The 72,089-nt window shown below is 40.9% G+C and overlaps 1 long non-coding RNA gene across 1 annotated transcript; it reads left to right on the top strand.

Annotated features, from left to right (window-relative positions):
• Positions 1 to 31,594: 31,594 nt before the first annotated feature.
• LOC139440856 (uncharacterized) lies at positions 31,595 to 58,326 on the top strand. The gene is made up of 3 exons (XR_011651136.1): positions 31,595 to 31,727; positions 52,453 to 52,845; positions 53,882 to 58,326. It is a non-coding gene; the product is annotated as an uncharacterized lncRNA (long non-coding RNA).
• The last annotated feature ends 13,763 nt before the right edge of the window (positions 58,327 to 72,089 follow it).

The raw sequence follows: 72,089 nt of genomic DNA, 5'->3' as shown, positions 1-72,089 counted from the left end.
GCTGAATCATGGGAAGCATTTAAGATCTTGGGGAGAAATATACAAATATCTCGAACATTTTTAGACATTTTTTTTACTGACTTTTCCACACAGCTGCAGGCACTGTTGACCAATGGCCTTGGGGGAAAGATTGTAGTTGAGTCTGCAGCTTCTTGAAAATTTTCACACTGTATCTATTTTTTTAGAGTAATTTCTCATTAACAATCATTTTTAAGGTTTACTTAGCCAGTAGAGCAGTGGTTGGCCAGAGTTCAAACTTCTGATTCTCAGGAATCTGACTGTCATTATAATAGTATTGAATATTAACAAATGTGGCTTCATATATATAGCAAGTGTATCTTTGCTTAGGTTCTTGGAAAATGCAACTTTAAGTAAAACAATGCATAATGAAACCAATTTTACCCAAGGCTAATTGATATAAAAAAGAGTTAAGTTTTCACGGCATATTTCTGGTCACACAAAAAAATTACCCAACTCTAAATAAAGATTCGAACACTTCTAAGATTAACCATTGAAATAAATGGGAGCTACACATACATTTATGCAGCAGAAAGAAAGGAGTTACTACCCTTTGTGACAGCATGGATGGAACTGGAGAGTATTATGCTAAGTGAAGTAAGCCAGGCAGTGAAAGACAAATACAATATGATCTCACTGATAAGTGGAATCTAATCAACAAAGCAAATAAGCAAGCAAAATATAACCAGAGATATTGAAATAAAGAACATACTGACAGTAACCGGAGGGGGTGGGGGAGGTGATATTAGTGGAAAGAAGGGGAAGAGTCATCCAAGAACATGTATAAAGGACCCATGGACAAAGCCAAAGGTGGGAAGGAGTGAGGGTGGGAGGTGAGGGTGACTGGGGTGGGGGAAAGTGATGGTGAGAAAATGGAGACAACTGTACTTGAACAACAATAAAAAATAAATAAAAATAAATAAATAAAAAGAAAGAAAGAAAAACTACAAAGGAAAGATGAATAAAAACAAGTAAAGTAGTGATTTTCCCACTTACTTATCCCAGTTCAGGGTTGAGGGTGACCAGAGTCTGTCCCAGCAGCTCAGGGTACCAGGCAGGACCCACCCTGGACAGGATGCCCTTTCATCACGGGATCACTCACACCCACACTCACTGGGCGAAGACAAGGAAGACACAGCATTCACCTCATGTGCACAGCTTTGGGACATGGGGGAAAACTGCAGGATGCACAGAAAACCCACATAGTGGTCTAGCCAGGAGGTGTTTTTTTTCTCATCAACATTATAATAAAGTGACATTGAACATAATGATGCTATTTAGGGACCCGCTGTAGTAAGGCTTGGAGAATGGACCAGTCCGACTAGAATCATTTTTGCTGAGGAGGGTGAAGGGCAGGAATGCAACGTGAGGCATGTAGTTTTGCTGGCAAGACTATGGCCCTCTGGGTGCAGAATTGGACCGTGACCCTGGTGACAGAGTGTAGAGTGACCCTGGTCTACACTTTACACTCTGTCACCAGGGTCACTTGTAGACCAAAATTGGTGGATTATCAGGGGAACCACAGGGGTGAGTCCAGAGGCAGGAGGATCACTGGGGCCATCTTGCTGGCTGACCTCCTCACTAATGTAGTTTTCCAGCGAAGGGGATTGAAATGGGCAGGGAGGGTGTCTGGGAAGATGATGGGTCTAGAGCAGGGGTGTCAAACTCATTTTCACCGGGAGCCACAGCCTCGTGGTTGCCTTCCAAGGGCTGACATTCATTGCATCTCATATTTGCAAGTACCCTAGTGGGGAAAGAAAACAGAGATAGAGGAGAAAAGGGGGTACATTGTACTACTTTTTGTGGCTAGGCATTTTAAAGAGGTGGTTTTGGGCTCCCTATGAACCTGTTACAGAAAATACCCTCTTGCCCCTGGGGGTCTTTTGTTATTCTGGGTTCTTTTTGCCTGCTGCCATATTAAGAACTATGACTCTCAAAGCCAGAGTTTGGTGAAATGGAAAGGAATTATTTAATTAAAAGTTATACAGGTTTAGAATAGTGGCAGAATTCTACCATTAAATCTCACTTCCTTTAGAGACAAAGAAGCACCCACAAACACACAGTCCTGCTGCACCCCCTCCCTCCCCACTGCCTTTGCCTAGTCAGGCCAATCTCAGAGCATGCCAGTCAGAAGTACCGCTTTCCAGAAGAAAAAAACAGAAGTCATCAGCTCACTCCTCCCAGTTCCTCCCAGTAGTCTGTGCTCGGCTGGGCAGGCCTCCTGCAATTCCCAACATTGTCAGCTGTGTTGCTGAGATCTCCAGTTCTTAATCCAAAACCAGGTGGCACCTCCTCACAGCAGGCCAGTGAGAGTCCTTTCACCCACTATTGACCCGTATGGTCCCACAGGGTCTCGCATTGTCCCTGTCACACCGGGCAGTCTGCCTTTTTGTTTAAATCCCAGCCTGGGTCATCCTTTGTAACTCCAATTGCAGCTCCTCCCACAATCAGTCACACCTGCCTGCATTCCCGTATTTTCCTCCTTTCTGAGCTGCCATAGTTAGGCCCGGAAGGCGTGGCCGGGTGGAGTGGAGCAAACCATCTCTAGGCTCCCGCTCAGGCACTGTAAGGGGGTGGGGAGCTGCCTCCCAGTTACATCATGGGTCAACGTCACGGCCATCCCCCTGGCTCTAACATTTTCAATGTTATTAAAACACTGGCCAAGTTACCCTGTTACAAACCCATACAATTAATTAAAGTGGATGAATTAGTATAGCTTTAATGAAGATATATATTATCTACTCTTTAAATATGGGCACTATTCTGTATTTAGAAATTCTCTTCCTTGCTCCCTCTCTTCCTCTCTTCTCTCTTCCTCTGCCCTCACTACCATTCCTTCTTTGATTTTTAATAAGAATTTTACAGAAGCTTTTTGTGTATTCACATGTGTATTCAGAAACATACATTAGTATATGGCACCTGTAGTGAGGTGCTTTGCAGAAGACGAACCAATATACGATTCTAGAGTTTTCTTCTCCTTTCTATATTAATGTCAGCCCCAGTCTTTTTCAACTTAGTGAATACAAGTGGAAAAAACCTGATATGGTCTGAAAAAGGATATGAATGCAATGATGTTCAGAGACAATTAAATAAGTGTCCCCCAGGTGATCATCACATATTTGTATGTCTAATATTTCTGATAGCTACTATTTTCATATTCAATGCATATTAACTTTTTATGGTTTTATTTACTTTTAAAAATTTGAACTCTTTCCTTTTCTTCTTAGATTTTTTTGGGCAAGATAATATAATTTTTCATTGTTTTATGAGGGTGTAGGCAGTTAGTGCGCAGTCTTTTCTGTCCTCTGGTTTCATCTGGCAGCCCCCAGGCAATGGAGTCTAGGGTTAGACAAGTCAAGGCGGAGGTGGGTTGGTGGGGGTGGGAGGGTGGGAGGGTGGGGTAGAGGTGGGGGTGGGGTTCACAGGCTGATTTGAGATCCCTCCATTTCCACTCCACAACAGAGAGGCATTTTATCCTGCCTATTTAAGATTCTGTTTTGACAGCATGCCAACTTTATGAAATTTACCCTTTGTCTAGCATCTCTTTAACCTGTTTTATTTATTTTTTGATTTAATCTTTGTTGTATTTTTTTTTCTGTTACCATTTAGTCCCCTTGTACCCATCTCCTTCCAGCAATCACCGCACTGTTGTCCATGTCCATGAGTCCTTTTTCCTTTCTGCTCAATTCCTCAACCCCTGAACCTCCCCTGCATCTGTCCTCCTGTTCTCCATTTATGAGTCTGATCTTTAACCTGTTTTAAAAACATACATTTCTACTAAGAGATTTTGTTATATTTGTTTCTGTGGGCAGATAAAAGATTTACTTTTATACAAAATACATATGAAACCCACCAACACACTCTGTTCTCACCTGCATCCCAGATTCCCTTAGATTGGATGCTGATAAAATCATTTGTGTTTGAAGGGTGCAAAATGCACGAGAATGCATGAGAACGCATGAGAATGCTTTCTGGTTGGAGAACTCTCAAGGCCCAGCTAGAGAGTTGTGTGGGGAAGTATGGGACCTCAGACAACTGCCTCTCTGAGAAGGCAGACACCCTTCCCAGGGTCGCTGCATGGCTACAAGTGCACTTTAATGAACTCATTTCAATGCTTTTGAAATGCATCCAGGCGACTTTCTCTGGCAAAGGGTTTCCTAAGAGGACAAGTGGGAGTGTCTTTAAAAATGTCTGGTTTGTGTCTCCAATGTCATTGCATTAGGCCAAACCCACTTTAAAAATATTTGGAAAGTGCATGGAGCTTTGTGAGTTAAATTTAATTCTGTGCAGCCAATGTCCAGAATCCTTTGTCTTGGTTTAGGCTTCTGCTGACCTGTGAGCTTCTCCTTTCTCCTGCCTCTGCCTCCCTCTGCCCTGAAACCCCACAATACACAACAAGCTCACCTTTCCCAGCAATAACTGGCTGAGAGTAGGCCACCTGGGAAGATCTTTAAATCAAGTGAGCTGGTGATGACTTCACCCTCCCACCTCCCTAGTCCCCATGTGAGAGAGGGTGAGCGAGTTCTGCCCGCAATCCCTTTGATGTTCTGATTTTATTCATAGTCATGCCTCGATTTGGGGGCTTCAGGTGTTGCACATACAATTCTAGTCTTGCAAAATGATTTTAATTTGAACAAAATTTTAGTGTTAATTCAGGTGTGATGAACACTCAATTTGGAGTGTCATTTCTTTCAGTGAAACTGATTTAAAGAGGTCACTAGACCAACTTTCAACGGTTTCTCCAGCTGGACTTGTGGAGTCATGGGAAGTCACAGAAAGGAAGTCTTCCTTCCTTCCTTCCTTCTTTCCTTTCTTCCTTCCTGACTGCCTGCCTTCCTGCCTTCTTTCCTACCCTCCCTCTCTCCCTTCCTTTCTCCCCTTCTTCTCTTTTGCAATAAGTATGCTTAATTTTTCTAATCAGAACCAAATAATGATTGAATAAGAAGAGTTGTTCAGACAGTTGTTGGAAAAAGTACTTTTCACAGAGCTGGGTGGTAGCTGATTTTTCTTTTTAACCATTTAGAGTTTTGATGATGAATGTGTAAGGAACAAGCTTGCTCTCAGCAGCAGTCTTCCCAGAAATCTGTGTTTAAGTCACATTTGGGGCTTTTGCATTTGAAACAGTCCAGATAGGAAATTGAGTTAATGTTGAGTTTCCCCTTGAGTTAATGTTTCTAGATGTGAATTCTATAGAGGTTGATTCAAATCTGAGATAAGAGCCTTGCTGGGGATTAACTAAAATTTCTGCTCTGCCTCCTCAGTGCCCTTTCAGCCACATTCAGTGCCCATCAGCTCTGACCAGATGTGAGTTTTGAAAGCCTGCCTGCTCTGGCCTCTGTTTGCCACTGGAGCTCAGCACCTGACAGCCACCTGCCCCGCCCTCCTCATTTCCAGGAGTTGCATGTGCTGGTGCTTTCCTCCCTATCATGCAAGTCTTCTCTTTCGTTCTGCTGTCCCCCAGCTGCTGCCCAGTGCTCTTTTGTTTTCAGAGCCTGGCTTCACAGGAATTTATTAATAACTCCAACTTGCAAATTCCAAGTTGGGGGGCTGTTCTAGTCAAGAATCCCAGGTGATCACACTCCCTTACATGACAGCTAGACTCCAGAATTTAGTGGTTTACATTTTCTGTCCAAGATTACCACAGTTGACATACAATATTATATTAGTTTCAAGTGTAAAAATAGTGGTTAGTCATTTACATACCTTACAAAATGATTCCCTGAGAAGTCTAGGACCCACTTGGCCTCATATATAGTTATCACAGTATTATTGACTGACTATATCCCCTATGCTGTACTTTACATCCCTCTGACTATTTCTGTAACTACCAATCTGTCCTGCTTAATCCCTTGCCTTTTTTCACCAGCCTCTCAACCCCCTTCCCATCTGGCAACCATCAAAATATAATCTGTATCTATGAGTCTGTTTCTGCTTTGTTTGTTCATTTACTTTTTAATATTCCAAATATAAGTGAAATCATATGATATTTGTCTTTCTCTTTCAGACTTATTTCACTAAACATAACACCCTCTAGATCCATCCATGTTGTCACAAATGGCAAGATTTTATTCTTTTTTATGACCGAGTAATATTTCATTGTGTACAATATCCATTCCACCTCTGGGTATTTACCTTACGAAATCCTACACACTGATTTGGAGAGATATTGTGCTCCTATGTTCATTGCAACATTAGTTGCAAGAGCCAAGATGTGGAAGTAACCTAAGTGTCTACAACTACTCTTAATTTCTTTTTTGGGGAAATATCCTCCAAGATTTGGTCCCTGGCCAGGATCTGCCTGGGTCCTTGCATTGGAGAAGTGGGTGTGACCTGGGGGCCCTTGGGATACCCCATTTGGTGGGTAGTAGACGATCTTTCCATTTACTTTCTACAGATCTACAGGAATAGAAGCTGATGCAGGGCGCTGACAGTGATGTCTGCAGCGATACACACGAATTTCCTCTGGAGAGAGCACTGCTTCACTTTCTCTGGAAAGTATAACCACAGCGTCATTCTTTATGGTCCTGTAGGACATTTAGCCATTTGTATCCATTCATTCGGCTTTCTGACTGCCTGTGCACATCTCCAAGTTCTCATTTTCTGTTGCATTCGTCTTAATATCCTATTGTTTCCACATTTATTAATGAGCTAAATATATTCTCTGATATTCTCTGACATGTGTTTATTTTATTTTCAACAGGAGTCCTATTTGGAGCCTTGGGAAATGGTCTTTTATCTCTTCACAAACTCAAGGCACATGTATGGTGTTATATTCCTGGTTTTTCAATTAATCTCTTGAGTTTCTGTGTACCTGAGCGCAAGCAGCACAGTGTCTCTTATCAGAGGGCATCCCTTACTCACCCTGACCATGGCTTCTCTCCGGACCTCGTGGGCTTCACACACACACACACACACACACACACACACACACACACACACCACAAACACAGTATCACTTGGAATGTGTAAATCAACAACTGTGTGTAACTGATGGCTCCGCTGTGACAGTTGGTACAAACACAGCCACCGATCTCTTTGTTTCTTGCACCTGTTTCATTAAAAAAATCTTTAAACATGGATCACACAAAACACTGCAGGAACAGAGTAACTCAAGTAAAAATTGAGAACTTTCCTCTGAAAATCCTACTTTTAATCAAGGCCGTGAGCCAGGTGTTATGCATGCTACTGTGTAAGGAAGAGGGAAGTGGGGAGGAGTCTACGGGAGGGATGCTGAGAGATTCAACTTCATTTCCTAGCAAAATCAGGCATGTTACCAGCCACATATCACAGCTTCACAAACAATTCTGTGCTTTTCCCTCTATTTCAAGAGAATTGGATCAGCTTCACTGACTTTCCGTCATTGAAGGAACTGTCTGGCTCAGCATATTGAAAGCTGTGTAGACACACAATTATTTACGTTTGTAGTTTTACTCACAAATTCAAGGACTTCAGGGGTTGTTTTATTTTCCATTTCACACTTACAGGACCCTGGGTAAAGTCTAGGTATTCACAGGTAGGTAGCATGTGCTGCAAATCCATGGGGTACGCTTGTGGAATATTCTGGATAAAAGTATAACCTTTCAAGTCAGACAAAACGGGGTTAAGAATGTCGTTTCCTGTTTGCCAGCACTGTGACTTTGAAAACACTGTGCAGGGGAGGCGGATTACACATGCAGATGGCCCCAGAGGTGGCATAAGGCAATCCTGTCATCATCAGTGCTTCTTTCCAGCTTGGGGAAGATATTCCACCATTGTCACCTCTGTGTGTCACCTATGAAGCAGAGACAAGGGTAGAATTTACCTCGTATTGCAGCGAAGGTAACATGTGATGATATGTATTAGATGCTTAGCCTCCTGGCAGTTCATACAAGGGCAAGATAATGTTTTAACTGATACCCAAGGCCCTGGTCTGCTGTCTTCCACAACAGAATCGAATTCTATGTGGGACAGAAATTCTCTAACTGGATGTTTAAATCCCAAAAATTTTAATGAAAATTTGATGACTTTTCAGTCACTTAAAGAGCCTCTTAGAGATTGTTGTGTTGCTTTTGAAGAAGACATGTGATGTACCTAGTATTAAACAAATTATCTTGTATTTTTTTCTACTCATTTGCTGTTATCTCTCATTATTGCACATTCAATTTTATTTGTTTTGAGTAATAAAAGTAAGAAAATGAAAAAAAGATTTTGTGAGGGTGTCCTTCAGACCGTGTGTTTGGGATGCAGGGGGCATCTTGCATCCTGAATTTTTAAGTTAGTATGATTCACTTCTGCTGTGCATCAGAGAATCAGACAGTTTGAAAGGAACCTGCAAGCTTTTATGTCCAAGGTTGCCTCTTTCTGGGTTCCCAAAATGTGCAAACTGCACAGTAATAGTGACACACCATTTATACAAAAACACTGTGGAGACCTCAGATATCTGGCTCTGAATTCCCACGTGTTGCCTATGTTGAGAAAGAAAATGAGCACAGCTATGCCTTTAAATCTTCAGCATGGAGACAATTAAAGAGCCTGAGAAAGTTTCAGATATAGGGAGCCCTTTGTAATGCTGTAATTTTGATCTGCACTGTGCCTTGACTTATAATGTTTCAGAGTTTCTTAGGGAACAAACAAATCAGCAGAGTCTTGATAATTAAAAGTTGCTAATGTCTTCTTTCTTTTTCCTCATAAATTAAAATGATTTGACATAGGAAGGAGGGAAGAGAGAATTCAGTTATTTTGGGTAATTGCAGTGTCAAATCAATAATTTGCTCAATCTTCTCACAAAATTGCCTAATTGAGAACAAGTAAGCAGATGGTTCTTTGTTTTGCCATTTTTATTGACTCACCCTTAGCCAGCCCTAGGCTCACTGCCCGTTCCGGAGCGCGCAGGCTCAGGGCGACCAGCCACCTCCACAGACTGTTTGAAGATGTCCTCGGGCGATACCTGCAACTTCCACAGGAGGATGCTCTGAACATTCTCAAGAACGTACCGCGCAGCTTGTAGAGCCAGGAGCCAGGAGTCGTGAAACCTTGGCAGAAATCAATTTACTTCAGGCTTCTCGACTGTTTTTCTTTCCTAATTACCAGGTAAAATCTGTTCTCTAAAACTTGCCCTTTTGTTTTCTCCTTTAAAAAAAAAACATTATATAGTGTGACAAAAGTGAGCCGAGGAGGTTGTTGCCATTTTTCATGAAATGGTTGTTCATGAAATGCAAGACTCAAAGTTGTTAAGAAGTTAGCAAATTTAGGGTTTATAGTTTGGACTGTATTTCTGCCCTGAGTTGTCCACATGTGGGCAGTGGAAATGCAAGAGCCAGCTCTCACCTGGGGCAGAGCAGGGTTTGTCCTCTGCAGAGCCATCAGGAGCACGGCTGGCCACTTGCTTCTATTCCCCAGTTTTTGCTATAGGGACCCTGTCCTTCATATGGCTTGTCTATCCTTTATGTGGTTGTGCTCCTGCCCATTTAGACCGCTGGTCACTCACACACATGAGTACCTCTCCAAGGCTGTATGGAGCTTGAAGTCTAGAAAGATCCTGGCCAGGCATCAGCATGGTCTGTGGAACTTTGTACTACAGACGGCAGGTGCCGCCCTGGCATTCTGTTTCAATGGCACACTGTGAGGTTTGGACACTCATGCACACACACACACACGCACACACATGCACACAAGCTTTACAGGACATACTGACACATAGTCAGTTTTGAGAACCACTATTCAATTCTGCTGCAGGAAATGGTTAGGATAAGATTTGGACCCTGACCATCTTACCTGTTGCTGAGTGTGTGCTCCGTGGGCATCCTATTAGTGGTGGCACAGAAACTGCACAGAAAGTAGACAGGACCAGGATCCAGGACAAATGTCCTAGTAGTATTTTGGGAAACCCCATGATCTGTCCTATCTTAGAATGAGAATCCCCGCCCAAGATTCAAGCATGCAGCTCCTGTCGTGTCCTCTGCTGTGCTCAACTGCTCCTCCCAGCTTTACCCCTGGAGGCCTCTGTCTCTCAGTGGGATCCATGCTCCTGCATTCCTCTGAGAAGCCCATCTGCAGTGTCTGTCTTTGGAAGACATCCACCTTGATGAATCTATAGCTCTTATTCCAGAGTGGGGTTCCATTGCTCTACGGATGATTTTGTTGTCAAGTAAGATGAACTTTCCCCTAAAAACACGCTCTTCCTCCCGTCTTCAGTGCCACCAGGCCACTGCTGGTTGGGCTGTTGTCTCCCTCTGAGGGCACGCAGTCATGTTTGGGATACTGAGAGCTTAGATAAAGCCAGCACAAATGTCCTGAGCGGTTGTCAAAGCATGCCTCATTGAGTTCCTTTGGGAAATACACTTTCTACCCAGGATAGAGTAAGAGGTAAAATATCATGGAAAACAAGTTGTTGAAATGCTTATTATGTGTTTATGCAGATACCCAGGATAATGTGGTCACCCTGAGGCTGGCTTCCAGGTGGCTGAAGATCAAGTGCTATCTGCACTGTTGACTGTCTTATTTGCACAATTCTTATGTGTGGAGGAAGAGCTAGTGCGTATGTTCCCAATCTTCACAAGTGTGTAAGTGGGAGAAGTTGGACATGGCGGGGTGTGGAGGTGGAGGCGATTCACAGGTAGGGCACAGTGCAAGCAAAGGGAGGACATCCAAGACGACTGCAAATTAGGACAATTTAGAACGTCGCTCCGCTCCTTTTATGTTTCTCCAGGCTCTTAGGTAGTATGAGATGATTATGTAAATTTAGGAGGCATCAGATTTGCTGAACGGAGGCCATTTGCACTCTGCAACTCTCCCCTTCTCATCTTAAAAACTGGTCTCTTCCTTGGAAAAGCAGAAAATACTCAGAATATCTGGATGAAAAATACTGTGGTGTTCAATCACTTTAAATCAGTTTTTAAAAATATTTAAAAGTTGTTTTGCTCTTATTTTATTTCGATAACATGAGATTGGAGTCTTGTATTATAAATCAAAATAGGAACAGCTTAAGTCAGTGATGGCTGTGAGAGATTGTGTTCTTCACACAGATTGTGCCCTAACCACTGAGTTATAGGCGATGTGTCCCTGCCACGTGCCAGCTTGTTTTTCCAAAGTGGTCCCAGCGGGTACCTGAGGGAGTGTGGCTGTGATGTCACAAAGACATCTTATTTCCTTACTTCACGTGTGAACCCAACTATTTACCCTCAAAATGTAGGCTTCTCACCCTCAACAGTAAGGGAGAGGCATGTACTTCTGGCCAAATATCGAGTCTAGGAAATTTGGGTGTATGCCTTCTGAAAGGTTTCTCTTCTAGAAGGATCATGTCAAAAAGCTCTACATAAATGATGTTTAATTATTTAATTTTATTTAATTTCCCCTACTTTACTTACTGTTGGCTAATATGTCAGAGGTTATTTCTTTATTGGTTCATTCCATGAACTTTCCCTTCACACATCCCCTCTACTCTTTTGCCCTAGACAGGCCGTCAAAAATTTGAAGCATTTTCCTCCAAATAAGCCCAGGGTGAAACAGAATCTTTTCAATCGAAGTGTGAGCTGCTTTCTAGAATTAAGCTGTTCTCACTGTATTATGAGTACTCCCCACCTTCAAGAAATCACTTTCCTTTTGTAAAAAGGGAGCAAATCTGATTTAAGGGGTCATTTTTGAAGAATGCTCCAACAGAGGCATAAAACCCTTCCCTACAAGGGGGCCACAGCAGGTTTTGATTAAGAGGGAGGACTTGAAGTCAGACGGCTTGGGTTCAAGTCCTGAATCCACGAATTACCACCATCTCTGCCACTTTGTCTATGGATGTAGTTCTCTTGTCCTTAAGGTGGGAATAGTGACGTAGGAATTATGATGTGAGGTCTGTCATGTGCTTAGGGCACAGTGACACTTGCCCATGTTTTCAATTGCTACCGACAAACCCAAGTGTCCTGTTATGACTCCATGAGAAGTAGGTCTTATTGGAATATGTGTTGTGGTACCAGGCTAGTGCAAAGGCTCACCCTTAAACCTCTTAAAACCTTTGGATGTATAAATAAACAAGTCAAGAAATGTAGTAGCGTTCTCCTTTAAAGAAAATCCTCATCTTTATGTAATTGTCTGACCTTAAATAGTTTCTCTAGGATAAGGATAACTTTACCAAATTTCCATCAGGATAACAATCTCAGTATAATTTTCACAGCACATTTCCCTTGCAATATTCCACTTTGGTCATCTAAAATTTCACTTTTTTTTTCTTATCTCAGGAAGTTCAGGTCTGTTTATGAAAATATTACTCCAGTAGAGTAAGTGATTTGGAAGGGAAAATTGTAACTTCTTTGGCTTTCCATTTACAGTGCTCATGATAAAAAATAATTGGTACGAGGTTCTTTCTGCTTTCTCTGGCCAAGTCATTAAGTCGTGATTTTTTAGAAAGAAGAAACCTTAGAAGTCTCTTGGTCCAAATGTGTCCTTCTACAGATGAGGACACTGAGGCCCAAAGAGATTAAGTGTCACTCAGATGGGTAATAGCAGAATGAAACTTTTAATTTAGGACATGTAAACCCATAGCCACATTTAAAAAAATCTTTAATTTTTACTACACTGAATAAGAGTTATTCCTTTCAGATTGAGGAGGAGACTGTAAGGGCACAGAAAGATATGTCTCCAAAATGCCAGCGTGCTATATTTTAGTACCAAATGCAGGCTCTTTGAGAATATGTATTTGTTCACAACACTTAAAATCAGGTCACTCCAGGGAACTTTCGAAACTCCCAAAGTTCTAAGGGCATCTGTAGAGATAAGTGAAGGTGTTATTCAGTGCTTGGTTATCGTGGGTTCTTTTGTAGATGAAGAAAGAATGTTTTCTCTTTTGAAATTAATTTATTTCCAGTGAAGAAGTCATGTGGGACTGGAGAGTTCAGCTTTCCTTTTCACTGGGACTTGCCTGGCTGAGGCAAGTGAGTGAGAATGGAGTTTACCGTACAACTCCAACAGAAAAACAAAAACCTCATTAAAGCATCCCATTTCCATGATTAAAGGGTCCTAAGGAGGGGTGACTAATGGTCAGATTCTGCACAGTCAGCCTAAAGTGGTTAGCTGAATCCAGTGTGTCACCGTGCTGACCTGGGGTGGTCACACAGTGTTGGACACCCAGGTCAGGCATGACATGAAAAGAGGTTTCAGAAAAGCTAGGCCGGAAGCAACCAAACAAGATGAATAAGCTTGGAAAATCACCCATTTGAGGGACTAGTCTGAGAGTTCCTTGTGGCATAGCAAAGGTTTAAAAAAATAAACGGTTTGTCCTGGGCAGGTACCTAAGTTGGTTGGAGCATCTCCCCGTACACCAAAAGGTTGTGAGTTTAATTCCTTTACAAGGCACATACCTCGTTTGCGGGTTTGATCCCTGGTCCGGGCATGTGCGTAAGGCAACTGATTAATGTTTCTCTCTCACATAGATGTTTTTTTTTTTTTCTCTCTCTCTCCCTTCCTCTCTCTGATGTCAACTTTAAAAAAATATGTCCTCAGGTGAGGTTTTAAGGAAAAAGGCTCACCATTACTGTTAGGGTCACAATAAAACTCTCCAGGTGCTGGTGTTTTGGGCTTACGCTCCTGCCTCGTCATCTGAGTGGCCCCTGGGGCTGCTGGGGCTGCTGTGATTTCTTTACTCATGGGCCTGTGTCTTTAATCTTGGGAAGGCTTAGAATGAAGACTAGACAGTGTAAAGCACTGACACTTTTTGGCTGTTAGGAACAATCTGTTTATATTTAGTGTTTTAAGTAATTGTAATATTTAAGAGAGTTTGACACATAGAGCATCTAAGAGATTAGACTCATGATTCCAAATTAAAAGGTGTAATTGCTTAGGTAAATTTAGACCTGTTACTTTAAATGAAAAGGCATAAGATGATTTAGTAATGTTTGTACGCAGGGCCGGAGCGTTTAAGAGAATGTGAGAATCGCTGCATGTGTAAATTAAGTTTCTTACATTACTTGAGTTGTTAAATAGGTGGGAACTTTTTGTTTTATAAACGAAACCCTTGAAGTGAATATAAAGAAACCATAGCAAATTAAATTCACAAACACAGTGTGACATATTTAAGAGCATTTAATGAATTGAGTTTTGAAAGCCCCTGTAATAACTCCTAAAACTTACTACATTTATGAATAGACCAAAATAACATAAATCGAAGTATTTAAGGACAGATGTATCCTTATTTATTAAAAATTGAATGTTAATAGAGCAAGAAAAAAAAAAAGAAAGTGCCAGTGGCAGATGTGGGAGGGATCGTGCGTGCCCTAAACTGACTTTTATCAGAAAAAGGAAATTTCCTAGAATCCTGTATCAGTCAGGGTTCTCCAGAGAAATGGGCCAATAGGAGATAGAAGGATAGATAAATAGATAGATAGAGAGATGATAGATACATGGTAGACATGCATACAGATCGGAAGAGCTTACCATGAAGATGTGGTTCATGGGTATGGAGACTGAGGGTCCCCTGATCTGCTGTCTGCAAGTGGACGTCCAGGAAAGACAGCGGTGTTGTCCTGTCTGAGTCTGAAGGCTGGAGAACCACGAGCTCTGATGTTTGAGGCCAGAAGATGGATGTCCCAGCTCAAGCAGAAAGAGGGAATCCACCCTTCCTGTTTTTTGTTCTCTCAGGTCTCTAAGGATTGAATGATGTCCCCACATTGGTGAGAGACTATCTTCTTTACTCAGTCCACTGATTCAAATATTAATCTCTTCCAGACACATCTGCACAAACTCACCCAGAGAGAAATTTACCAGCTATTTGGATGTCCTTGGTCCAGTTAAATTGCCACATAAGTTAACCATCACAGGTCCCTGTGTCACCTCACCCATGTCTCACTGGACGTCTCTCCCTTCATTGCAGCCCCAAGCAGAAGGGAGGCTACGAAATGGCGTTGACCCCCAGGGGCCCTGTGAGACAGCCAAGAGGGCCGAGGTATCTGGTGCGTTGTCATTGCTCTGGGATCCTGTGCTGTTTTGTGCAAAGGCACTCCTGTTTTTAAATTAGTGAGTACAAACTAAAGGAGGTAATCTCTGGACATTTAGGTGATGGAGCACACCCATGGCCTTACAAGGATGGTTGGGGGTGGGGGTTGGTTAATTTCATGTTGTCACAGGCACAGGTCATTTCGGCCTAGGACGGGATCTTGTAAATTTCCCACTTCCCAGGCAATGTTTTAGAATGTGAGTTGTGAGTCCATGTAAAAATGTGTCAGAAGGCATCACAAACCGAAAAAGTCAACTGTGGCAAAGAAGTTATTGAGATCGTTTGAGCCACTTTATTTAGAAATCATTTCAGGCAGATAGTAGAGAAATGGTAATCATTCTGGCCTTCAAGATGTTAAGGGCAAGAATATCACTGGCACATGCAGTACGCATTCGGAATGATGTAACGTGAGCTCCAGACCCTTTCCAGAGCTTACTCCAGAATCTCATTTACACATCCCCAACATCCTGAAGAGAGGGTACGCTCAGTTTGCAGACAGGGGCCCCCAAGTGGAGGGATAAAGTCAATGGGCTGAAGTGGAAGATGCTAAAGGAAATATCTCAGACTCCTCCAAGTTGTGCAGACCACTAGCCCTCACTTTGATACGACAGCACGCTTCTGCACAAGCAATACGTGTACAATGATGTCCACTAACACCGGGCAATGCGAGGGCCATATGCCACTGACTTCCCAGGTGGATGATCCGCAGATGTGAATGTGAATAAACAGGCAACCAGAAGTTTTCAAGGATATGTGCTTTTTGGGTTTTTTTTGTCAGTGGGAGGCTATGAACAGTCCATGTTTCTTAAAACAGTAACATATTTAAAGGATGTGGCATTAGAGTTTTTGAAAAAGCACAAAAGTGAACCATAGAAATGGTTATCTTCTGAGTCTCAGAATATCCAGCATCTAGAAAGTTTCATCCCTTAGAAAAATCTCACATCTGCTTTGGTTTCATGCTCTTGTGGTGGCTGATTAGCTTGTTCATGGTGTTGACGTGCCCTATTTTCCTCCATCTAAGGAGAGTTTTTTGTGTCTTTGTCTCTTCCTATAAATAATAGAAGAGAATTCCTAAAAGCCTTGGAGCCTGGCACTTCTGGGTTGCATGTCTTCTGAAATTTCAGGATGGCGTGGCAGCCTTCCGTGGAGCCTTATCTCTCACGCCCCAGAGGAGAGTGGGATCAGAACAGCCCGCTTTCTTCTCATCTGTGAGCACGCAGAGCCGGGGTAGTTCAGACATCACGCGCGTCAGATGGCGGCTTTCAAAGGCCTGAAAAAAAATGTGCGGGGAAGAAAAGGACACACATCTTGAGCTCTTACAAAGAGTTTTTAAGCAAGACATGTTTATTAAGCGGGCTTTATTCTCTCTCGCATATTCAAAGACATCTGATTAAACATTCCAGAGAAAATGACAAAGCTTTGGTCCATCTGTGCAGGACAGATAACCCATTTCTTGGTAGATTGTTATCATCTTTTAGGCTCTATACCAGGGAGAAATGAACAGTATGTCATGTGAGGCAGATGTGCCGAACACATGAATCCACGGCAAAACACTATGGGCGTCTAGCTCAAGCTCAGCCCCGGGGAGGCTGCAGTTTGGGATCTGGTAGCATTTTGTGGCCACTGCTGGCCATTAGAAGTGGTTGAGATGACTGGGGCTGGAGCCAGGGACAAATCAGAGACCTGGATTTTAAAAAATGACAAAGAGCAAAGCTTTCAGAGTAGGCATGTCCTTAATTTCACATCTACACTGAACTGCCTTGCCCGGCAGCTTGCCAGCCTGCGTTCTGCTCACTGTCCACTCCTGCTTGCTCTGTTTTCAGACTGTCTTTGGGACTGAGAACAATGTCACCAAGATTCTGACAAATGCATTGTTTTCCTTTGTACAGCCTTCCCGTTGTTAACCTGACAACCTTTCTGGATGCTGTAATAACACACTGGATTTATACAGGCTCCTCTTCAGAGGCCACAGTTTAGTTCACAGATAGTATCTTTCAGATTTGGGCAGACTTCTTTTTTCAATATTGTTGAATAAATATTTTGGAGGGGCAAATAAAGAAAATACCAGAAGTGAGAGTATTTCTCCATGGCTGATTTCATCCCTGGTGTCACTTCCAGTGAAATCACGTATACATTTCAGTATAAATTATTCCTCATATGGTATCCTTTGCCCCTTATATTCTCAGATCCTCCCCCCCTTTTTTTTTTTGCTTATTTCCTGCCATAGACTGCATCCCCCCAGAATTCCTGTGTTGAAACCTAACCTCCAAGGTGATGGTATTAGGAGTAGTAGGTGGGACTATGCAGCTGCATGGTCGGATCCGAGACTGGAAACATCAGGCTGAAAGCTACCTGGAGAGGATTTAGGGAAGGAGGAATAGAAACAGTCAGATGCTTGGCAGATTAATCAGCAACCCAGGAAGTCTGCACTCAGTGGATATACAGGAGGTGTGATTTATGTCACATCACATTGAGGAGCGGCTGTGCATTGCATTTGCACCACCTCTACTGGTCACTCTCATTCTTGGTAAAAGGTGTAATTCTCTAAGGTGTTCCTTAGTGAGAGGGAGGTGTGTTCATCTCCTGTCACCCTTGCACACTGTCCTGTGGAGTGTTATTAGCATGCAAAGATCAGCAAATTATTCAGAATAATGATCACGGGGATTCCTGAGGCAAGGGTGTACCTAAGCTTGGTGTCAATAAGATGCTTTCAAAGTCATGGGAGGTTTTCCAGGATGGTTATCTCTGTAACCACAGAACTATAACTTTTTAAAATAATGGCCCTACTAAGAGTAATTTTATGGAGTCCATAGTTGGGAAATTCTACTTTACAGGATATTTTGAATTGCCGTCCACTCTTCAGACCTGCCATGATGGTTTATGAACTCTGTGCTTACCACCTGTGTGGGTTCCCGCTGGGCCTCACAGGTTCAACAGCCAAAATCTTCTTCTCCTGTTTGACAAGGTGCTGAGTTGTTTTTCAGAGACAACAGCCCCAAACCACAAGTCATGCAGCTGAAGCATGCACAGAGGAGAGGACTTTGGCCACCAACTGCACCTGGAACCAAAGCCTTGTCTTCTTCACCCCAGGAAACAAAGGTCCAGGATGTTACCAGAACTTGAACACAGGAACGCTTTTAGAAGCTAAGCGTCTATTGTCCAGAAGATCTGGTGTGGATGGTGTTGATGCTCCTTACATGGCCAACTTCCAAGTTCCTCCAATTAAAACTTGCCCTGCCAATTCTTCCACATACCTGTTCCCTCCTGTTTACTCTTGGCCCAGTGAGAAAGATGGATTTGAAGATTAGATTTCCCATCTTCTGGGTTGTCCCTTTCTGGATCAATAAATTTTTCCTTCCTCCAAACCGACGCTTTAAGTTTTGGCCTTTTGAGGCATCAGTCAGAGGGCCTTTGTCCCTAGAACATCTGTCTCGTTTGATTTGTAGTTCTCAAGTAGGAAGAGGAGGGGTGAATGGATCTTCTCAGAGCAGATGGTTACTTTGGAAAAAACACATCTAGATATTGCTTTCATAATGCAAACTATCAAAAGGTAACTCAGAAAACTATCCCTTTACTACAGGGACTGGCCAAAGCCAGAGATGCTGGCAGGTATGGATAAAAGGAGTGAAGGCATAACTCTTTTAAATAATGGCCTTGCAAAGAGTAATTTTTATGGAGTCCGAAATTAGGAAATTCTGCTTTACAGGATGTTTTGAATCACTGTCTACTCCTCAGACCTGCCACGATGATTTATGAACTCTGCCTTTACTGCCTGTGTGGGTTCCCGCTGGGTGTCTGAGGTTCAACAGTCTCTGTGTTCTTCCTTGACTGGGATGAAGGTAGGAAGCTCATCATTATAGAATGTGTAATCCAGAAGATGTAGCCAAGGCTGGTGTCACAGAGGGTAATTATTACAGAAATCTTTATCCCTGAAATGAGCTTTGCCTTATAACCCTCGGAGTAGATGCTATGTATGTAAATAATATTTTCTCTATTTAGCTGCAGTGTGTTATACAAAGTAGAGAGTGAATTTTAGTAAAACCGAGGTCTCCTCTGGGGTCTCCCACACCCAACTCTAAAAAGATAATAAAACCTAAAATAAGAATGGAAACCAAAAGCAAGGGCAGCAAACTTAGAAAAACATAAAGAGGATGTCATGCCCCTGGTGTTCTGTTGCTTTATGATCATTTATTCAATAAAAAACTAAGTTGGGAACTTGTGGCTAATGGATCAGGTGATCTGCAGGTAGCTGAGTGGGTGCAGCAGCTTGGACTGGAGTCTGGGATGCACTGGGAGAGACGCAGAGTAGGTGGTGGGCTTCTTATAGGTAGAGACTGCCTTGTGCGCATCTGTGTTTAGTCTATGATGTAGCCACATGGATAGAGAATGACAGTCCGTGTCCCAGCAGGTCATCCTAGTCTGTCTACAAAGGGCTAGAGTCATGATGAACTACATTGAACCCCCAGGAAATGGCGGGGGAGCTTTGTCCTGACTTCTCACTTTTGTGCTTGGAAACTTTATCTGGTGTTTTAGTCATTCACTGATGTACAGAAAATGGTGAACAGTATTCATTTTCAATAGTGAGGAGGCTCTTCTCTGGGAGAATTTCCTCTGGACTCTGTTTGTTGTATTAAGGGATTAGGTGGTTTGCAAACTTTGCCCCATTGGTTGGGAGACTTCTTTGTTCTGGAATCCCAATGTTCAGATGAATGGGATAGAATTACTTTATGATTTGAGCTCTCCCAAGTGGGCCGTGGCTTTGACAGTCTAATGAGTAATGTTCCCAAGTTCCCCTTCACCTGTCTAATAATTGCTGTGCTCATTACAGAGATGGGTGAGAAGGCTGGATTGGAAGGGGATTAAAGAAGATTATCAGTATTTTTCTTAGCTAGTCTTATTACCCTAACTAACACTAGAATGTGTGAATGAATGAATGAATGCTGAGAATGAGTGAATGAAAAAGATATGACCCCTGGAAGAAACAACCTGCAGAATATTATTAGAGGGCAGTAAACTCTATATGGAAAACTGGAGCCTGGGTATTGGGAGTTCAAGGTTGGTGCCCTGCACATGAAGGCTCATTTCCCCCCCTTTTTCTCACAGAGTATTTTACCTTTCTTTAAAACAACTTTTTTGTATACTTAAGATATACAACATTGATATATGTATACATTGTAAAATGATTACAATTAATTTCATTAACACATCCGTCACCTCACATAAGTAGCAATTTTTTTTTTATGATAACACTTAAGACCTACATTGTTAGCGAACTTCAAGTATATGGTGCATTGTTAACTATTGCTATCATGCTGTGCACTACCTCCCCAGGACTTACTCATCTTGCCACTGGGAGCTTGTACCCTTTGAACACCACCTCCCGCTGACCCCTCCCCTGGGTCCCCTCCCCCTACCATTTTACTATCTGATTCTGCAAATTTGACTACTTTAGATTTCACATACAAGTGAGATCATTCTGTATTTATCTTTGTCTGGTTTATTTCACTCAACATAATGCCCTCAAGGTCCATCCATGTTGTCACATTTTGCAAGACTCCCTTTTTTATGGATGAATAATATTCCACTATATATGTATATATATACATACACACACACACACACATACACAAACATTCACCCATAACGGACACTTAGGTTCGTATTTCTAAATCCTGACTACTGTGAATAATGCCGCAATGAACATGAGGTACAGATATCTCTTCAAAATAGTGATGTCATTTCATTTGGATATACACAAGCACAGAAGTGAGGTTGCTGGATCAAATTGTAGTTCTATTTTAAACTTTTAAGGGAAATTGCATATTGTTTTCTGTGACAACTGGACCAATTGAAATCCCCATTTATAGTGTTCTGGAAGGATCAGTTTAAAGCAGCTGGCCAGGGCGGGCTTCACCAAGGAGGTGACACAGAGAGGAGACTAGATGTCAATCTTCGAGTCCTGAAGGGGCTTCGTGACTCACTGGAGAGGTTGAAATAGAAGGGACACCAAATGAAGACACTTCTTTTGAGGATTATTGTTGAAGAGGGGAGCAAAGAAATAGGCTGGAATCTGGGGAGGACAGTGAGGAGAAGAAGAATATCTTTCAAGATGAGAAAAGAAGAAACCTCTTTATGCTCAAGGAGTGATCCAGCGCCGAGGAAGTTTCTGACGTGGAACAGAAGGGGGAGGGCTGCTCTTGATTGAGTCAGGTGAGGGAATTGCGCTTCCTGTGGGTGCTGAGGAGAAAATCCACAGACCTGGGGCAGGACTGAGCGAATGGACCTGCTGGGATGCAGGTGGTGCTGGTGGTGGGAATTGAGTAGGTCGACTCCACGTCTCAGGAAGGAAGAAGGAGAAATTGTTGAAGGTTTGAGGAGAGAGAATGAAATTATGTTATCTCACAGGAGAATGTGGGAGATATAGTAAAATAGAAAAAATGTCATGAGAAACACCTCTAGAGATTTCGTGGGGGAAGGGACCACGAAATCATGGACACAAAGGTGGGATGACTAATTGGATTCAGAGGTGGCAGTTATTTCCTTCTTTATCATTTCCACTTTGCTCTGCTTGTTCCTGTGGCTAACTTCAATGCTTACGAAATCAGGGCGGGATTCAGATGAAGGAAGAAGAAAGTAAAAGTCCTGGCATCTTGATGATGTGGAGGATTTGATGGAGGACCTTGTCTGGCTTTTTGGCCATCAGGGGCCAAGCTCCCTATTCCTTCAGAGCTGTCCTCCAAAACCCTGAGCTCCCTGGAACCCTGAGGAAGGCTGGTCTCCCCCACTGCGTTCCCCTGGACAGCCGCTGTGGAGGTGATCAGTCAGTGTCCCAAATGAGTCTTTATTAATGTTGGGTGCTCACCACGTAGACTTGCAAACACTTGTAATCTGAAATCATCAAAATTGTCCAATATTGAATAAAATGCCAAATATAGATGATGTTGACGTAGAACAGTTTTAAAGAAAGATGCTATAGGAAAAGAACATGGGGGAAGTGGGCATCCAAGGTCTAAAGAAAAAGTGGAGTAATTCAAGCCGAGTTAGAGATCTGAGGTCTCTGGAGGAGGAAGAGGGAAAGGAGCTACAATAGGAACACTCAGGAATATGAAATTAGAAAAGAGAAGTGAGGACTTAAAAAGGGCCTCAGAGAGGACTTTTGTATGATTGAAGAAGGAGCTCAAAGAAGAATAACAAGGGAACTGACCCCCAGGTTGGCTAATAGGAACTCAGGTGTCCCCAGAACGCGTGTCTGATTGAGACAGGCTACCCTTTGCAATATACAAGACAGGTAGGGACATTTTGGTTAATTCTTTGAGCTAAGTGAGGTCATTTGGTGCTGATGGCAGCAGTATTGGGCTGGTGCAATCGGCAACTAACTTGATCAGGGAAGTTAATCTGGAGTGGGATGGATGTGATCTCGAGTGCTCATGTGGGGTATAAAATGAACTGGGCCGGTTGCACACGGGTGGAAGAAATGATGTTCAGTGCATATTATAACATAAAAGTCTTTGGTCATCAGCAGCGAGTTTGTTGGTGAGAGAACATTAAGGATGAGTGACAGAGACGTCAAAGTAAACACTGGGCTTTATGTCTGATTGACTGGCAAAGTGGGGATACCTCACAATAAGTAGTGTGTGTAAATAGAGGTTCTAATTGCTTGGGGGCCAGTTGCTGCTTATCCTTGACTTCAATCTTGTTTCCTTATTTGCTAGACTGTTTTCTTTCTCCGAGTTTGTCCACTGATCACACTGGTGTAGGGGTTGCCCCAGAATCCATTTTTCACATAAATCTGGCTCTTAATATGTTACATTTTGTTTCTGGCCATCTGCTTGTTCTTGACCCAGGTGCCTGGAGAGCATTCTAAAATAAAACACACTCTCCTTAGAGCATCTGACACCTGGTCCTTCTGGCGAGGAACTGATCCACCTCCAGGTACGCCCCACATCTGATCTGATGCCATCACCTTGGTACACTTCTCTGCCTCCACCCAGCACCCGCCACTGTTCTGGCCCCTCTCCCACCAGATCCATAGCCTCTTCTCGCCTCCATTCCTTTTTTCCTTCCTCATTATCTATGCCTCCCTCAGTTACTTGTCAATCAATTCTTCTTAAATTTTTGCACCTGAAAAACAAACATTTACATATCATCTCAACATGCTTTAGATTATTTTTCTCTTGCTAACATGGGTATAATTATAGTAAACGTGTTAGTCACTGCTGGCACAGAGTCGAGCAGAAGCAAATAATAACACTTTTAGTCCTAACGCTGTTTCTGTGTCCTTGATTCAGTCTCAGGGCATTTACTCAAATCACACATTTTTCTTTGGCCATATGAAAGGTTCAGCTTGACCACTGTTCTCCAAGTCCTCTCTGAGCACTGTCCCCTGACCTTGGTAAAGAGTGAAAGCTTGGTCGGTGAGCTTTCAGATCTTCCAGGCAATTGTTAAAAGTCTGATTCTGCTCCAGAGATGGTCGTTCTGAGGGGTAGGCTGGATCTCAGAGGGCTCGGGTGACACCTGATGGAGAGGATTCATGGGACACACTTTGGGGCACACTGATTTAGAGTGCTACTCTCGCTCATACCTACCTCGCTGAGTTAAACACGTGACCAGTATTCTGGGTGACTCCATTAATTTCCAGCTACACGTATTAAATCTTTTAAATAATGCATTGTAGAAGAAAAATATTTTTCATGGACTGAAAATATTTTGGAAAAATATCTACATTTCCTCCAGGACACTAGAATTGAGCACCAAATTGAGACAAAGAATGAAAAATTATTTTGTCTTATTGCCAGCTCCCCATCTTCTAAGTCTCCCAGTGCCTAAAAATGCAGTTGAAGTGACTTCCTTTTTTTAAAAAGGTCTTGTCAGCTTGTAGCTTGAACTTTCGCTTACACTGATTTTTACAGCTAAATTATAAAGCTCTGACAAAGGAATTTAATAAGGGAAATGCAGACAGCCTGGAGTGGAGGCAGTTGGGAATGGTCCCCATTGTGACAGGGGACCTCGCTGAGCAGGTCCAATCAATCAGCACTGGGAGCCACTGACAAGTCATGATCAGGGAGGAATTAGACCAAACCTCTCTGCAAGAATCCTTCAATTTATGCAGTATTTTTTCAGAAGACAGAATCCTGAAGTTTTTAAATCTCAAAAGGGCTCCATATCTCCTGGAAGAGGCATTTAAGGAAAATTGGCCCCCCAATCACCATGCTATTATTAGCCTATCTTTTTACCAAGTAAAGGCTAATGTAGAAGCTATTTTTATGAATGTTATAAAAAATTCCTCTTGAGTTTCTTTATCAGGAAGTGAATTTAACTATTTTTTTTTAAAAGAGTGAGATAATGTACACGAATTCAATTTGAAATTGGCCTTTTCCTTTTGGGACGTATAGGTAAAGTTCTCTCATTTTACAGCTCATTTGTGAACAGTTAAGGAAAGAGATTTCATAGAGGGACCTGTGTATGTCCTGTTGTGTGTGAAGGAGAAAGGTTTGGATTCAGCATTGAAAGTGGAGCAAAAGGAAAAGCTAGACTAGAGGGGTCACCTGAAGCAGCACTGTGGTATTACTGCTGAGCAGAATTGTTGGCCAGGAACACACTGCATTTTCCATGTGTGGTGCCTCCCCATGCTCCTCCACGCTCACCCTCTCAGCTTGAAGGGAAGGATGAGCGGTTGGAGCGCAGAGGGTTTTTAGGGCAGGGAAACTACTCTGTGTGATACTGTGATGATGGATACGTTTCAGCATACATTTGTCCAAACATATAGTATGTATAACACCAAGAGTGACCCTAATGTAAACTGTGGACTTTGGGTGTTGATGACATCAATACAGATTCATCAGTTATAACAAATGTGCCATATGGTGCCGATGTTGATAGTTGGGGAGACTGTGCATGTGTGGGAATGAGGTTATATGGGAACTCTCTGTACCATCCCCTTAATTTTGCTGTGAACCTAAAACTGCTGTAAATGAGTAAAGAGAAAGAGAGAAGGAGAAAGTGAGAGAAAGAGAGAGAGAGCTCATTAATTCCAGGTCTAAGACAACAGAAGAGACCAGAAAACAACAGAGAAGGGCCTTTGCCCCACAGGTGTTCATCGAGGCCTCACTGTGTGTTGTTATATGAAGACAATCTATGCTTCTCACCAATTTGGAACAGAGGATTATTTGTGAGAGAGCCTATTAAAGGGTTCTGAGGAAGTAGAAAATTTCACTGCAGAAGACCCGAGAATTTATCGCTTCCTTTCATAGAAGGCACACGGTGAGGGTGAATTACACAGAGTCTGCGTGGAGTGCTTTGGGATCCTCACGAGAGAGGCACAGTATATCCAAGAACCATCCTGCACCACTGTGCCTCCCTTTCTAAAAAATTGATTCCATTACTGAAGAAATAGCTGAGAGAAGGAAGTCTAGGACACAGGTTATATTTTCTACAGAGGCTTTCAAAAAGCATTTGATAAAGTATCAGAGAGAAGCCTCACATGAAAGTGAGGATTTATGAATTACAGAAAAAAAGAAGTCACTTGAAAATGAGGTGGAGAAGAGAGCGAGGAGCTGCGATCAGTCACTGTGACAGACAGCTGGGAAATGGGACTCGGCAGGGCTGGCTCACCGAGCGTCCGAAGCACTGGCAGCAGCTCCGTCAGGAGTCATGAAGGAGTGACCCTCAGTTTTTCCTTTTGAGGAAGCACTCGGATTTCTCCAGAGTCTTTCTGGGGCTAGCAGGGGTCACTTAGGGGGAGCAGGTAGGAGAAATGACTAAATGCTGGGGGTTGGCCAAGAGCCAAAGCTGTGCTGCATGGCTGTGGCCCTGGCATGCTTCCAGTGACACCCACATCAGTTATGGGCATTTTCGTCTCGCCATTGGTTCCCATTTCACCCGTCTTCACTGGTGTTAGTCTAAGTGCCTTTGCTCTGGATGGTACATGTTCTTCCCTGGGCCTGCTGCCCTGTGCTGCTGGCTTTGCCAAGAGCATAATCCAATGAAAGATCTCCAGGTACCAAGTGGGTCATTAAGGGGAAGCCAACCTAAGAATGGTAAAGTTGGCAGTTCAGCAGAGATAAGGATGTTTGTACAATATGGACAGAATATGTCCCAAAATACATTCAATCACTGGAATCAATGATCTAATACTCCCCTCCTGTGTACCCATTTCCTCCTTTCCTCGGGTCTATAGGTGAAGAGTTATTTCCAATGAGTGATGTGTCTTATAGGAAAGAAAACAGACGGGATACGGCAATACAATAGTCCTTGTAGTAGACACAAATAGCTAAGATGATTTTCAAGGAACAGCCACTGAACCTTTTCATTTTGCACCATTCCCCTCCACAAGATTCATGAAGGTAAATACAGCATCTACGTTGTTGGAGGCTTTGGTAAAATCCAGTCCACGATCCTCAGGTTTTAGAGGCTCTGCCTCATTTAAAGATCTGTAGGCATGAGCTTTGTCAGCTAGTGCCATTGCATTTTGATATTTGAACTTATCTTTCCAGGGGTTATTCTCCCTTGTACCTCAATCGGGGGCCAATATGGAACTTCCCAGGGCTGTCCCCGTGACTTTTGACCTAATGACAGATGGTAGCTCTCTAGGGGTATCCGATCTGGAGAGAAGCTCCAAACCAAGGGAAAAGGCAGCTAATTAGTGACTTAACAAATTTATATATTACATTCATATTTAGATCAGAAACATTTTGGAAATGAAGAAATAACACAAGATAATTATGTGGGTTAATTAAGCCAACTCCCATTATTTCAACATCATAATTTAGTTACAATGGAGTAAAAAATATTTCTCCCCGATTTAAAGTCTATCTGTTCTACCTATCTAGCTATCTCTCCATCTACACCTCTCTCTCTCTCTCTCTCTTTTTTCCAGTGTAGACTCTATTCTAAGTTACTATAGAATTGACACTGTCTGTCTCAGAAGATCAACCCAGTGATGTGTGCTACCATTAATTAAAATGATTTGAGGGAAAATGCCATTTAAAAGAGTGTATGTTAGGGTATTTAGGCATGATTATGTTAGTATTAACTGCCCCAGTCTGTATTATCTTAGACACAGATGTTTTAACACTGTAATATTGGAAAACATTCATTGACAGGGACAAGATGTTGGTAGTATATTTTAAAAGTAGTCAAAAAATTTTAAATGCCTGCCAATGTTCAATATTTACTTTGAGGGTAAGTATTTAGCTAAGACTGACTCTTTCCTATGCCTAGCAAAAGAGCATTATTGCCACAATAACCTTTAAAATTGGCTTGGAAGTCAATAATCCAGAAATGATTTAGTATCTTATTTCAAGTCTATAGTTTTGGGGTCCTCTCAGGGCTTAAGGCTGTGAACTCTTAATGGAAATTTTATAGAACATAGCATACTCTAATTCATATTTTTTGTCTCCTTTTCTTATGTCCATTGGCTAGGCCATCATGTTGCTGAAACTTCTGGAAAGGTGAGTGTTATTTTGTATGAAAAGTGGGCAGTTAGGCTGTTATCACTGTAGGGACTGACTCTCAGCTTTATCTATCTTCCCTCTCCTGTGGCCTCAGCTGCTATGCTCATGAGTTCTGGAGGAACATGGAAGCTGCAGTCACCCGCATTTCCAGGCCAGTCACGTGGAGAGGATCCGAGCTTTCGGGTGAGCAGGCAGCCTTTCCTCCTAGGGTGGTCTCCTTGGCCTGTGTCACATGCTCCTTCGGCACCCTGTCCTCTCCTCTCCCCGGCATAGCCTGGCCATACCTTTGTGTTATAATAAAAGCAATAACATCTCATTTAATAATGTTAAGTCTCCAACATTTTTCAGACCATTATTTTGAAAGTTAATGTTCATCATTTTATCAACATCATATGTCTGCAAGATATATTGCAAGATACATTGCAAGATACTTATACAGCTCAGTCCAGGTCATCCTTTACTTCATTTTTCAAACAAGATGTTAAACCTCCTACCAAATTTCAAAGAGGGGGAAACATGCGATCCTTCTGGCAGCTTCTCTTCTGGCTTTATCCCTCCATTCAAAGGGAAGCATTAACTTACACATTTTTATTTCTACTGAAAATGTAACCCTTCTCTCAAGGAATAAATTTAACCACCCCTTGACACTCCACATTTAGTATTTGTGTTATTGTTCGAATTAGCACTGTGGGCTGAATTGGGTCTCCCACACTCCCCGAAATTTGCATGTTGAAGTCCTGACTTCGTGGACCTCAGAATGTGGCTATATTTGGAGATGGAGGTCTTTCAAGAGGTCACTAAGGTAAAGTGAGATTTTTAGGCACTAATCCAACAGGACTGGTGTCCTTATAAGAAGAGGAGATTAGGGTACAGACACCTACAGAGGGGCAACCATGTGAGGACACAGGGAGCAGGCCACCATCTCCACAGCATGTAGAGAGGCAGAAGGAGAAACCAGCCCTGCCCACACCTTGATTCTAGGACTTCCAGCCTCCCAGGTGTCGACAATAAATGTCTGCTGTTTAAGCTTTCCAGCCTGTGGCACTTTGTTAGAGCGGCCCAAACAAACTAATAACATTGTTAATGGTTAATTACTATTGAGTACTCACGATGTGCCAATAGGGTATTGCATGCACTTTTTGCAGTAATGCCATAAAGACAGTCCAAATACTTCTTTGTAACTGGGACTGGAGAGGCTAGACAGTTGTAGTAAATGGTCAAATTCTACTTGCCAGTTAGTGGAGACTTAAGTCTAAAATCCAGGTTTTAATGGTGTCCTTGTTCAAAAGCATCAGCTGCCAGCAGACATATGATGTTGATAAAATGATGAACATTAACTTTCAAAATAATAGTCTAAAAAATGTTGGAGACTTAACATTATTAAATGAGATGTTATTGCTTTTATTATAACACAAAATAGTTCTATATACATTGCAAACCTACTTACAGAAAAGACATTATGGTAAGTCATGTGATGCAACTAAGATTTAAGTAACAGAATAAGGTTTCAGAAATGTAATTGCTTCTAACCTCAGAAAGGTAGTCAAGATTTCTCTGCTCTCATTTATTTCCTTCCTGTGTGAGAACAATTTGGAAATACACACATACATGCATTCATACACACAAATACACATGGACAAACATGTATGCACACATAAAGGACACACATGTACACAGTCACATGGCACACACACATGTGCTCACAGGAGTGTGTCTGATTTGTCTTTCCCAGGTTTTTCCAGCACTGTGGTGGGATGAGATAAGATATCTCTTTCCTGGTCTCTGGTCTCCTTGGCAAGGTTTATCTTATCTGACGCAATCACAAAACCATAAAATTAAAAGTTAGAACCTAAGTGGTCGCCTGGTCTGGTATGCTGCCCTAAGCCAGGGCCAGGGGGCGGGGGGCATGGGAACATTTAGCCTAGCAGCAGCATGGAACCAATTTGTTCTTTCTCCACAGTTCAGAAGACAGAACTGCCTTACTTTAGTTACAGAACACATCTTTTTAAAGACCAAATCGTGTTGGCCATAAGCAGTAGTTTCACAACCCATTTCTTTGTTTGGATCCCTCTCCTTCTGTTACTGGGTGTTGGAGGATCTTCCTTAAGCCTCTGTGTCCATATGCATCATGAAGAACACACGAAAGCCTGTATTTTCTCAGCCCAGAGTCTGGAAACAAGTTGGGTGAACGGGGCTGCCCCGGGCATGGGGAGAAGGCACAGGCTGTTCTGCAATCTCACCTCTCAGAGATCTCTTTTTGATGATACATATTATTATAAATATTATTTCAGGTCCTTGAAAATTTTCTTTTCCATTTTTATGTTTATAAAGTTACTCCGTTAAGTTCTTGAAATCTAAGTATTCACTGAGTAGATTTAAATGCTGGTGTCCCCTTGTTCATTTCACTCAGGAAATGGTGAGCTTTTTCCATTTCCACGGCAGCTATTTTTCAAGTTCTGGAATATTTTTTGCGTGTGTGGGCACAACCCTCCCACTATTTTCATGCTGTCCTTCTCCCTCAAGACCCACTCCAGCTGCTGTGTCTCAGTTGGTTGGAACATCATCCCATACACCAAAAAGTTGTGGGTTCGATTCCTAGCCAGGGCACATACCTAGGTTGAGGGTTTGATCCTTGGTCAGGGCACTTATAGGAAGCAAGCAATCAATGTTTCTCTCTCTCAAATTAATAAACATATTTTTTAAAAATAAAAAAGAGACTTGCTCTCTGTCTCAGGTGGGTCGTTCCACTTCCCTTGGCTCTTATTTTTAAATGTATCCTGGATATCTGCATGTATTTCTTAAAGTAAGTTACATGGATTCAATTTTTCCAAACAAATCTCTCCAAATTAAATAAGACTGCTTCTTTTTACATGAGTAAATGGTGGAGTTAACTCATTCATCAGTTCCCACGTAGTCATAACAATCTTCAAATCTTAATATGTTTCTGGTGTCTCATGTGCTTGATTCAGTGACACTGGCGTCTGTCTGTCTGTACCTCGTTCTTGTGGTTGAGTCTTTAGTTCACAACATGGAGTGATTTTGTATTTTTTCTCTTACTCCAGGGGCTGCGAGCGCAGGGAAGCAGGACGATCCCACTGATCTTTTCAGAGTCCAGCATGGCGTGATCGCTGGGCCTGAGTCTTGCCTCTGTCGCTCTGTCACCCCCAGCCTGACACTGGATGTGCTCCTGCATCTCTCATGGTCTCTGTTTTCTCATCTGTAATTAGGATAAAATAATACCTAACTCACTATTTCTTTTTTAAAAAGGAAATAACCCATGGAAACCACTTAAACCAAGAGCCGGTGTTTCTCATGCCCTCCATAAATACTGGTGTTTATTAAGCAGATAACTAAATTAGATTGTTTTATTTTTAGTTTGCATATGGAAAGTGATGTGGTAGACTTAGGAAATAAAATAAAACTTCCCCCCTCACTTGTTATCTATTATTGTAATATCTATGATTTCAAAAACAAACCCGGCCCTTGCTTTTAGTTTCTCATTTTTTAATAGACAATTTTTTTAGAACTGTTGTAGGTTCACAACAAAAATGAGAAGAAGGTACAGGGATTTTCCACATGTACTCCTACCCCCCCCCCCACATGCACAGCCTTCTGCTAACAACACCTCCCTAGGCTCATCAGTTGTAACAAATGTCAGCACCCAGAGTCCATAGTTTACATCACAGTCACTTTGGGTGTTGTACATTCCATGGGTTTGAACAAATGTCTAATGACATGTATTCACCATTACAACATCATATGAAGTAGTTTCATTGCCTTGAAAAGCCACCGTGCTCCATGCATTCACCCTTCCCTCCCCAGGCCACTGGTTTTGGACACACAATGCCCTTGAGGCTGTGACTATCCATGCCTCCAGTGCTCAGCCCAGTGTTCACGTGTGGTGGCGCCCCTCCCACCTGCTGACCCCTCTGTACGGGGGCCTCTCTGTTCCCTTTCACGGGCACTGATGGCTCTGGACCCTCAGGTGGGCTGGGAGAGGTCTGTGTGGGAACTTCGTGAGTCCTTGAAAGGCCTGTTTACACAGTGCCTGTTACAAAGGTTACAAAGTGTGTGATGCAGTTTGACAATGTAGTTTCATAGAGTTGCGTCACCTTCCTTTGGGGCCTGGAATCAGCACCGCAGGTAGCAATTCTAACAACCGACTAACAGTGTCCTTGGTGGTCCTGAGCTCGCCGCTGTGAACCTGGCTGCATTCATGGCCTCAAGCTGGAAGAACGATCAAGAATTCATGCTGAGCCCCACGTTGATTCTTAAGAGAATTCCCTGAGCTTCTAGAAATGTGAGTCAAATCCATTCTAGTTTCTCTTTTGAAGGGAATGAGACACTCTGCGGAATAGAAGACCCCAGCGTGGGGCTGCTGTGCTCGGTGGCTGGAGGGGCCGCCTCAACACCTCCACACTGAAGCACAAGAATTGTATTGTGAATGTCATTATGCACCATGCACCTCCCTGTACAGAAATTTATTAGCTTTCTAATCTCAGACTTTCATTAGTTTGTTTTCACTCAAAGTTGAAGTTGTTTATCTATCTCCCTTGTATCCTCCATATTATATTGTCACCTCTTTTATTTTGAATTTTTTTGAAAAAGGTAATATTTAGAAAGAATAAATTCAAGAATGCTAATCTAATTATAAGCCTCTTTGGAAATGAACATTTGAGAGAGTGGAGAAGAAATAAATATATAATTAATAGTTCAACCTATTCATAAGCAAAGAGACTTGTCTAGGTCAATATGCTTTAATGCAGCTTTTGACTAATGAGAATTCATTAGTTAAAGAATAATTTACTATCCATAGACACTAAAATAATAAATACATTTAAAAATATATTTATTGATTTTAGAGAGGGAGGTAAGGAGAGAGGGAGAGAGAGAGAGAGAACATCGATGTGAGAAACATTGATTGGTTACCTCTCATTTGACTAGGGATTGAACCTGCAACCTAGGTGTGTGTCCTGACCAGGAATCGAACCCCCAACTTTTTGGTGTATGGGACAATGCTTCAGCCCACTGAGTAATGCCAACCAGGGCAATACATAAAATTTTTCTTATGAAATATATTTTTTTATCTTGTTATTTGGATATTTTGTGAATAATAATTTTTGAGCATTTATGACATTTTGCTCTGTTAAATGTTTTGCCTACATGGATTTCATGTAAATCACAATGTTTTCCCTGTTATTATTTTCATTTTCATTAAATTTACTTTATGGATGCAGAAACTGAGGTACAAAAAATTAGCTAATTTACCTAAAATAACATAGAAATCATGCTTAGAGCATTAACCCAGGTCTCTTTCACTATAGAGCAGTGGTTCACCACAGTACTGTTGCCTCTCAGGGACATTTGAGAATGTCTAGGGGCATTTTTGTTGCCACAACCAAGCAGGGGTGAGAGCTTGGGGCATCTAGGGGGTGGAGGTCAGGGATGCTGCTCAGCAGGGTGTGGACACAGCCCAGGATGACCCCGCCACAGGGCGTCATCCAGCCCCAAATGTCAAGAGCAGCAAATTTCTGTACTCAGAAAACGTTTGAGAAAAAGTATTCAAAATTCTTTTTTTTAACTTAAAGTTAAAAGGAAATCATTTTTTCCCACGGTGTGAGTTGCAGTCTATCACTAGGACCAGTTTCTTTGGGACCCCAGGAATTTTGTGTTCAGTGAGTGAGTAGGAAACACAGGATCATCACAGTGCTGTCTCTACATCCATTAAATTTGGGGCGAAATTCGCACCCTCGGCTCCGGAGCAGCTGCTGAGTTATGTTCCCAGAAGCGAGAACTTAACACCCCAAGCCCCACCTTGTGTTCCCAAAGAGGCCAGGTGGTGCTGGGGAGGGGGGAGGGCAGAGGAACATTCTGGTTGTAGCCTCATGAACATGCTACCCCTAGATCTGCAGCCCAGGAATTTCGATAAACTTGGATTCAACTGGGAGAAAACGGACGTTTGCCATACACGGGGCCTGGGGTTATCTGGCTGCATGTTATCTGTTGTTTCAGAAAAGACCCCTTCGAGACTTTTCTCCATGGCTCAGAGTTGAGGTCTTACTGTCTTTTTTTCCATTTCCCTCCTCGGCATCCTAATCCTTTCTTCAGTATTGGCTGTGCCCATAAAATAGCAGAGACTAAACACTTTGCAGCAAACAAACCCCTGAGCACAGTTCGCCCCTTCTGCTCTCCACAGTCCCAACCTTTGGCTCCTCTTCCAACGACAAGGCCAAAGGGTGTTTATAAACCAGCCCAGTAGCTCTTTAATCTCCCAAGCAAGCCCAGGACCCAGAAACACTGCTCTAGGCACAGGCCTGTTTGATTGATTTCTTAACTTTAGGATGTTAATCGTCATTAAACTTTTTCTTTATCTCACTGAAATTGATGGCATTTCCCCAAGTCTAATGAAAGACCCACACTGTGTATGTTGGATAATAAAATCCACCATGCTTTTGAGAGGTAAGCAACAGTTGGGGTCTCTGAAATCCAAAAATCCTGCTGAGAGTTGGTATAATTAACACATGCAGACTGAGGCCACAGAGGGCACAAGCTTGGTTATTCTGGGAATTCTGTCCCTCAGCTCCCTCCTTAGACCTGCACACCCTGCTGTGTAGGTTACAAGAAAAGGGATTTGGGTGGCCCATCCGGCATTGCTTGTGTAATCCAGGAACCAACAATCTTAAGCTAGATCTGCACGGGGCCCATATGCTCCAGTTTGCTTGGGACAGTCATGATGGTGTTCGGTCAGCATAATGATCTGTGCTTTCCCGTCTAGCCCCCAAGGTAGACAGTGTGGGTGAGATTATACAATCACCCTAGCTCTGTGACTGTGCAGAACGCAGCTGCATTAACAGTGTATCGTACGATCCTAAAGATCCAGCTGAGAAACAGTGAAAGCAACAAAAATTGTGCCATCTGCCTCTGCCTGCAGCTCTGCACCTGTTCCCTAGTTTTCAGAAGAACCTTAAGCAGGACTCAGAAGTTGTCTTTAGGTCCAGTCAAATCCATATATTCTTATAATCCATGAGATTTATAGGATCCGTAAAACCCAGATACCCTTTGGTTGTAAGGAGTACAATTTTTTAATTTAATTTAATTTAATTTAATTTAATTTAATTTAATTTAATTTAATTTTATATGGATCCATTTCTTTTACATTTTACTTTATTTAATTAAAACTTTTAAAACTACAGTTGACATTCAATATTATATTTGTTTCAGGTATATAGCATAGTATGAATACCCATTTTAGAGATCTGAGAGAGCAAGACATATCAGGACCAACTCGGGTGGTATTTTACAACGTGGTGGGTTTGAATATGACAATGGGCTTGACCGCAAGGGCTGCGCCACTATGTTTTCCCAGTGAAACATCTCTGGGACCGGTCCGTGGGAGTAGCCACATCTTCATGAGAAGCGCTCTGGCAACCCCGGCATGAATACACAAGACTCCTGAGCACAGTGGCACATCTCTGACATGTCAGGGAAATGTTCTGAGGCTGTGAATGAACTCTCCTGGGAGGGTCATAAATCCTGGGCAACAAATTATACACTAACAGGTTCTTAGGGGAATTCAAATAAATCCTCACAACCGCTTAGCAGGTAATCTCCAGATCAGATTCCCATTTTTCTTAAGAGCAAAATAATATATGGCTTCTTATACTCTCCTAGTGAAATGCTATATATCACAGATATGAATTTAGTCGAAATATTGATCTTAAGCCAAAGTGAAACTAAGGGAAAGTTTAATGCTTTTCACCACAAAGGAGAGAGTGAAGGGAGTGTGCATCACAGGTTCTTTATAAAGTGCAGCGTCTGGGAGGAGAAGGACAGAAAATTCCAGAAGCTTGCTGTCTTCCCGAGATCGGCAAGGAGAGGAAAAACCGTACAGTTGGCTGTACAGCCTTGCGCCCACTGAGCAAATTGTCACGGAGACTTGCCCTCGCAATTAGAGGATGTAGGATAGATTTCAGAGAAGGGAAACATTTTAACATTGTGTGGACCGTTTTAAATGTTTTATTGCATTGCAAGTCACATCATGCAAGATAATCAGAGCCCCACTCCCTCCCTTTCAGGGGCAGACACAGCCATGGGGTGGGGGTGACGTTTTGGTAGAGGTCGACAGGACACTCTTCGGTGAGTCTCGGTTAGTGGAAATTTGAGCAATTTCCCAAATACATGGATTAATGCAGATGTGCACCAGTGGAAAATTCACATCCTTCATTCCTTTCCTCAATAACAGAGACTCTGGACAAGCATAATAAAGAATATAATCTCCCTTTTGCATCTCAGTTTGCCAAAGTGAGTCAACCTTTACTCATCTCCTTGGAGTAACTATTAGCCTCATAGGTTGTAGGGCCAATGATTGTAAAAGAAGGTGCTTTTTAACCAAAATGTCTTTATTATTTTTAATGAAAGAGCCTTCATGAGGTCGTTTGTCATTTAATTATCTGGGTGCTGTTTAGAATTGATAAGTGAGCTAGATTTCTGAGTAAAGCAAAGGAGAAAACCGGAACAGGAAATCTACACAGCGCTGCTCATGGCAAACTACACACTGACGGGACAGCTGTCCTTTTCATGCCAGGTGACAGTGCCATGGCCTGTCCTTTGGCTCCTGGTGCTGGGTATGACTTATCAGACACCAGCAGCCAAAGTCCTAGGTAGACCAAAGCCGCTTTTGTTAGTAGGCTATTATTTATTTGGGGGATTTATAAAAATGTGGCCGTCACGGGGAGCCTCTGGGTGCATGAATTATGCAACAGTACAAAACATTAAGGAACAGAAACAAACAAAGGCCAGGTGTGTAGCTCCATTTCTCTCCACAGACAGAAACTACTTTTTTGATCAATACATTGAATCACATAAAGGAATTGCTAAAAAATTGCAAACAGGAGTTTAACAGGACATAAAAGATTTAGTCATCAAACAACTGCTTTCCTGCCATAGTGCAGGCACTGTAGTGGGCGAGTGCTGGCAGGGGGGTGCAGGCCACTGAGCAAGGGACAGAATGGGTGGCACATGACTTTGTCAGGAAGGGGGACTGTGGGGAACAGATAGAAAATTCGAGATGACAGTGGACAATGGCCAGGCCCCAGGAAGGGGCAGTACTGAACTTCTCAGAATAGATGGCAGCCCAGTGCTGTCTCCCTCACGTTGTCTTAGGACTCGGAATCTTGACCGCTGGCCCCTTCCCGGGTTGGCACTTCCTGATTAGCCTCTTAGTTCTGTCGGTGTGTGGGCATGATTTCCAGCCTGTCACTCTGGTCCCTGTCTTTGTCTTCGATGTGCCATTTCTGGAAGCTCAGTTGTGACTCCTGTGTGGGCATTTTGCCCCCTTCCGCTATGACTTCAGACATCACGCATTACCTCACTATTACCCCTTCCTTTAGATCTTTCCCCTGCATACTCTCATTTTGGGGCTGATTTCTGTAAAATCTCCCACAGAATGGAACCCACAGCATCACTTCTCTCCTCAAGACCTGTCGGAATCATGCTTTGTGCTTGTCTCTTAACACTTAATCCAACCTGCTTTGTTTACTTTATCATTCATGTAAATATTCTTGGTCCTCAGTAGCTCATACAATCCTGTTTTTATAGCCACCGATACACTTGTAAGTAAGAATGGAAACTGGGGAAAATGTGGCTTAGAAATGTGCAGTGCCCTGGTTGTCCCCAGTTAATGTCAGCCTGTGCTGTTTTCAGTTTGAAGTCACTGTGAACTAGACCTTGGAGAAGGTGGGTGGGTGTCAGGGTGTCTGTGTATGTGCCTGTGTGGGGGGCGGTAGGCGGGGAACAGCAGAAAAGGTAGCAAAGAGAAGCAGGCGGACATTCCACAGGCTAATTTATGGGAAACACGGAGAATGCTCAGTGCAGCGGATCTGCTGAGATGTCAGTGGCAGGGAGATAAATAAGTATATATTTGAGGCTGAAGAGGCTGGAAGCTAATGACAAGCTAATGACCAAAGATATCAAGTGCAGTCTCACCAGCTAACAACCCTCATCTCTATGGTGACAGCCACGCCTTTCAGCCACTGTTAAGAGACTCTGGAATTTCATCTTTAAAAAATTCTGCTAAAAATTGATTAAAGTAGAAAATCACTCTGCTTTCTTTTTCTGCTTTATCCCAGTGACCAGGTTGAACAAAATGTCTTATATATAGATCCCCAATTCACATAGAAACTGGTAATATAAGTTATTTCTTCACTTCTTTGAGTCTATTATTACAGTTAATGAGCCTAAAATTGGGAGTTAAAAATGCCTAATTCATGATTGAACTTGTTCCCCAGGCGATGACCCGTCATGGGGTCCTATGTTTGAGTCGAATGTGGCTCTGATGAGGAGCTAACACTTGGCTGATTGGTCCTGGGGTTTAGCAAGTGTTAGTACGGATGAGGTGGCCTTGGCAGCCCCTGAACCACAAGTGCACTCACCTCTGTCTCATTCATTTGGCAATTAATCATGCACTTCCTTGTGACATCTCCACTGTTACTGTATTGAAAAGCTTTAAAAAGTTTCTTTTTTTCTTTTACTTAAAGTATTTCACATGTTTATGTCCTGCCTCTCCAGCTATATTAACTTTTGGCTTCTGGAAGTCCCAACCCATTGATGGGCATCTATCAGCTTTACATATTGTCGGCTAGTCTAAATCACAGAAATACAGTAGACTATAGAAGAGCCATGAAGTCATCAACAAACTCTGATATGGCATTCATTCCATTAACAAATATTTTAGTGTTTGTTATGGTCTAAAGTGGTATCCCTCCAAAAGAGATATGTTGTAACCTAACTCCTGACATGATGGTCTCAGGAGGTGACAGGTGATGGGATCATGGGGGTGGGGCCCTCATAAATGAGATTAGCACCCTTGTCTGTGAGACTGTGAGAAGCTGTGAGAAATGAATACCTAGTCTTTGGCATTCAGTTATGACAGCCCAAACGAACTAAGAAAGTCCTCCAAGCTTGCTTCCCACCCTTTTCTTCATCACCTCCAGCTCCCTCCTCTGCCCCCCCACGCTAAGTCCAGCTGGAGCCACTGAGAAGTGATCCCCCAGTGCAGAGCATCTTGGGGGTGGGGTTAAAGGGAAACCACCCTGCTACTGGTGAAAGGTGACCCAAAGGGGAGTGTGGTGATGCGATAGACATGCAGACTAAAAAACACTTTATAGTACAAGAAACTCTTTAATGAAGGCATGTCTAAGGTGATGTGAGTGCACACAGGAGATTTAATCTCTGGAGAATGAGGAAAAGCTTCCTGTGGTAAGCAGTACTGAAGATGAGATTCAAGTGCTTCAATATACACAATATCATTCAGTGTGAAAAATGGATAACTGACAACAATGGATGTAATTGAAAACCTAGGTCTGAACACCAGTACTGTAGACAGCAGTGTGTAGGCAGATTGACTGTTCTTTGGTGCTGCCGTGTGGAAATGTGTGTTCATGCAAAAGGAAAGCCAGAAAAAGGAGAGATAGATAAAATTAGAGAAGGCTTTTCAGCAACAGTGTACACCAAGGGAAGGCACTTAAGTAGACTAAAGCAGTAAAGATATCAGACGGCGAATTGGCTTGAGGTAAACTGGTTAAAATAAGCTAACTGAAATAATTTTTACATAAGCAGAAGCTAACTGCACACTAAAAATAAGATGATAATTAAGAAACCCAGAATACGTGGTCAAATGAGCCCATTAAAAGTATGTCTTTTGTCTGGGTTTCTATGAGTAAAAGCAAAACAAAATAAAAATTTGAATAAATTAAAGGTATCCTACACATATATATTTTGGTGAATTCTGAAGACATAATTTAAGTGTCTTGGTAAGGAGAAATGGTGATAAAGGAAAATAAAACCAAAGAAAAATGCAGAAGAATTTATTCAAAATCCAAGTGAGGTAAATGGGTTAACTGGTTTATAATTCAGGCTCCAAAAGTATCTTACCTATTTTTTGTAAAAGACCTGGAAAATAATTTTGCAATATGCTCTCAACAAGTTCAGTGGACAGACCTGTTAGCGCATGGCGTTTGCACCTCCTGAGCTGACATCTTCTGTTGGAGGTTTCTGTGTTAACTGTCTTTTCTTCTAGATTCTAAGTCCCTTGAAAGCAGGCATTCTGCTTGTTCCTCTGGTGCAGTGACTGGTGGATGGTAAGTGCTCCCTAAAGGCTGATCTGACCAAATGAATGGTGATTCAGTATTTACTGAGAGATCAGGCTCCCTAAAGTTGTCTGGGTTCTTTGTGGAGAGGACAGACCCTGTCATCGAGTCAGGAGTCACACAGTCCTCCAGGTGCTCTTCATCCCCTGGCCGTGGTTAAGAGAAACACACTGTCATCACAAGGACTTTGGAAGTGACACGAGAAAATTGCTGTATCCAAGACAGGATCTGATGTGACTTAATGGTCCTTTAGTGGGTAAACAGAAAGAGTTGTGATGGATAAGAAACAGACACCAGCAGGACAGACAGGCTGAAATCTACTTAAATGTGACCGTAGATCAAAATACGGGTGGATCTGGTTGAGAATGACAGATGTGAGAGAGGGGGCACGAGAAAGTGTGGTGTCTTCACGTTATAGGTCTGACTAAGGACAGGAGAGGTAAGCTGTCCAGAAACTATGGGAAGACAAATGTGTAAAGATCCAAGGGGAATAAAGGTGATTTAAAAAAAAAGAGTTATAAAGATGCCACATTAAATATTTATTATGATTATTCTAGCTAGGAGGTAGAAAACTAATTCCAGCCAAATTAATCTATCATTCGGCTGGGTCACTGCAGTAACCTCACAGAGATTTTAAAAGAGGTGTAGCTGTGTACAAATATAGTCCACACTCCTTTGTACAGCATTTTATAATTAACAAAGTGTGGGGTTGTTTGTGTGCTACATTTAATTCTCATGATATTCCTGTAAAAAGGTGATTATCATTATTGAACAAATGAAAAAAGTGAGTATCAAGAAGAATAAATGATTCATGCACCAAAACCCACACAGCTACCCAGTGGCAGAGCTGGCGTTCAAACCCAGGCCTTCTAACTATAAGTTCGGTACTCATTTTACTACACTAAAGTTTGCTTCTGACGAACGCCTACTGATTGGTTAAAGCTAGTCCTAAAAGTATTAGTGGTTTTATAGATAATTTCTTATTTGAATCAGAAAATGATTCTTTTAAGAGATAATAATTAAGAACCCAAGAATATTTTAGAAACTATACACAGGGAGACAGTATAACACAGTGGTTAAGTACATAGACTTTGACAACCGGACCGGCTGATCTCAGCTTTGCCATCAATGGGCTCTGCATCCTGAGCCACTAGGTATCTCTGTTTATTTCCTCATCTCTGAAATGGGGAACTCCCTGGCAGCCCTACTCCAATGTGTGAGGGACATTAAATGTAAAGAGCTTAGTAGACGTCTAATACATCATTTACTAAATAACAGGATATTACTGTATGAGCATTTTTTAACTTTACAGTAGATTATTAGAACTGCTCCTGTGCATCATGCCTCCCCTCAGCCATGCTCTGTGGGGTCCCCCGTCCCCATGTAGACTTTGGGCTTGGGCGTGTGACTTGATTGGCTGAGGACAAAAAGGGCAAACCTGAAGCAAGAATATTCTATTGTTGTTATTAGTATTATTTTAATCCTCACCCAAGAATATGTTTATAGATTTTAGAGAGAAAGGAAGGAAGGTAGAGAGAGAGAGAGAGACATCGATCAGTTGCCTTCTGTACGTGCCCCTACTGGGTATCAAACCCACAAGCAATTTGGTGCGTGGGATGATGCTCCAACCAACTGAGCCGCCTGGCCAGGGCCTAAATGTTTTTTCTTCAGCTTTATTGGCCATTGCTATTGTGTAAGGTTAAGGTGTACAGTGTGATGATTTGGTATAAATGTGCATGTTGCCAAATGTTAACTACATTAGGGTTTGTCATTTTGTTGTTATTGTTGTTACGGTAAGAACATTAAAGATCTTTCAAAGCACTTTCAAGTACACAATAAGGCATTGTTAACTATAGTCTACATGCCATCCATTAGATCCCTGGTACTTACTCATCTTATAACTTAAAGTTTGTGCTCTTTGACCGACATCGCCCCATTTCCCCCACCCCCAGCCCCTGTTCCTACAAGCACTATGTTTTTAGATTCCACATATAAATGAGGTCGAACGGCATTTGTATTTGTCTGACTTACCTCATTGAGCATGATTCTGTCAAGATCCATCCATATTATTGCAAATGGCAGGGCTTCCTTTTTATGGCTAAATAACATTTCCATTGATATATTTACCACATTTTTCTTCATCCATTCATCTTTTGATAGGCACTTAGGTTGTTTTCATATTTTTGCTATTGTGAATAATGCTACATTGAATGCAAGAATGCAATACCCCTTTGACCTAGTGATTTTATCTTATTCAAGTAGATACCCAGAAGTAGGATTGGTGGGTCAGATGGTAGTTCTATTTTTAATATTTTGTGCAACCTCCATACTACTTTCCATAGAGGCTGCACCAATTTTCATTCTCACCAACGGTTCATGAGGATTCCCTTTTCTCCACATCCTCATCAGCACTAGTTATCTGTCTACTCAGAAATGGAGATTTACTTCCTCAAAGGCCAGAAAGTTGTAGAATTCAAACCCGCATCAGCTTGACTTCATACCTGAGCTTTTTTCTACCACTTCATGGTACCTCTCCAGTTCAGGGTTTTCCCTTCCTTCTTTTTTCCCTCCCTCCCTCCCTCCCTCTGCTATTCCCTCCCTGCCTCCTTCCCTGCCTTCTTTCCTCCTTTCTCCCTAACTTCCTTCCTTCTTTCCTTCCTTCCTCCCTCTCTCTCTTCTTCCTTCCCTCCCTCCCCTCATCTATTTCAGAGGCAAAATTTCAGATATGACTTGTTTGAAACAGCATAAGGGATGCATTTCACTTCTCCATGGCACTAAATGCAATGATCAACATAATAAAATTATTCATCTTTGTCATCATCATCCAGATTAAATAGCCACATGAACACTGAAACAGCACTTTTGTGATTAGGGTGATTGGTATTTATGATCCTTAATGAGACATAATATAGTCATTTGTGCAAACCATGAGCGTGTTTCCAACCCAAGCTGTCATGTAGCCAAGTGGAAATTACATGAGTGGAGACAGCATCACCGCAGTGCTGCATCCTGCAGTAGCACAAATTAAACAGGGGCCAGAAATCAAATGCATCCATTCATAATTGTCATTTGTTTCTACTCGAGATCTTTGAATCTATCTAAAAATACTTAAAAGCTGTTTTTTAGTTAAACTATTTGTTTTGAGATAATCATAGATTTGCATGCATATGTCAAAAACAGCACAGAGATTCCCTATATAGATTCCATCAATGAAAACAGTGAACAAATTCCAATAAAATATTGCAACCAGTACACTGATAGTAAGACAACTCACTCATCTTGTTCACATTTCACCCATTTTCACTTGCACTTATTCACGTGTGTGTGTGTGCTTAGTTCCATGGAATTTTATGACTTGCATGGGTCTGTGTGTCCACTACCAGCACAGTCAAGATTCAGAATGTTTGGTCACTACAGGGTCCTTTGCCCTAGTTTATAACCCCTCCTCCTCCCCCTCCCAGATCCCTGCCTTCTCAGTCTTTGACTCCGGGGACTCCTCATCTGCTTTTTATTTAAAAAATGCTGCATATAAATGGACGAAGACAGTGTGTAACCTTTGTGATTCTCTTTTTTTTCTTCAAAACAATTCTCTGGAGATTTATTCATGTCATTCAATGTACCAACAGTTCATTTCTTTTTATTCCATGGTGCACACTTACTGCATTAGGTTTAACCATTTACCCACTGAAGGCCATTTGGGTTGTTTCCAGTTTTGGGTTATTATGAAAAAAGCTGATATAAACATTTATGTTTTTTTTGTCTTGTGTATTGTCTTTGTCTGGTTTTGATATCCAGGTGATATTGGCCTTATAAGGTGGGCTGTAAAGAGTTGCCTCCTCTTTGTTTCTGGGAGACACTGTGTCAGATTGGCATAAATCTGTATTTAAATGTTTGGTAAAGGTCTCCAGGGAAGTCATTTGGGCCTGAGATTTGATGGGAGAATTATAATTACAACTAAAGTTTCTTTGATGGTTATGGGACAATTCATGTTGTCCATTTTATCTTGATTCTGATTTGGTAATTTGTGATTTTTCCAGGAATTGGTCTCTTTCTTTTAAGTTGTCAAACTTATGAGTGCAAAGTTTTAAAATATTCTTCCATTTTGCTTTCAATGGCTAGAGAATCTGTTGTGATACCCCATGTTTTATCCCTGATATTAATGATTTCTGTCTTCTCTCTCTAGATTTTTATTTGTCTTGAGAGTTTTACCAATTTTATTTATTTATTTTTAAAGAACTAGCTTCTGGTTTTATTGACTTCTTGTTTTCCTGCTTCAATTTTAGTGATATCTGCTTTTTTTTAAATCTGCTGGAATTGGGCTTTTGTTTTTCCTTTTTTTCCAATTTTTAAAATTTGAATTAGTTACTCAGCATATACTTCTTGATTCTTGGTGTATTTTGATTCATTGGATCTGGAGTTAGAGAATGGCCAGGGCCTGTGGTAGCACTAATAATAAATTTATAATTAATCTATTGAACATATAATTCTAATGTATAAAGTTGAATTTTATGGCCTTACAGTTGTTCTTCAATAGGTTAATTAAATTTAATATTTCATACTGAAACTAAAGTGCTATTAGGGAATGTGTGGATTTTATCAATAATAGGCTATTTTCTACACTGTAGAACAAACTTGAATTGAAAATAACATGAAAATATAACTCAAACATTCCAGTATCTTTGCCTTTTTTATAGGACCCCAAAACTATTTTGATGCAATTAATCTGTGAATAAAATGCATATCTTAATTTGAAAAGTAGTATTCAATAATTTATTAGTAATTGTGGCATTTTCTCTAGTTTTAACTCCCTTAAAAGTCTTTTAAAAGCTACCATAATACAAATAACATATTTCAAAGCACATGGAATTATTTACCCAACAAAGCTTTTTAAAAATGATTTATCTAAATACCTGACTCCACTCAGAGGTCATTGAGAAACATGATATTTTAAAGGCTGTGAGTATTTGGACCACCTTGGAGTGACATTAGAGAATGGTAGATTTGAACGATTATGGATTAATTTCTCTAATAACAACATAACTTATATCAAAAACCTTATGAAAAATGACAGGTCTACCCTTTGAAAATGTTACCTTTCATCCAACATATTGGATTCATTCTTTTATTAATTCACTCACTCACTTATTCCTTTATTTAGTAAATAAAGAAATTAGGAAGTAGGGGAAAATAGTGTGCAAATAGACTAATATACTTTCATAAAACCAGCATTCTAATAGGGAAAGTAAGAAAAGCTAACAGTTGTTAATGCTATGTGCCAGACACTGTTCTGATTTCCTAACATATACTAAATCATTTTTAATCTCACACAAACACAGAAAGTTATTATTTTTATCCCCATTTTAAAGATTGGGAAACTGAATCACAGACAGCTTTTTTAACAGGCATTTAAGAGCCTGTTAAAGGCTTAATAGCCTTAACTATTAAGCTAAAGGTATGAATACATTAAGATTGGATATTTTAAAAATTATGTTGCAATGAGCTATAATAATTTTGTGTTGCTAACTTTGTTATAATCAATTTCAAGGCTTCACCAAAATTTTTTTTTCTTTTTTGGCCATTTTACAAGTTGCTTAATGAGTGAACTTGCTAAACCTGCAGTTTCGTAAATGCATCCGAAGCAAAGGACACCAGCTGCTCCCTCAGCCTGTGAGCCTCCATGCTCTTTACCAATGCACCGCTGCTCAGGGGCCTGCGCAGGGTCCCTCCACTTGTGTTTCATGGAGATGCAAATTTTGTATGTGTGTGTAGACATAGGCACAGGTCCCAATTTAAAGCATGATGGGTTTAATACTGATCAGACAAAAGCACAAATACAAGCCTGCAAAAGGAAAACAATCTTTAAAAAGTGAACTCTGTGGCTTAATGGAAAAGAGAAAATGATGAGGAAACTATACATATTTATGAATGTTCCAGAATCTCATGCAAGATACGAAAAAACAGGGGAAGTTTGTCTTTTGTTAAGAAACAATTCTGGTACAATTGCTTGTTTTGTCAAGTCATCTGAAAAAGCAGGCACATACAATTGATTTTGGAGAAGGGTGATGACCCAAGGGCAGCAAAGCAGCTCTCGATTTCATGGTTGGCCTGGGAGAAGGAAAAACATTTTTTCCCTAATCCATATGGTTTTTATGCAATGTTAAGTTTACCAATATGGCTTGAGGGGCCTCCTGACATAATGGGGAGGTGACGACATTTACTTTGATTCGAGTCAGTAATAATTCAGTGCATGTCTCTTTGTGGTCCTACCCAGCAAGGAGAGATGCATGAGAATAGGTGGCAGCACCTCTGCACTGCTGAGGCTATGCCCTTCTGGGGAATACAGAGAAATTACCCAATGGATGTCTCCCTCGTTGCCAGTACTCTGGTCCACAGACTCGGGAAGACAGCCTGTTTTTTGCAAGTACCCTGATGGGGTAGAGATTCAAGCGGCCCCACACAGGATGTTCTCACTGCAGGATAGATCCTCCCCACAATTCCCTCCCTCAGCCTACATGCTCTGTTTTCTCCTTGCCTTCCTTAACTGTCTCAGTACATGGGCGGCTCACCTGCAGGAATGATGCACACATTGTATTTGTTTTTTTCATTTTACTGGTCCTCCTTTTCACCTGCACTATCGCGTGTTCCTAGTGAAGGGCTCTGCTCCTGCTGGGCCCTCGACCCCTCAGTAAGTGTTTGTTAACATCAAGGTCTGAATTATGGACGAGAAATGCCTGGATTTTCTTTCAATAGAGGAGAGATAATTATCTTAGATTTGTAAAGCTACAAATAAAATCATGATGTAACTCAAGAACCAGTGGTAGAAATCCTGTGTGTGTTTGTACATAGTATTCATATACATGTATATACACATGAGATATGTGCATACATTACATAGCACTACATATAGCTATATAAGACACAATTTTAGAATATTACATATATATTATACACTATACATATTTATTGTACATAATGTACACATTATTATAATATACAATAACATATATAATATATTATAGTGATGTAATATATGTGATATAATAATATATAGCTATATAAAATATATAGTACATGATAATATATAGCTTTATAAAATAATATATAATACATATAATAGTCATATATAGCAAAATATGTTATATATTTACATATTTGCAGAAGGCATGTGCGCCCAGCTGCTCAAACCCATGGTGTCATAGTAGGGATTTGACAGCATGCTAATGGGGAAGGCAGTCCCAACATAAGCTCCTTCATTTTTCTTGGAGATTTGAGAATCTTAAAAAAAAAAATCCAAATGAGCTCATTACATATTAGAACACAAATTTTCTAAAAGTTTAAAGCTGATTACAGGAGACTTTAAGTAGAATTAGTGTTTATGGGAGATTTCTTGGGACATCCTTTAGACGCATGGGGCCATGGATATTCCTTGAATGGCTGTGCGATGCCAAATGAGCTAGTAAATGAACAGTGCAATGCAACGACTCACAGTGGCCCCCAGTGAACCCTTAGAAATCCGGGCCCTAGAGGGTCAGTTGGAGCAAAAACACAAGGCAGTGCGGGATTAAGTAATACAGAAATTCCTCTTGACCTTTGAATTTCACTGTATTAGGTAGTAACTAATTTTAGCAGCTAATGGACAGTTTCAGAGGATGCTAAAATATCTTTGAACTTATTTAGGTACATGTTAAAAAGTAACGTATAACTTACATAAAAGCACACAATCGTTAAATATACAGCTTGCTAAATCCTCACAAAATAAGTGTACTTTTATAACCAGATAAAAAGCAGGGCATTACCTGGCCCTAGATCCCCATCTTTTGCCTTGACCTCACAACTGGCCTCTCATAGGCTATCCCTGCCCTGACCTGTACGATCCTCAGGTAGTTGTGTTTGCAGGTGACTTTTCAATAAACAAAATATCAGACGTGCACACTAGTTTTGTGACGTGCATGGAGGAAGCCACATGAGATGTATTTAATAAAAAGAGGTTGTCTTCAAAATAAGCAAAGAAATAGTTGTTTAACTTTCTACCATCAGCAGCATACTTCTTCATAACTGATGGAAAAACAAAAACCAGGAACTCCTTTCCCTCCCTGGTCTGATCCCAGCAGATGCTGGGAGATCTTTTGTTCACCAGGAGCAAGACTGGGTCTTCATGGCCTCGTCGAGCCTGAGCTGGGGCTAGAGGGAAAGACATTTCCATCCTGCTGGGTTATCAGGGGAATGAACCTTGAAAGTTTTATTGTGTTGGGAGCTCTTCTTCAGTGAAAATAAGAAATAGGTTGGTCTTGACATCTCATTCCGACAAATTTATTATCTTGTATAGTTTATTATCATGCAGTTTATTTCCCTCTTAGTGCTTAAAGGAAATTGTTTTCGAAGCTTAAATTTACTCTGTTTCTTCTTCATAGTTCCTATTTGGTGAATTTGTTCATAACTAAATATAATGAGCTAATCCCTGAAAAAGACCCCAAATACCAACTTTAACTCCTTGGTAATTGTTTATCTTTTATGTTATGTTGTTCAATGTTATAAGCAACTCTACTTCAGCGCTCAAGCTTCCATTGGTCTGGAAATGGCTCTAATTAAGATGAAGCTGTGTTTCTCTGAAATGCTCGTGTTGATGATAGTTACCAATAGATATACAGGATTCCCAGTGGGTTTTCTAGATATTTGCCAAATCAGTGTTCCATATTTTCCCTTTGGGTGCGATTCACGTATTTGGAACCTCTACTGAGTTTATCAGCCAGCCGGGCAGATTTAGTCCAATCTCTTTTTACGTTGACAGGATTAATCTTGTTGCAGGGGCTATCTGTAATGGCACTTAAGTCTAAGAAAAATAAGTTTCAGGTTGGTCCAAAATGTCTGAGAAAGCCTTGGGATATTTCATAGACGTGAGTAATGAAGCTGCTCATATTGTGTAATTTAATTCCTTTTTTATTGTTTGGATTCCTCAGCATAAATCTTCAGTCAGTGCATATTGATTACCTATGCATATTAATTACAAACTATGGCAAGTTAATAGCATCTCTCATAATTCTTAGGACATTCGTAAATCTTTTCTGAACTGTTGACTCAATATTTTCTGAGGTATTAGTTTTACTTCTTGCAGATTATATATGTAAATGTGGTCCAGCACAAATAAGGCTGCTTTTTTATTTCAAAATCTTTTATTATAAATCATAAGCATGTAGTTCTGTAATGTAACAATATCACACTCAGGCACACATGACATTTTAGGTAAAACGTTCAAGTTGGTGTCCATCTTGTGAGAGACATTCATGTACCCTACCAACAACACTCAAGCAGGCGTTACTTCTGCTGGACCCTATATATATATAAAAATTATTTTTTCTGCCAACACAACAATCACATGTCTGTGTATTTGTGGCTCTATGTTTGCTTCTCAGGTTTAAAAAAAGGAAGTAATTGCATGCTGGAACAAAATATTATGTGATTCAGTGAACTTTTTGAAAAATCATCAAAAATAAGTTGGCTTCTTTATGTCTTTATTGGTTTACATAAAATTATATGAAAATGTACTATGCCACATCTTACAAGAACTCACTGAATTCAGAATTCTTAAAACGTCCTCAGTATTAATCAGATATGTTTTATAAACATCACAGTAGTTCTAGGGGGCTGTTAACTGAGCATCCTTTATTTCTTATTTCCCAGTATGGATCAACCACTTGTAAATAATTTAAAAATTCTTTTGAACTTATATAAGTCCTCACCCTGAAATACTTCTGTTTAAAGAACAGTTCCATGTGTTAACATTATCAAACTAAGGAAATGCTATATTCTTTCTTCCTGAAATCATTTTCTTTGAACTTTTTCCATAACTCGAGCCTTCACAGCATAGTGAAATTGTTTCCTCTCTCTCCTCTTTCTTTCTCTCTCTCTTACTCTCATTCTCGCTCTTGCTCTCTCTCTCTGAAGACTACTAGAATCAGAAAGAATGGAGCAGGCAATAGGTAGAATTTACGTCAGGTTTATGATTTCATTAAAATTAAAATACATCACTCATCTTCAAAATTATATTGATGGACTTTTTCTACATATGATCCATTGTACCATGATCTAGTAAGAGATTTCCTTCTCTTGACCTCACTGAATTAGGGTCATCAAAGTAATGCTGACCTGTGAAGGTGCTGGAGGTTGACACCTACGGGAGATGAAGATGTGATATAAGGAACCCACAGGGCTGCTTTTTCAGCAGCAGAAGTGATTATGTCCATAATCAGATTGTTTATGTGTATATTTTATTAGGCAACACAAGTAATGCTGATTATACCAGGCACAGGTTTCAGCTCTTTAAAATATTAATGCATTTGCCCTGGATGGTGTGGCTTAGTCGATTGAGTGCCAGCCTGCAAACCAAAGGGTCACTGGTTCAATTCCCATTCAGGGCACATACCTGTGTTGTGGGCCAGGTCCCCAGTAGGGGGTGTGTGAGAGGCAACCACACAATGTTTCTTTACCTCCCTCCCTTCCTCTCTCTCTCTAAAAATAAAATAAATAAAATCTTTAAAAAATATTAATGCATTCAACTTCATACATTATCTCTGCTTTGCCTAGGGTGAACTGGGCACAGAATGGTTAAGTAGCTGCCCAAGGTCACATGGGTACTAGTGTTGGGGAGGATTGGACTCCAGCAGGACTCCAGAATACATATGTTTAACCATTGTGCTAAGTTCCCTGACCTATCTTTCCTTTTTTTCAAGTGTATTTTATTGATTATGCTATTACAGGTGTCCCATTTTTTCCTTCCCTTTATTCCTGTTCACCCTTCCTCCCCCCTCCCACCAGCATTCCCACCCTTAGTGTTCATGTCCATGGGTCATACATACAAGTTCTTTGGCTTCTCTATTATCTATACTATGCTTAACCTACCCCTGTCTATTTTGTACCTACCATTTATGCTTCTTATTCCCTGTATCTTCCCCCCCATTCTCCCCTCCCCCATTAATAACCCTCCATATGATCTCCATTGCTGTCATTCTGTTCCTGTTCTAGTTGTTTGCTTAGTCTGGCTCTTTGTTTGTTTTTTAGGTTCGGTTGTTAATAGCTGTAAATTTGTTGTCATTTTACTGTTCATAGTTTTGATCTTATTTTTCTTAGATAAGTCTCTTTAACATTTCATATAATATGGGCTGGGTGATGATGAACACCTTTAGCTTGACCTTATCTGGGAAGCACTTTATCTGGCCTTCCATTCTAAAATGATAGCTTTGCTGGATAGAGTCATCTTGGATGTAGGTCCTTGCCTTTCATGACTTTGAATATTTCTTTCCAGCCCCTTCTTGTTTGCAATAAGGTTTCTTTTGAGAAATCAGCTGATAGTCTTATGGGAACTCCTTTGTAGGTAACTGTCTCCTTTTCTCTTGCTGCTCTTAAGATTCTCTCCTTGTCTTTAATCTTGGGTAATGGAATTATGATGTGCCTTGGTGTGCGCTTCCTTGAGCCCAACTTCTTTGGGACTCTCTGGGCTTCCTGGGCTTCCTGGAAATCTATCTCCTTTGACAAATTTTGGAAGTTCTTCATTATTTTTTCAAATAAGTTTTCAATTTCTTGCTCTTCCTCTTCTTCTTCTGGGACCCCTATGATTTGGATGTTGGAACATTTAAAGTTGTCCCAGAGGTTCCTAAGCCTCTCTTTTTTTTTTTTTTTTTTTTGAATTCTGGTATCTTCATTTGTTCTGGTTGAATGTTTCTTTCTTCCTTCTGGTCCACACTGTTGATTTGAGTCCATTTCCTTCCTGTCACTATTGGTTCCCTGTATATTTCCCTTTACCTCACTTTGCATAGCCTTAGCTTTTTCCTTTATTTTGTGACCATACTCAACCATTTCTGTGAGCATCCTGATAACCAGTGTTTTGAACTCTGCATCTGACAGGTTGGCTATCTCTTTATTGCTTAGCTGTATTTTTTCTGGAGCTTTGATCTGTTCTTTCATTTTGGCCATATTTCTTTGGCTTGGCACACCTATTACATTATAAGGGCCGGAGCCGTAGGTATTCACCAGGGTAGGGCAACCCACCTCTCTGAGTTGTGGTGCTGTATGTGGAAGAGGGGTCTGAGAGGGAATGATGCTGCTTGCTCAGCTCTCAGCTGGCTTTCAGTTACTTCCTCCACTATCCACAAGCAAATTGGGGCCTTCTGGTGCTGATTCGTGGGTGGGTGGGCTTGTGTACATTCTAGGACCCCATGGGTCTCTCCAACCAACTCTCCTGTGAGGCTGGGAATTTGTCTTACCACTGCAAACCTCACAGGTTTTTACAGTCAGAGGTTTGGAGGCTTTCTTTTCTTATACTGGAACCCTAGGTTCCACAGTCTCACTCCCCAGCTGTTCCTCTCAGTTTATCTGCCTGCAAATGAGGACCACCCACTCCACCAGCTGCCGCCCTGCTGTGCATCCTCTCTACTGCAGCTGCCCATCTTTGCCCCTCCTACCACTCTGAATGAAGGTTTCTTCTTTAACTCTTTGGTTGTCAGACTTCCATACAGTCCAGTTTTCTGGCAGTCCTGGTTATTGTTTGTTTTTAAATTTGTTGTTGTCCTTTTGGTTTTGTGAGGAGACAAAGTGTATCTATCTATGCCTCCATCTTGGCTGGAAGGTCCTGGGGCTGACCTATCTTTTCTAACATGGGAAGTGATCATCTTAACTAGGTCAGTGCACTTCATAACACATATACAGTACCATATCCCTCCCCCCCAAACAAAACCCCAAACCCGTCAATGCTGTGTGTTATAGGAGGAGATGTTACCTAAGTGGCAGAGCATATTTACAAGGCAAAGAGAGGCAGTATAAATTAAACACTTTTTTTGGTTTGTAACTTGAGAAGGATTTCAAAAGAGTTCTCTTTTTTTTTTTCAGAATGCTTTCAATGCTTTTCAGCACATACTGAAAGTAAGAAAAATGAACCTGATGAAATTATGTTGATTGCATTAATGTCATCTCCCCAATGCTGGTCTTCAATAATAGAGAAAAACCATAACTGATATCAGCTAAGAGAAGTGGAAAGGCAGAAGTAGACCAGAATTCATTATTTGATAGACTTCATGTATATCCAAGATTCTTTTTCTTTATAAAATGCTATCTTTTTTCTTCCTTTGTGATGGAATCAGGAAAATATGTTGCAATAGCGACATATATCATTTAACTTTTTTTTCTGGTAAAAGATTCTACTGAAGTTATAGCCACCAAGAAGTTGTAATTCCTCTCATCTTGCATTCAGAGAAACTTTGCTCAGATATCACTGATACACTGGTAAGTATGACTAGAACATTTTAGATAATTAAATGTAACTTTGGAAACCATGAAATGATGAAACTCTGGAGTGGTACTCACTTAATTTTCTGAGTTGAGGATTGGCATCTTCTTGGTTCAGTTTTCCAATCTATTTTATTAAAAACAAGTGGGAAAAGGCATTTTGGACAGCAGAATACCTTTCTGACATCAGAAAGTGCATTTCCTTATGAAGGTCTTTTTTCTTGATGTGAATCTTAACATTTGTAGGCTCTGTTCTAAGTATATCTAGTCAGCTCATACAAACTTGGTGGCTTATAAACACAGGAATTTATTCGCCATGATTCTAGAATCTGGGAGTCTGAGAAAAGGGTGCTGCTACGGTCAGGTTCTGGTGAGAACTCTCTTCCTGGTTGTAGATGGTTGCATTTGTCATATCTTCTCGTTGGAGGGAGGGAGAGAGATAGACATACAGACAGAGAAGGAGATAACAATGAAGATGGAGAGAGAGAGAGAGAGAGAGAGAGACAGAGACAGAGACAGAGACAGAGACAGAGAAGAAATACCTAACTCACAGCAGGATTCTCCTGAGAGTTTTTTCAACTTTTTCACAGTGCATATTAAGTGTTGATAGCATATTGTGTGTGAAGTAAAACACATTATAAAGCATCATATATGGTATTGTCGATGTATCTAAAGTGTGGATATACCTAAAGAGTTAACTAGAAAAGTGTCCAGCCAAAATAGTAACAGTCATTATATTTGGTGGGGGGAATGGGTGTTGATATTTCTGAGAATTTCTAATTTCTTCTCAATATTTTCTGTATTAATTGGATTTTTATAATGAATGCATTTCACTTTTATAGAACTAATAACATCCTTTTAAAAATTAGACAACTTATACTCAATTTTTGGTTTTAGAATTTTTATTTAGAACCTTTCTGATCATAATTTTGGAAAAGTAATCAGCAGGCTGTTCAAGTTATTCTTAGTTGGAAATAATAAAACCATATAGTTTGGGTACTGAGAATTATCATCTTTTTGTTCTTTATTCCAGGGGGAAGTGCATGGATCTAATTAAGTCCAAAGCAGCATCATATTCTGAGGAGAAGTCAGGATTTATTAATGATTAGGACACAATATGAAATCCATCTTATTGACCTTAAATATTTAGATGATTGAAATGAAATCCAATTTATTTGCTAAATCATGAGACTGATTGTCTTATGGCAATATTTTGTCTGGGCACCGTAAGCCTAGCATTTCTGATCAGTTATTTAAAAAAAATAGCACATAAATATACTGTCAGGTTGTTTTTTGTCGACAGCCCACTCATCTTGATGAATTTCCACTATGTCATGAGCAGAGGTATGCTGTAAATTTAGATGACATCTTTGAAAAATTCTAATTACAACAGGAAATAACGAACATTTACAAAAGTGGCTCATCTGCGCATGTTTGGCCTCGTAATTATGGGCAAGAACTGCAATGTTTAAGTTATGCCACTTTCTATTTCAGTAGGCCTGTACTTGCCTGCATTTTGTAGGAAAACAATTACTTTGGAGAGAGGCAGATCTGGTTTCAAGTCAGCTTCATCACTTACCATCCCTATAACCTTGGGCAACCCATTCAATCTCTTTGGGCCTTTCTATAAAATGTTGATAATAACACCATTTGAAGATTGATGATAATGTATATATTTTGTCTGCAATGGTGTATGTGATCAATAAATAGTAGCTATTATTTCTGCAAAAACATATCAAATCAATGATGGGATATAGGATTAAAAATCAAGCAACAAGGACTGAGTGAATAGCTCATTTTGAGACAATAAAGAAAATGTCATTTAGGGCACAAACACCCGTCTTCTCCACCAATGATGTTCTGGTCTTCTGGGTCCTTTACACTGAGAAACACTATAATTGTAGCCATCCAGGTTAAGATGTGACTTTATTTATGGAGACCTTCTCTCACTGAGGGTCTACTTAATGGTCTTTGAGAGAATTCTGCTCTGATCAAAAGATAAATGAAACACCAAGTAATAACGATATTGAACCCTTTTTTCTTAAAAATCTCCAACAGACCCACCAAAAAAACTGCAAATCTCCCATTAAACCCTAAAGCTCTTCCTGTCATGTTGCCAAATAATGTATACATCAACATTTACTTATATATTGAGTTTAAATAACTTCTAGCTATTTTGGTTGTGTATTTTTCTATCATCAGGTTGTGGAATTTACTTTGGAGCTGGAGTCCTGTCTCCATTTTACTCCAGGCATTCACAAAAGCCTGAAAAAAGAGAAACTAGGTGAAAAAGCCTGTTATTTTGTTTATCTGCTTTAATCTTCTCAAGATGGAACATCTGTAAAAATCTCTTAAATGAATGAGAAGGAGGAGAAATTGTAGCAAGCTCAGTGTTGCCACATTCAGAAGACGCTCAAGGGTCTATTTAGTTAATCAAGTCCACGGTGAACTCATTAGGGAAATGTTGAAAGACTGACCTTTTCCACCATCAAACAAATCAGAACCTTAACTTTTAGGATAGTGCCTCCAATAATTAAAACCACATTTTAATAACACCTATAAATTAGCACATTTTCACATCTCTCTCTGCCTCATGCAATCCGAACATTTCCAAAGCTGTCATCAGTTACAGAAATGTTTAGGAAAAATAAATGAGCTTTATTTCCATTTATTTCATTCATTTAAGTCGACAACTGTCATATGTGTGTGGATAGGAGGGCACGTGGGGGTTTAGCATGATCTCCTCAAGGCCTGGCTGGGCTGATGAGGCCTGGCCTGGGACACAGAGAGTGATGTCCCCTGGGGCTGCCTTCCTCTGACCAGGAATCTGTAAACGCCTCCATGTGGAACTGGAAGGCCTCCGCTCTCGCTTTCAACCGGCCTTCGCTCCCCTGTGGGGCCTGGGTCCTCACTCTTTTAGACTATAAATGAGCAGCCTGTGACCACCCTTACCCCATCCCTGCCAGCTCTGGGTCCTCCAGCCCCTGAGGAGCCTCCTACCCTGACCAGTTGCCCCTGAGGTCACAGAACCACATTACTCCCCGCTGTGGCTCCCTCAGCTCTCATTACAACCATTTCTTACACAGACACAGCGTTTGTAGAAAAGGCTTTCCTCAGCTTTCATACAGTGTAGGCCGCAGGCCTATTTTGTAACAGTAATTCTGTCCCTCACCAACAGTCACATCAATTCAGGACTTTATAAACTGTTTCGGGGATCTGATTTATCAGGCCTGATAGTGCCGCACGCTCAAACACACAGCTCTGCCTCAGCCTGGTGCTCTCCCTGGCTCCTATTTATCATTATTTAATTCAAGGGCCTAAAATTCTCTGACATTATTAATAGTAAGATGAATCACTGGAAAACTACAGAATCTGTGACCAACGAGGCTGAAATAATCCATTTTGGTGGAAGTATCTGTGCAGAATTGCATCCTCGATGGCTGGCTTCTCTCATCAACAGCTCCTTGTGCTCCTGGGTGGAGGTGCCGGAGCATGAAGTCCCTTAAGAGGGAGGAACTTCAATGGCAATTCTCTTCCAAACAGCTCACAGAGCCCAAGGGGGAGGGGGGTGTGGCAAGAGGGGATGAGTGTCAGCCTCAGGGTTCCTCTACTTGGCTGTCCCTCCACTTTCAATGTATTCATTTAAGCTGTTTTGCACTTGATTAACTTTAACTTGTCTGGCTTTGAACTTGAGTAGGAGCTGGACCTGGAAATCGATTGGTTAATTAGGAGAACTGTATTTCTTAGCCACTTTGGATCCACCTTTATAGAGGTGTATTCCAACACCTGACTTTTGCTTTAAGCTCTCATATTGGTACACTCTTGTTTTTTTTAATTTAATTTCCACCTCTAAATATAAATTATATTTAAAAAAGAAACCATTAGAAAAAAAGTAAGTACAAATTTGCTCATATTTTACTTTAAGATCCAGGGAAACAGTGAATATTACAAGTGGATTATCTCTGGGACAAGGTTAATGGTCTTTAGCAAAGCCATGGAGTGACTATAACCGTAGAAGGGTCCCTCACATTATGATGTGCTTCTTTTTTTAAGCTTCGCAGGATAATCTTCCCAAAAGAAAATCTTGTGAAGTGATTTTTAAATATAATTTTATAGTTGACCCAAGTGCTTTTAAGTAGGATTAAAATTAAATCTTCCCAATCTTAAATATTTGATGGGAAAGAAAGTGCTTGACTTTTCTCAGCAAATGCTCTCAAAAATATTAGAAGGGTTATTTCTAATAATTAACTTCGGCTAATTGTACAAATGTAGGCCTGTGTCCTTAAATTCTATTTTCTGGTGCAAAGAAAGAAAATCTGGGCAGTGTGCTTTACATAATAGAGTCCATTCATTTTCCTTTTTCTTTTAGGAAACCCATTGTGGGCCAGGTGCTGTGCTAGGCAATGAGAATAGGGCTGAAACCATTATTGTTAATGTTCATTGGCAACATCACATGTTGCAACAAGATGTTTACTCCGTCCTCGAAGAGTACGTAATTTGATAATATAGTCACAGAACACCAAACTTGTCTGTTCCTGACTAAGGAATCCTCAAATTTCACTGCCAACTTCAATATCTAATTTTTGAGGTTTGGAAGTGCTCCAGTGTTCACTCTTGTTCCTTCAATGTTCCTCTTAAAGTTTTCTAACATTAACCAAATTCAATTTTGAAGATACATTTGAGAAGTGTTTAATGGCAATGTGGAAGAAGGAAAAATGAATCAGTTTGTGTTTAGATGTAGAATCTTCATCTCTCTACCAAAATGTGTCCTTACTAAATATTTTATGACTTTCATACACCTCTTTAAGGAGTAACAATGGATTTCTTGGTAAAAGATTGACCACAAAGTCATCAATCCAGCCTAACAACAAGAAAAAAAAAAAAAAAGCTAAGCAGAATTAAAATCAACAACTCCTCTTAGATTCAGCAAAAAACTGAGGTCCCAGGACAAACCACCACCCTCAACATTGGCAAGACAGACAGGCGGATACGGAGTTGCGCAGTGTACATGAGTAGAAATTCACAAGCACACACCTCCACAGGAACCAGTATTTGGTTCCTTTTACCCAGTCCATCACGACCAGCCTTCAACCGAAAATTACAAGGCACACTAAACACACATGCGAGCATCAGAGCCAGACTCAGGTATGGCAGGAATGTTTTAATTCTGGAAGTGGGACTTTGGCCATGGATCTCTCCTGCGTGTCACAGGAGAGAGCAGAAAAGCAGCATCCCACTGAGCTTAAAGGAACAACTAAAGCTTCCTTCTAGGGGGATTTGTGGGAAAGGTGGTGATGGATAATCCTTTTACAGAAGGGGGAGTAAAAAGTGTGAATAATACTAAAGTCCACCAGGGTATTTATTTTTGAAAGCACACCTGAAAATACAAATTTCTCAGGATGTAAGGAGAATCTTATAAGCTAAAGGCAGTAGTCGTATTGTTCAACTTCTGTTGAAAGACAGAAAATGAATCATGAATCATTAGGGAAAAATACTGATCATTCTACCCTCCCCTGTCCCTCTCCACTACCTAGGACACAAGGAAAGTGTCCATACAGGAAGCAGGCATCTCATAGTAGGTCACAGAAGTGGAAACCCGCTCTCTCTTATAGAATGTGAGTAGCTATGACTCTTCTGTGGCTGAGTTTGTAAGGCAAATAATTCTTTTGGAAAAGAAACATGACAGAAATTTATACTCATAATGGCAGAAGCACTTTTTTTAAAAAAAGATTTTATTTATTTAAGACAGAGGGAAGGAGAAACAGAGGGAGAGAAACATCAGTGTGCCGTTGCCTCTTGCACACCCCCTACTGGGGACCTCACCTGGCCCTCAACCCAGGCATGTGCCCTAGACTAGGAATGGAACAGGTGACCCTTTAGTTTGCAGGCCAGCACTCAATCCAATAAACCACACCAGCCAGGGCGGCACTTTTTTTTTTTAATAGAAGGGGTTTGCTTTTTGTTTTTTGAGGAGAAAACAATTTGAAGAGTTGCTCATCAGCTGTGCACCCCAGCCTGGGTATCCACAGACTTCCCTCTCAGTCGTTGTGCCTGAGCCTTGACCATTTGCAAGAAGTTTTGTGGCCTCACTCAACACCTCTGTTCACAGTGCAGAAGGTGCCCCCTCTTCTTCAGGCCCCTTTTGAGCAGCTGGACAATTATTTGATGTTCTCTCTGCTCTTCTGAATTCTTTGCTTCTTTACTGTTGGTGAGAATCACAGGTGTGGACTCACAGAGACTTACTGTTGCTGCTGGGATCTTGGAACGAGCATCTCTTCCAGTGTCTGGTATTGGCTACTGGCTAGACAAAGTGATTTTGTTGCACAAAGCCCCCAAAATATAACTCCTTTGCCTATGAACCGAGGAAACTGAGAAACATCAACTATAAAAGACTTTCCATGTAGCAGCAGTAACTATACACATGCAAGTGTCAATTTTATTTGTCCTTCATGGATTTGGAAATAAATATTAACTGATGATGTGAATTACTAAAGAGCTATGAGGAAATTAAGCATATTTAATATAACATTGTAAAGAAAATATATTTTTAAGATTCCCAACAATAAAAACATTTCAAATAATTTAATGTCTAGGTAATTATTTTTCTAATAATTGCCATAATGGCTATGTGTTTAAAGCTCAAAATAATAAAATCCATCAAAAAGATGAAAGCACTTTCTATTCTCTGTGATCTCAAGTAGATAAAGAAGTGGCCAACTCTGAAATGAATATATGTGTATATATTATACACACACAACTCAAGATACTAAGAGGACATATGGGTATAAGGTGGAATAAATTTAAGATCAGCACCATCTCATTTGAAAGGCATAAAACAGAAAACACTTCTAAACTGCTTTTTAAGTTTCTTCTAAATTCGTCAGGAATAGATTTCCACTCAAACACAGACCTAGAACAATAACCAAAAAATGCAAAAGCATATTTTATGTCTTTTATTTTTTAAAAGATTTTATTTATTTATTTTTAGATAGAGAGGAAGGGAGGGAGAAAGAGAGGGCAAGAAACATCAACGTGTGGTTGCCTCTTCTGCACCCCCTCCTGGGGACCTGGTTGGCAACCCAGGCATGTGCCGTGACTGGGAATTGAACCAGTGACCCTTTGGTTCATAGGCCAGTGCTCAATCCACTGAGCTACACCAGCTAGCATTTATGCTTTTTAAATATATAGTGTTATATCTTAACTTCCAAACAAATATTTATTACATAAATTTATTTTAATTTTTAATGGGAAAATAGCCACACATTGATCGATAAAATGAACTATCTAAAAATGAAATATTTAAAAATTAATTTATATGTATATGTTTATATTGTTTTATTTATATATGTTCATAGGTATTTCATATGTATATCCCCCACATATTCTCTTCTATTTTATAGTTAATACTTAATCATCCAGAGCCTTGTTACACACAAGCTGCTGTGCAAACCCCCCTGTTCTGCTGCCCATGTCTGATCATTTCACTTCTCATTAGCACCATCCCCAAGGGAGAGCTGGGAGGTGAGATTAAAATCAACCAATTTCTTACTCATCAGCTGTCATGATGAAGGACGTGATGGAAAGGGAAGTTGTAAGTATTAATTTTGGTGAGATTTGAATAGTGTCTCTTGATTTCACTGGCCCATGCATTGTCTGTATACCAGCAACATGGGAAAGCAAGAGTTGACTTTAACAAATCTTCTATAAGTGTACTTTACTATTTTGTAATTTGTGATAAGTCCACAGTGAATATTCATACTTTCCTTGGAGCAAATCTCAATGCACAGCTGACTGTGGTTACTTGTGGTAGTTCTGTTCTGTAACGTCACTGTGAACACTGAATTATTGGGTTCTGAACCTCTGTGCTTGGAGATACACAGGGTCAGGATCCCGTGGGCCTCTGGTCGCAGCATTTTGGTCAGCCAATCAATACATAACCTTGTTTTATGTGTGTTTCTGTTCAAAGACACCTTAATATAAATTGTTGAATCATTAACATTGAACTCACGGCCAATAGTACTATGATTTACGCCTGAACAAAGCTTACCTAACATGGATTTTCTCCATAAGGTGTATCACAGCCTTCTTGCTCTTAAAACAGCAGACAGCACTTCCCCACTATGCTTGGGGTCATTTTCAATAGTGAATCATAGGAATGTGAAAACCATGGCACTGAACAGATCGTGGAATGGACACCTGTTTGTGGGGTGAGAACTGAAACAGGCAGGCAGAGTGTCACCTGTTGCACAACAGCTGGGAACATGGGCACTTAATGTTTTGCTGCTCTGTCCATGGTTGGCTGTATAAGTATTGCTGGTTAATTTGGGGGTTACAGATAAATTTTAACAAGTAGGTAAATGTGCAAATATGAAATCTGCAAATAATAAGTTATAGACTCAAAGTTTATGTCCCCCCTTCCAAATTCATATGTTGAAACCCTATCCCCTAATATGATGGTATTTGGAGATGAGACCTTTGGGAGGTAATTAGGATTAGTGGAGGTCATGAGGCTGGAGCCCTCAGGATGGGGTTAGTGCACTTGTAGGAGTCATAACAAAGCTTGCTTCTCCTCTCTGTTCTCTGCCCTTTGTTAACAAAAATTCACTAAAAAGTTCTGGAAAAAAAGGAGAGACATTTTTTCAACAACAGTTTGTAAACTGGGGAGATGCAGTCTCAGGTGAAAGCTGAAATTGTGTTCTGCCAAGACAACCACAAGGAGGCTGTCTTTTATAGAGGAAGTTTTCTGCTCAAGTTTTAATCAGGTTCATTTATGCAAATAAGGGCTTCATGTCTGATCAGTTGGATTGGTTGATGCAGATGTAAATGAGGGTACAATTTGTGCAGTTCTGATTGGGTGGGACAGGTCTCAGTCTATTGGTTGAGTGGTAGTTGTGGTGATGACAGGACAAGGTACTGCCTTGCAGTGGTTCGCTCAGATGGCAGAAACGGGGAAGAAACTGCGAGTACAGTCTCTGGTTCCTCTGGGTATGCAGAGTGCATGAGAGGCCCCTGTGAGTAAATGGCTGCTAGATTCTTCTTTTTTTTATTGTGTTCAGTTACAGTTGTCCCCATTTCCCCTCCACCCTCGTTGCTCTCCCCCCATCCAACTGCTGCTCCCAAAGACAATACCCCCCATTGTCCTTGTCCATGTTGCCCTTCTTTCCCCCATTTCCTCTCTCCCCCTCCCTTCTGGTCCCTGTCAGTCTGTTCTCTATTTCCAAGTCTCTGGTTCTTTTATGCTTGTTTGTTTGTTTGTTTGTTTTATGAGGTTCCATTTACAGGTGAGATCATTTGGCATTTGTCTTTCACTGCCTGGCTTATTTCACCTAGCATAATACTCTCCAGTTCCATTCATGCTGTTGGAAAGGTAGGAGTTCTTTCTTTCTGTTGTGTAGTACTCCATTGTGTAAATGTACCACAGTTTTTTGATCCCCTCATTTACTGATGGGTACTTAGGCTGTTTCCAACACAGGCTATTGTAACTTGTGCTGCTATGAACATGGAGGTGTATGGGTTCTTCTGAATTGGTTTTTCAGGATTCTTAGGGTATAATCCCAGCAGTGGAATTGCTGGTTCAAAAGGCAGTTCCATTTTTTGTTTTTTGAAGAAATTCCATACTGTTTTCTACAGTGGTTGCACCAGTCTGCATTCCCACCAACAGTGCACTAGGGTTCCTTTTTCTCCACAACCTTGCTAGAACTTGTTGTTTGTTGATTTGTTTATGAAGGCCATTCTGACTGGTGTGAGGTGGTATCTCATTGTGGTTTCAATTTGCATCTTTCTCATGGCTAGTGATGCTGAGCATCTTTTTATATGCGTCTGGGCCTTCTGTGCGTCCTCCTTGGAGAAGTGTCTGTTCAGGTCATTTGCCCATTTTTTAATTGGATTGTTTGTCTTCCAGATGTGGCATCATGTGAGTTTTTAATATATATTTTGGAGATCAAATCTTAAATGTCTGCTAGATTCTGATTTTGAATTTAGGCCCAGTTATCATCAGGAGTTCGAGTCTATCTTAATAGATAAAATCCCAGCTCACAATGGTCATATCCTATTTGACCAGATGCTGAGTTGCTTTTCAGAGACAATAGACCAAAACTCCAAGTCATGTAGCCTAAGTTTGTGTAGAGCAGAGAACTTTGACCTCCAGCTGCACCTGAAACCAAAGTCTCTCCCCACCCAAAGAAGTAAAGAACTGGGACACGACCGGAACTTGAATACTGGAGCCCTTTCAGAAGCAAAGGGTATGTTGTCCAGAAAGATTGGGTGTTCATGCTCTTCTACCATAAATGGCCCAGTTCTAAAGTCCTCCATTGAACACTTGCCCCACCAGCACTGCCTCACACATGTTACCCTGAGCCCTTAATACCCTTAACCTAGTCCTGTAAGCGAGATGTATTTGAGGCACCACTCTGTCTCCCATCTTTTCTGTTGGAGTCTTCTCTATCAATAAAGTTTTCCTTACTCCAAACTCTGACATTTTGAGCTTTGGCCTTTTGAAACATCAGGCACAAGATATAGGGTGTGATAAAAAAACTCCCATGTGGACACAACAAGATGGCACCCTTTGCAGCCTGGAAGAAAGTCCTCACCAGAACCCCATGCTGGCCCCTGATCTCAGAGGACTCCCAGCCTCTGGAACTGTGAGGAATAAAGTTCTTTTGTTTCCAAGCCACCCAGTCTGTGGTGTTTTGTTATAGAACCTGAATGGGTTAAGACAGAGGATCAGCGGCCTTTGATTTCTGAATCCTGCCCAGATACTTACAATATAACTTATTATAAAACAGGACACCACTTTTTCTGAAATCTGCACACTTCCAATTCTAAAATGTGCAGAGCTCCAAGGATTTCAGGCAAGGGATTGTGGGCCTGTGTTATTCTTAGGACCGAAGTGCAGCATAGACGATGTGCCTCTGTAACCAAAGTGAGGACCACCCTTGCCCAAATTAATAGAAACAGACTATAGTGCAACTCAGCTGATTTTTACAGAATGGGCAGAACTCAGGTAAAGCAGATGCAACTCTGAAACACCTTATTATTTATTCTTCTTCAGCTTTTCCAGTGATTATTCCGCAGGACTGGGAAGCTCTAGTCTCTGCATTACTGACTCATTATCATTGGAATCACCCCTCACTGCCACTTGCTTGTAGAGGCCTTCACTAGACAATAGATCTAAATAGCTCACGGTTATTTTGTAGCACAGGAACTTGTGACATCTCATTGCTGGTTTATTTGTGTAATTACTTGTTGTATGGCTCCTGTCACTGAAAATTAAATTTGTTAGAAGTAAGAACTCAGAGTGACAACATGTCAGTCTGAGTTCTTAGCCCATTCAGGCTCTGTAACAAAACACCACAGACTGGGTGGCTTGGAAACAAAAGAACTTTATTCCTCACAGTTCCAGAGGTGTCACTCTGTGTGCTGAGCTCTGAATAATGCCAGGGCATAGTAAACCCTCAATCAATACTCCCTCATTGAGATAATAGGCCCTTCTTTTGTGAAATGAGATCCATAAACATATATCAGCCACATGCTTACAATCTCCAGAAAACTCTTTTACAATTTCATTGTTTTTACATTCCATGACACTGTAGATGAGCAATTTTTAACCAGTACATAGCAGCACACTGGCGAACTGCAAGAATTTTTAAAACATGCCATACCTGACTTTTTAGTCAGGGGCACTGACCTCTGTTCCCTTAGATTGTCAAATGAAAAAAATGACTACAGCCAGCACCACAATTACTCTCCGATGTGAATGCCCTGTCCTGAACCTTAACTTACATAGGTATATAATAGAGCTGTACCTTATTGGTCACATGGCATAATAAGGTTGCATCTGATTAGTTAATTCTTGGTACCAGAAATCCTTATATACAAGTATATGCACCTGACGTTTTAAAGGTCACTTTGGAGCAAAAGGGTAGTCAATTACTATTATTATCTTTTGTAAATCAATCAAAATTATACCCATTTTTTGTCAGATTGGCAAAACATATATTTTTGAGTGTGCCACAGAATTTTAGGAAGTAGTTTATGTGTGCCATGAGATGAAAAAGTTTGAAAATTGCTGCTGTAGATTATTAAAATACAAGGAACACCAACTCTGATGTACCCTCAATCTTCAAAATTCCCAAATTGTCACATCAAAAGTGACAGACATTTTCTTTATATATACTGTACTGCTCACCTGCAGCTCTGCTCAGACCTCATCAAAACATTTACTTTAAATGTCCAAGATTAATCTATTTAAGTTGGAAGTTCTGTTCAGAAGTTTTCAAGATGTTATATATTTCCTTAGTAGAATTCAAGTGTAGATTGTGTGCAATAATTGTTTTTAGGAACCAGGGGTGTAGAATAAAGCTAGACCAAAAGTTCTTATACACTGTAGGAAAATATCCTATGTCTGTTTAAAATTGACTGTTTATTGTATTTTTTCCATTACCATTTAGTATCCTTATGCCCCTTGTCCCCCAGCACTCACCACACTGTTGTCCATGTCCATGAGTTCCTTTTCCTTTTTGTTCAGTCCCTCCACCTCCTCCCCACCACTAGTTATCATCCTGCTCTCCATCTACGAATCTGTCCCCATTTTCCTTGTAGTTCAGTTTGTTCATTAGATTCCAAATGTGAATGAAATCATATGGTATTTGTCTTTCTCTGACTGGCTTATTTCACTTAGCATAATGTTCTCTAGGTCCATCCATACTGTCACAAATGGTGTTATAGCTTTTTAAAATCACAAGTATCAGACCTTCACAGAGAGCAATTTCAGCCTCAAACACATTGGCACAATATCATCTACGTGCTGTATTTCTATCGCACGCTGGAGAGGGTTGCCAAGTGTAGGGCTCTGGAGCCCAGCCAGTCTGAATGCATCTAGGTGATTTGGGGTGTGACAAGGTTCTGCTGAAGCCAGCCCTTATTTAAGACAAATAAGTTGAATTTTCTTTCACTCTTTCTTCTTGGCGTCATCAGGAATCAGTAAAGAGAAGTGGAAAACAGATCTGAAGCCTTCATCTTACTCAATCCTTGACTAGAAGGCCCAGGACCAGCTTATCACTTGAGTTAGAATAACTGACAATTTTACTTGGTTGTTGTGCCTGTAGATTAGAATCTTGTTTAATTTTATGTTTTTCTTCATTAAAGACATTTTTTTAAAAACATAAAAATTATAGAGAAGTACATAAAATTGGATGTAATCCCACCACTGAACCAAACTCTTAAATATCCTTTCAATTCTTTAAGTATATTTTATTGATTACGCTATTACAGTTGTCCCATTTTCCTCCCTTTATTCCCCTCTGCCCTGCATACCCTCTCCTACCCGCATTCCCACCCTTTAGTTCATGTCCATGGGTCATACATATAAGTTCTTTGGCTTCTACATTTCCTATATTATTCTTCGCCTCCCCATCTACTTTCTACCTACCATTTGTGCTACTTATTCTCTGTGCCTTTTCCCCCCTCTCTCCCCACACACTCCCGTACTAACAACCCTCCATGTGATCTCCATTGCTGTGATTCTGTTCCTGTTCTAGTTGTTTGCTTAGTTGGTTTGTTTGTTTTTTAGGTTTGGTTGTTAATAGCTGTAAATTTGTTGTCATTTTACTGTTCATAGTTTTGATCTTATTTTTTTTTAGATAAGTCCCTTTAACATTTCATATAATACGGGCTGGGTGATGATGAACTCCTTTAACTTGACCTTATCTGGGAAGCACTTTATCTGGCCTTCCATTCTTAATGATAGCTTTGCTGGATACAGTAATCTTGGATGTAGGTCCTTGCCTTTCATGACTTTGAATACTTCTTTCCAGCCCCTTCTTTGCCTGCAAGATTTCTTTTGAGAAATCAGCTGATAGTCTAATGGGCACTTCTTTGTAGGTAACTGTGTCCTTTCTCTTGCTGCTTTTAAGATTCTCTCCTTATCTTTAATCATGGCTAATTAATTATGATGTGCCTTGGTGTGTTTCTCCTTGGGTCCAACTTCTTTGGGACTCTCTGAGCTTCCTGGACTTCCTGGAAGTCTATTTCCTTTGCCAAATTTGGGAAGTTCTCCTTCATGATTTGTTCAAATAAGTTTTCAATTTCTTGCTTGTCTTCTTCTCCTTCTGGCACTCCTATTATTCGGATGTTGGAATGTTTAAGGATGTCCTGGAGGTTCCTAAGCCTCTCCTCATTTTTTTGAATTCTTGCTGTTCTGGTTGAATGTTTCTTTCCTACTTCTGCTCCAAATCCTTGATTTGAGTTCTGGTTTCCTTCCCGTCACTGTTCATTCCCTGTAGATTTTTCTTTATTTCACATAATGCAACCTTCATTGTTGCCTGGGTCTTTTTTTATGCTGTTGAAATTCCCAGTGAGTTCCTGGAGCATCTTGCTAACCAGTGTTTTGAACTGAGCATATGATAGGTTGGCTATCTCTTTATTGCTTAGTTGTATTTTTTCTGGAGCTTTGAACTGTTCTTTCATTTTGGGCCTTTTTTTTTTTTTTGTCTCAGTGTACCTGTTATGTAGTAAGGGGCAGAGCCTTAGGTGTTCATCAGGGCGGGCAACCCACCTGGCTGCATTGTGATGCTGTAACATGGGTATGTGGGGGAGGGGTCCATGAGGGAACAGTGCCACTTGCTCCACTCTCTGCTAGTCTTCAGTCACTTCCCTGGCTACCCACAATCAAATTGGGCCCTTTTGGTGCTGATTCCAGGGTGGGTGGGTGGATTCGACTACCTTCTAGGGCCCTATGGGTCTCTCCAATGAACTTTCCTGTGAGGCTAGGAGTTTCTCATGCTGTCGCCTCAACCCCCACAGGTGTTTTCAGTCAGAGGCTTTGAGGTTTTATTTCCCCGTACTGGAACCCTAGGTTGTGTGGTCTGTCTCGCTCCCTAGTTGTTCTTCTCGGTTCATCTGCATGCGAATGTGGGACCTCCCAGTCCTCCAGCTGCCACCTTGCCACAAGTCTTCTCCGCCTGGCTGCCCATCTCCGCCTCTCCTACTGGTCTGGATGAATGTTTCTTCTTTAACTCCTTGGTTGTCATACTTCTGTACAGTTCGATTTTCTGTTAGTTCTGGTGGTTTTTTGTTTTTAAATTTGTTGTTGTCCTTCTTTTGGTTGTGCGAGGAGGCACAGTGTATCTACCTATGCCTCCATCTTGGCCAGAAGTCTATCCTTCCAATTCTTAATCCAAGGCATCAATTTTGAGAAGGAGGTAGTCTACATTGTTATGCTCATAAGCATAGTCCATACTCAATTTTGTCCCATTTTCACATAATATTATGGTATGAGCATTTAACATGTTATATTAAACCCTTCATGCTTGGCAATAACAGACACTTGGTATGTAGTGTGATGTGAATTAATTAAATGGTTTCATTACATATCATCAAGCTACTATGCATAATTTGCTCTAATATGAGCTGATATTTGGTTGGATAAAAGACTTGCTTTCATTTTCTTTGATTGTATCATCTGTATTATGTTTATTTCTCTTAAAACATATTTCCAGAACGGAATCATGAATCTAGGAGAGTTATAGAGATATAGATGAGTCTTTATATACCTGTCTACACCTCTAATTCATGTGGCCAGCACACAACACAGGTTGTGAACAGTTTAAGTCATAAGAAAGAGTTGAACTTTGAATGCATATCCCAAGATACTTGACTGTGGCTAAGAAAGTAGACCTTAAAATTTCTCACCACAAAAAAGAAATGATAACTTTGAACAGAATGGAGATGTTAGCTAATACTGTGATGGCTACCATGTTGCAATTCACAAATGTATCAAATCAAAACATTGCACACATTAAACTTACGGAAATTATCTCTGTAAAGCTGGGGAAAATCCCACAAAATCTCAGCCTCTATCAGATACCCCTTGACACTGTCTAGACAGCCTGCACATTGTCAATAATACTTCCATCCCAGCCAGAATCTTTTCCACTTCTTGCCAATACTACCCTGTCTCCACCCTATCAGGCTGTGAGTCAGCACAATAAAACCATCACTTCCTGAGATATGGGGCTAAGATGCAGGGCTAAGATGCAAAGCTAAGTCAGTACTCCACATGATGGCCAGACACTGCCTGGCTGGCTAATCCTCACCTCAAAGTCATGGTACACTGTTGGTGTTATGCTATTGTCGGGCTGATCTTTCATGAAAGCCATGAATAAACCAGGAGCACTTAGTGGGCACATAGTGTAATCAAAGTCATGGGGTATGTTCCCACCTAGAAGGAAAGTTGAGGAATGACTTGGTCAACGGTCAACCCACCAGTGGTTTGTGTGAGCCCAGCACTTACCAAGTGGGAGGCAGTGTGAACGTGGCAGTTCAAATGCATACCAGTTCTCCTTTTCTCTGCCACAGAAGCTCTCCAGCAGAGCCAGTCCAGTCCTTTCCCAGTGTCTGGACACACTGCTGTCACTCCCACTCTCATATGCAAGCACACACATGTGCATGCACACAGAGTCCCTTCATCCTGCACTTCCCCTTTCCAAGGACTCGTCATCTGTTCCAGTCTACCTGGAAGAGCCCTGTTCCATGAGACTCGGTTTTCCTGCTGCAGTTTATACTGTTTTACCTTCCTCTGCATTCACAAACTTCTGCCATCTGTCTCTTTTATTTAAGTGACTAATAATATGTTGTGAATTGTTACCTAAACTGCTCCACACCTTGTGCCACTCCAACTGGATTGTAATCTCTGGGAAATCAAAGACACTGCCTTGCATTTCTTTGTATCTTCCCAGCCTGTAGCTTTTAGCCTAGGGTGATGACGAAGATTAATCTCCCCAAAAAGACAAATGACTATGGTCATTTATTTATTTATTTATTTTAGCTGGCAAAGACACACTCTTGGTGGGAGGGAACTTTCTTTCTCTTTTTCCCTTTGTAAAAATAACCGTCCGGTTGTCCTGCCCTTCTTCCTTCCCAGGTTATCTGACTGGCAGATCTGGAAGAGGCTTGGCAGAACAACCTGTGCCCTCTCCTCTGACTAGAAACCAGCTTCCTGCAGGAAGCACATACTGGGCTCTGCCCCTCTGTGCCATGATTCTTAGAGGCCAATCCTACCACTGGGCAACTGGTCAATGAAGCCAATTTATTATGACTTTGTGGATAAGTCTTCTTAATGTGGAGAAGAAATATAAACTTGACCACCGGCTGACCATTCTTTCACAGATTTATCATTATAAAAATGATATTTTCCCTGTGTGTGACTCCTTTCTCTGTCTCTGAACTCATTTTAAATTTGGGTGGAGAGAAGGGGGGTGTAGTTAATTGGAGCCCCCTGCTTCTGTGACATAGCCCTAACCAGCTTATTACACACCTTCTGTTGTTAACACTACCCTTGCATTGCCACACCCACAGTCTTGGCCCTTGGGCGCCCAGGCTCCGAAGGCTGAACGACATTCTTCATCCACACAGCATCTCTGACTCAAGTTCTACAAGGGGATGAATGGAAGCCACCTCCGGCTGCCCAGACAGCAAAAGTGGACACCCTTGAGGAGTTCTTGGAATGCCCAGATTGGGAAGCTTCTTCCCATGCTACAGAGTGGGCTTCTCAAGCCATCCTTGCTCTCCTCACTCTTGAAAGGGGTGCCTCTGCCTTGTTCTCCAACTTACTCACTTGTACCCCAAGCATAACCTTCAGGGAAGGCTGATTAATTCTGAAGGCAGTTAAACCATCCTAGAAGCAAACAGCAATATACCAAAGAAAATAATTTGAAGACTAGATTGCCACAGGTAGCCACATTCTTCTCTTCCAGCACCCAGGGGTATCTGAGCTTTAGGGGAAAAGGCAGAAGGCAGGAAAGAAAACTGAACCCTCTACAAGTGGTAAACTCTGTGGCTGACCTCAGTGGACATTTATACATTTGGGGTGGGCAAAAGTAGGCCTTACAGTTGTTCATATAAAAATAATACAGCAATTAATAAACAATACAGGAATAAACTCTGTTCCATGTACTCATAATTGTAAGCCTACTTTTGCCACTATATACATATATGTGTATATATATGGTAAAACATATATGTTTATACATGTATCTCCCCAAATGAGTAAATGTTTTCTCATATTCTAGAGAAAGAAACCCTAGAAACATCTCCAAGGATAGGGCTGGTGATTTTAAAGAAAGTCATGAAGGAAATTTGAAACAACAATTAGAAATTGGCTGTAGTGCACATTCAGATTCCCGTTGCACAGGGAAGCTCCCTGCACATTTTGTCTAAATAAAGCACACGCTGGAAGGCCGACCACCCCACCAGGATGAGCACTTACCGTTTCTCATTTGAAGAATAAGCTTTCAACATGTTTCTAAATGCACAATTTTCTGGCTGGTAAATAATCTACTTTTTTTGTATGTTCTTAACAGATTTACATAATCCACCTTTTAAAAATATTCTAAATATGCATTTACATGATAAACTGTGATTAGACTGTAATGTCAACTCATACATTTCCGTGACACACGCATTCTTCTTTAAAACACTCACGCACAGAAGAAAACAAAGGAAATTTACATAATCTTTACTTCCATTTGTGCATTTAAACTTAATCAACATATTTATTTTGAAATATAATCAGCTGATGGCACAAAAAACAATCATTTATGGAACAAAAAATAATATATTGTTGATTTTAACTCTTCAGTAACATCCTCAATTTGGTAACATTAAGTTTCCTATATGAGGAAACCTCTCAAGCTTTTTTTGTTAAAGGTTATATCCAGAAATTTTATATCATTGGATTTTTTTAAAAATAAAATAAGCTTTGAAGTTTATAACAGTTTTAGATTTAAAAAAAAGAGTTGTAAAGAAAGTCCATAGAGTTCCCACACATCTCACAAACAATTTCCCCCATAATTCACATCTCACATCGGTATGGTACATTTGTTGCAATTAACAAACAGATATTGATACTTATTTTAAAGAATTGTTCATAGTTTATTTAGATTTCTTTAGACTTTATGTAGTGTTCTTTTTCTGCACCAGGATCCCATCCAGCCATATTACATGTAATGATGCTCCTCTTGGCTGACAGTTTCTCAGATTTTCTTTCTTCCGACAGCCTTGGCTGTTCTCAGGAGGACGGGTCAGATGTTCTGCAGAATGCCTCTCATTTGGGGTTGGTTTGACACTTTCATCACAATTAAATCAGGGAGATGGGTTTGAGGGCAGATGACAGAGCTACTCATTAGGTTTTTTATACCAGTATTATTTATATTCATATCATTATAAGTCAAGTGATGCACAGT

The sequence above is a fragment of the Desmodus rotundus genome, chromosome 4 (assembly GCF_022682495.2).
Source record: "Desmodus rotundus isolate HL8 chromosome 4, HLdesRot8A.1, whole genome shotgun sequence".
In the NCBI taxonomy this organism is placed as follows: Eukaryota; Metazoa; Chordata; class Mammalia; order Chiroptera; family Phyllostomidae; genus Desmodus; species Desmodus rotundus.
The sequence above is the reverse complement of the archived record's forward strand: the minus strand, read 5'-3'. Positions and strand labels throughout refer to the sequence as shown.